The sequence below is a fragment of the Phaethon aethereus genome (assembly GCF_964289735.1).
Source record: "Phaethon aethereus genome assembly, chromosome: 2".
NCBI classification, from domain to species: Eukaryota; Metazoa; Chordata; class Aves; order Phaethontiformes; family Phaethontidae; genus Phaethon; species Phaethon aethereus.
The window spans coordinates 131,151,015-131,223,103 of NC_138582.1; positions in this window are offsets into that span (position 1 = coordinate 131,151,015).

Below are 72,089 nucleotides of genomic sequence, written 5' to 3' on the forward strand. Positions count from 1 at the left end.
CAGGAGAGGCTAGATTAAATGATCTGTAAAAGTCTCTTCCAACCTCAACTATTGTGTAATTCTGTGATCTTTTCAAAGGAATAGCTCTGTTCTTTTTAGTATGCTCTGTTTCAGGAAAAGGTTCAGCTCAGATTTAAATGGCCTAAACTCCACCTTTGCTCTTAAAAACACCCTTTTTTAATAGTGAGATGTCTTTGACAGCATGGAGTTAACTTGTGAACTTTTTATTTCTGTAGTACTTGCACTACTGCATTGGCCTGTAAAACCCCCCCAGAATAACTGGGGGGGGATTCTTGGACTTTAAATACATGCCCTGATTTATAAATGTTATAATGTTTATAAATGTTTATAATGTTGTTATAAATTGTATTTCTAGTGTTTTCTATTTCTACCTGTATTCTTACTTGTATACTGTTATTTTTTAGTCTGTGTGACTTCCACAGTAAACACCACCACTTCCATGCTGTATTTTCTTCTCCTTGGCCAAGATTATGTTCAATGAATTTGCAAGCAACTTCTCAAATTCTGGTAGAACAAATGGCAAAAAAGGTTCCCAGTCTTCCTTAATTACCCATCTAAATCTGTGCCTAGCGTATCACCAGGCTGCATCTTTTCCCCTGTTCTAACCTGTGAAAGCTTTTTCTAATATACAGCTTTTAGATCTGATGTATGACAGGAGTGACCATGTTGCTTCTCTAGCGGCAAGAGACTACTTAGTGATAATAGAGTACATTAAAAAAGTACACAGAGAAAGTAAAGGCTTGATCCCAGATTAAAAGGGTAACAAGACAGCTGAGTTTAAGAAGTTTTATTTCATAGGCAGAGTGCTGGACTTTATGCAGGATATAAACATGTGCCACAGCAACCAGGGACTACCCTACATAACCTCCGTACCCAGGTCTCTGAGTACAACTACCTTCTGTGGACTTTTTGTGAAAAGCAGCTCAGCAGGAAGACAATACAGTTCTTGCTGTTTCATGATTTCTCAACAGAATTGGAGCAACAATGCTTATTTCCTAGCATCCACTGAGCTCATCACCTGCTTGCCCCTCTCCGTGACCTCATTTGTAGCAAGTCTCAGCTAAATCAGACAGCATTCTTATGCAACCCAGGGAGCATCATGGAGCAGGATCTTATACCGGCAAGAGCCATTCTTGGCTATCTGCAAGCACATCTTCCTCTTTACAAAGGAGCTCGATGCTGCAGTGCTGGGTACCACTGACAGGCTTCAGCTTGAATCACACAGATTAAAGCAAGGGATATGCACAAAATTAGCTAAGTATTTTCAGTAATGACAGAAATGGACAAAATAGTGAATGAGAAGGAAATAGATATAGTCCTCTAGAATGTTTTATAACTTGACTAAAGGTATCATGGATAACAGGGACTTTGCAGGCTGTCAGCATTAACATTAGCAGTTTTTAACCATGACCTGAGCTCTGACAAGCTGTTTCCACGCTGTCAGTCTCTCTGCTTGAGCTGGCAAGTCATATATAGTAAAACTGTCCAGACTTTATCTGTGCAGTTACTTAAAAAGCCTATCTGGTGCATTTGCCTGTCCCACCAGTACGAAGAGAGCCTGGAAAAGTCTGAGTGACCTGTTAATCTGAGCAATCTTATTGGATAGTTAAAAACAAAACATCAACATGCATCGCCAGGTTGGCTTGAGAATCCTCACTGCCTTTCTATTTCAGCATAGTTTTTAGAAAATACCGCACTGCTGCTTAGTGCAGGCATTGATTAAAATGCTGTTTGTTAAAGAGTTAATTAAAAGGAATTTTCCCACTTAACCCCTAAAACATTAATTCAAAAAAATTTGAGTAGAAGGTACTAATGGTGTAGGGGTATGTATGCTCTTGATTTTCAATATCATCGGGCCTTTTTGCTGTACCTGTGAATCCAGTAGCATTTTTCAAATCCTAGCTGTGGGCACGCTTGCTGACCAGAGTAGGATGGCATCAGTCCAAAGAAATCTAAAATAAAAGCCAAATAAGTTTCTAGCGACATTTCAATTGCAGATACAAAAAGGCAGGTTCTCATCCTCCACTTGTAAAAACCTGGATGGTCCTTACTGAATTTAACTGAAGGAATGGATTCAATGCAATTTTTAAAATTAAAAAAAGCTTCTCTCATTCCTATTCCAATAATGTTACTGAGTTTTGAATCTGAAAGTGATTTCTTTTCTGTCATATCTATCTAGTGGATTCATGACATTGTCTGGTAAGTTGTTCATTTTGTTTTGTCCAAATGATCAATTAGCACCAGCCCAGGTCTTCTAATGGACCTTATATGCTAAGACACAAGTTGTCAACAGTACTCATGTCTGTATTTCCTGTGTAAAATAAGCAAATTCTGATTATTATATTTGGACAATATTGTCTGAAATGTAATGCTTTTGAATGTAAAAATGAAAACATAGAATTGGTAAATTACAAAGCAGTAATTATTATCTAATAGTGAAGTGGCACAACGATGTCACCGCATCTAAAAGCACTAGCCCAAATCATTGGATCTTCATTTACAGTTCCTAAATCTAAACAGAAATTAATAGTTAGGAACTATCTTTATCTATGTGTGGACTGGAAGGCTAAATCAAATCATCCATGAAACAAAACCTCCTGGAATGTAATTCCGTCTGCAGACTTCAGGGTTCCCTCTTAATTTGAAAATCTAATGTTGAACTCTGTGTGTACGTACAGTGGAATGCAACAAAAGAAATGACAAATGAACCGTTTAAAGCAACCACGCAGAAACTGGCTAGAGCAGATATTCAGACTTGTCTTGAAGTACATTCTTAGGTATGTGTGCTGTTACCTCTGAAAGGTAAGCTACTAATTATTGTAAAGGCCTTTGTGTCCTCACCCACCCAAACAGCAGAGCAAGCAATTGATAAATCAACTAAGCTCATGTCTCTTCACATGGAGAATTATTGTCAGGGGAACATAAGACATGCAAGGTTTATTTTAGATTTTTATTTATATGTTTTGTATAGTTTATGTGTAAATCTAGTCAGATTCAAGAAGCAGTTTTCTATTAGTTTTACTCTGCTTTGTTTTTAATTTTTTTTTTTGCTAAGATTATTCTTATATGTGCAATTTTTTACTGTGCACCCTCAAGGAAAAGAAAAGCCAGTGACCTTGAAAGGAAAGCATTGGAGGGGAAAGGTTTTAGTTTGGATCCTAGGGTTCCTTCTCAGTGTCATTCCAGAGTTAGTACAAAGGTCCCTTTTTGGAGCCGGTTGTTCAGCCATCAGACTGCTGTGAGACACTGAAACCAAAAGATCACAGACAAACCAGCAGCTGATACTGGAACTGGTCACAGCAAACTTCATGCAGGGGAGGTCATTGTTCTGAAGAGTGTCAACTGGCAAACATTTTGAAACCTGTATTTGCTGCTTTGCAAGAAATTTCTTCACAAAATGTCCTTTGACAGAGGTTAGGGAAAGGGGACAAACAAAATTCGTATTACAACTTCATCAACTTGTAAATAGAATAGCAGCAACAGTCCAGCAAACTTCTGTACCCTGAATACTTATTTCCAAGTGAAAGACAGTAATTAGCTGAAAAACGCAAGGTTGCTGAGCTGTTCTTTAACATTTCTGAATTTATTTATAGTCAAGAAGAGTGTGTTCTAAATCTCAGTATTGGCTTATATTAATGAGGGTTCCTCTAATCCTTTCCATGCTGGAAATAAGGTGTTAATAGTTCTAAAATGAAACACTACCTAAAACACAACTCAGTCATTTTCTTCATAGTTCAAAGTTATTTGCATAAGATATATCACCCTTTACAAATATTTACTTTGCTATAGCCAAAGATACTGCAAATTATATGTGATGGGTTTGAACTCCTGTCATTCACACTTGTCTTTGAGTCTGTGTCTTTCACTCTTTCTGGGTTTCAGAAAGAAGAGAGAAAAATATTTCTTTCTCAAATAAGATCCAACGAGGACTTCAAAGTGAAAGACCTGAATTCTACCTATGAAATTTGATTACAGCCTGATTAAAAAGATGGGGGGAAAAAAGGAGCCGTATTCATGGACTCATTACAGGCACAAAAAGGGGATGCTCATACAGACCATAGAGAATTTAAAAGATTTATTTATGATGTATTACTGTAATTTTTAATTTAGACATGCAAATTTTTTAATTTGCACTGACTGCTTTGCCTTAATGGTTTTGATTAATACTTGGAGGTAGTGTTTGTGAAAGAGATTTATACTGTGATTCATCTGCAAAATAATCAAATCATTACCAGCTAATGACAAAGCTGTGAAAAATGATATAGATATTGTGTAACTCCCAGCTATTGCAGTGCACGTGAAGGTACCCAGTACTTCCAGCAAATGTGGACTTGTGTTAATAACTGCTCAGAAGTTTGCTCTAGGTCCCTTCTAATTTGGTAACAAAAACCATTGATCTTAATAAAGCTGTCTGATAAAAGTAGCAATGATTAACATCCCTGAACCCTACATTCTAGTGAACATGCCAAGGTTGGAGACACCCCTTCTCTTGACCCAGAAAGGATACCCCATAAAAATTTCTACCTATCTCTGCATCTTACTTCAGTACTCACAAACCATAAGGTATTGTGATAGACAGGAGAGTCCTCAACAACAAGAGTAGATAATGTCTGTGGTTTTCATTATTAAAAAAAAAAAATTATTGCCTGTAGCTTTCTAAGCATTTTGCAATTATATTGTTCTCATTTCCTATCATGGAATTCTCCCTTCATTTTCTTTTCTGGGAAATATTTTACTGTAAGACTAATGAAAGAATCACTGGGCTGCTAATTTATGATATTTTTAAAAAACACAAGTGCACATACACAGATGTACATGCATAAACAGTCATGCACACAAGGTCCAGACTCTCAGAACTGCCTTTGGCTGGAGACCATTTCAAAATAACCCTATACAATTAGCTATCAAGATGTTCTTTTGCTTGACTTCAGGCTTCTTTTTACAGATTTATGGCAGATTTTCCATTTTTTTCCCAAAGATTTTCCTAGAGAGTCAGAAATTTCTGCTGAAAGACAGGAAGAAAACAGGAAGAGACACTAGTTGCTTACCAGCTTGTGAATTTACACCTCTAAACTGATCTAGATCAACAGATGTGAACTAGAGTAGATCTATTAAAAACAATAAAGCCATATGGCTTTAAACCAGCTGCCAGTCTGGTCCCATTGGTTTCATGTATCCAAGGACGTAGTTTCACCTCACCACTTAAATTCAATTTAACTGCGTGTTGCTGCCTCCCTCCTTCCCCTTGCCAAAGCATACCTTACTGATATTTCACTTGTATTTAGTGCTGATTCAGTTCAGTTCACTGATCTGACAGAGAACTAACATATAAAAAGAAACAATTACAGTTAGTTTCCTGGTGTGACTCACTCTTCAGCTGTGCGATTGCTATAGTTGAGGCAAGGGAAGTAAGGGGAGCATGTGGGTGGGGAGGGCAGCAGACTGCCCTTTGGACCACAACCTTGTTGTTAAATCAGGTCAAGCAATAAAGTCCCCTTTATTACTCCGTGGTGTATAGTGGGATCTCAAGCCAAATGCGAGTCCCGCAGAACACATCCACATTCTCCAATTTTCTAAGCGGAGCCACTGTCAGACCTCTTCATGATCATAAATCTATCCTCTGATTTTTCTTACTGCGTGATTCATGCTTTCTATCTGCCTTTCCACAACACCCTCTAAAACTTCAACAGCCGGCTTATGGATTAACAGTAACATCTTCTTTTCTGCCAAACCCTCCTATAAAAATGCTTGGTTGTCTGATACAGTGATTCAGCTATTAACACTTGAATATCAAAACCTAGCCACCTCCCTACCTTGGAGGAATGCCAGTCTGTGGTGTATACACTTAGATTTTGGATCCCATGAGTCTGTACAACCTTTTCTGAGCACAAGATTCAAGTGTCTAAGTTCACATATCAACTTAGAGAATGGATGGGTGAGTAAATTCAAGCCTGACCTACTGCCAGTCAAAAAAAATGCTTCTTTCACGGGCAGGGTTCAAACCAAAGCCAGTCCCACACCACAGCTGACCTTCCCCATCTGAGGAAGAAGTCTACAGGGTAAGCCAAATTCTAACTATGAGTAGCCAGGAAAGTAGAATTTAAATCACAGATTTGTGAGCTTATATCTAACTTAATCTGATAGAAATGTCTACTGAGTCCCTAAATCCCTCCTGTTGAACTAGAGCTACGTCACACTTAAGAGGACTTTTCTCCAAAGCATGCTCTCAGTTGTGAACAGCAAGTCTGACCACTTTACCATTGAGCTTAAGTCTCCACAGCTCTGCTTTCCTTAGTGCCCTTTGCAGTTCCCCAGCTGTTTATTCATTCTGCCTCAGCTTTTGCATTACTGTGGTTGCTCCTACTCCCTCACTGTTCTGGGTAAGAAGAATTCTACAGAAACAGATACTTGTGGGTAAAGTGGGGTAAATGAGAGCAGGAGGCAACCTGAGATTTAAAAAACATCTACACAAACATGTCAAGGAAAAATATGCTTGTTCTACAGCAACACGCAGTCACACTGTGAGTTTCCTTAGGAACTTGGTGTGTGGTGGCTAGCTGGCTGTGCGTTGCTGTATCTGCTCAACCCTTGCTCCTGAGAATGTCTTGGACTGGAAAGCTGTTAGTAAAATTGTGTCACCTCTCATTCTGCATTACTTATCTGTGCTATCAAACAATTAATTAGGTCTAATTTTAAGTATCCATCACATTGCTGATTAACGCTTTCATTGAGGTCAGTGTAATGTCCTCATGTAATGTGCAATTACTAAAAAAGCATTCATTTTCTCTCCTGAAAAAAAGGGCTAGCCTAAAATTACTGATCCGTGACTTCATGAAACCCACTGGTTGCAATACCTGTGGTCCAGAGGGCTATCTGCACTGATTTCTTAGCCCAGCCAACCCGCAATAAAAAGAAATATTGCCAGCCAAATTCACATAGAGCTGGGGTAGATCTGCAAACCGATTTGACAAATGCTAAATGTTGCAAATATTCCAATACCTAAACTTCTAGACACTGTTACAAAGTTATGCAGCCTGGCTTCTCTTGCCTGCATAGAGAGAATTTGGCACCTGTGAGTAAGATTCACAGAAGCCAACAAGCTAAGAACAGAGCTGCTGAAACAAATGCTGACAGAAAGAAAGATTTGGGCTGCACCACTCAAACCCCAGATAGGTTACCCAGATAGATTACCCAGATAGGTGATTCTATCTGGTCTGGTGTCCTGACCTTTCTGGAGATAAAGATCCAAGCAGGATGCATTTACACGCTTACACTTGGCATAAAATTTAGGTGCAATTATAAATTCAGTAGCTCAGAGTTAGATGTCCAGTAAATCCAGGCACTTTCAGCATTGGGAAGCACCTGAGCTTTAAGTTTTAAGGATCTCAGTCTATGTCCCTTTTGAAGTTATTCTCAATTACACCCATAAACAAGCTCCTGCAGTCTGCCCTAATTCAAAACCCAGAGAATAGAGTGGAGTCCTTTAAACCCAACCACTACTTTATTATTCAAGCAAAAACAGTACTTAAAAACATGTAACAAAATATATACATGTCAATAATTAATAAAGTGCATTAATAAAGTGAAAATACTTTTTACTTCTACTATGAAAAACAGCTGGAATTTTGCATTTTGGTTTCTTTAGCCAAACTTTTTACAACATTTGGGTATGTAACCATTTCTTGGGAGATTTTTCTACTGGTAAATATTTCATATATCAGGAAATCTTAAAATTAATTCAATTTTCATCTTTACCACAGTGGTCTCTACTATATGTCCACTATTAAAAATAAAGAGAAGGGAATTCATCCCAGTAATATATTGCTATGGTATAGCCTCAAGCTAAGACACTTGTAAACTTTTGAAGAGGCTGTAGGATTATTGATCTAAGGTGGTCAAATTCAGTGAATCTTAGAAGTTTTCTCTGGAAAAAAAATACTTTTTACCTCCAGACACAGCTGCTTTCATTAGCCTCTTCGTACATGACAATTTGACTTGTCATTACTGATTCCTTATTTACAAGATTTATGTTTTGTTTCCTTATCTCTAGTCATGCCCACAGGTGGACACATACACACATATATATGTAAAACACAGTGTTATTATCCTTTATATAGGTTAATTTGACATATTAAATGGGGTTTTGAGGGTTTTAAAAATATTTTATCTGCATCTAGTGTGCTTTATATATTAAAAACACCCCAACAATTAAGAAACACAACCTTCATCATTTAGAAGTAGTAGAATATGCAAATTGTGCAAGACTTGAAGACAGCTGTACTGGAACACTTAAGAGAGAACTACTGAAGCCAGTAAGAGTTTCAAGTATCCAATGGGCTTCATTAGGCAAGGCACTTACAAGACATGGATATAGCATTTAAGAGGCAGGGTGATAGTGGCAAGGGACCAGAAATGAATTGGGTCTTCTTTGACTTAATCAATAGGTATGAACAATTCATTCCACATTTTTGCAACTGGATGGAGCTTCAGCCCATCTAAAATCTTCATATTTGTTAACCTGTCATTTTATACTTTGGATAAAAGATTTCAAACCTTTCTGCTAAATATGACCAGACAGATCATAATGAGTTTATACCATTGATACGCTGGTATCAATGGTATAAAAAACCACTGGTTTCAGTCTACATAGGGATGAGTGAATCTGTGTGGCAGATTTGTTTCTCATAGTTCACTAATCTCCTTCTGAGTCTGTGAGAAGTCAAAATTCAGTTTGAAACTTAGACTTTTCTCAGATCCATTGTAAAACCACTAATTAACAAATTATTCACTCTGAGAATGGCCAGTTCTGAGTTGTGAATGTCTAACTGTCTTTAGGTAAAACTTATGTTGAAAATCAGAGACAGAAAAAAAAAATACCATGAAAAATTTACATATATGTTTAGTGGTTTTTCCAACATGTGTGAAACCCCAGTCAGTTTAGTTTTGGTTTTCACTACCAAAAGGAAAAAGAAAAAAAGAAAAGAAAAGAGAGAGAGATAAAGACATTATACAATTTCACTTTAAAACTGAAGGAAGTAGTTTATAGAAAATTAACAAACACTTTGTAAAGCCTCCTTTTTTTTTCTTTCCAGAAGTACATCCTATGTTATTTTAGCTGTTTTGAATCTGTCCAAAGAAGCAACTGCATATTGTTGATATAAAAGTTCTGAAGAAAACTTCAATGCAGCAAGTCATGACTGATACCAGCTCAACTGCAGCATCACAGCACTAAGACGTTTGCAGGCACACGAAACCTGAGGTATCATCAGTTTGTAGAAGTCCAGTACCGTCAGACACAACCACAGAGACAAGGCTTCATTTGGAAGATTTCATGTGTGCCACATATCATCAGGCTCTGTGAGCCACCAAAATCTTCCTTGCATCCTCTAGCAAACTCACAACCAAACACCAGTTTACAGGAGTGTGAAGTCCCTGAAGAAGATGGCAGGAGAAGATTTCTCCAATAGCAGATTGCTGACGTTTAGCAAATCACCTCAGTGATCCTAGCAAACAAATCATACCCAAAGTTCAGAGAAAGGCAAAAGAAAGGCTACATATTCCTGCCAATCTGACTGTGTTGTGGAGGAGGGAGAGGGGATAAGTTCTGCCTAGGAAGGGAAGACGTAAGAAACTTGCTTCCTGGTCCCTTTAAGAGACCAGTAGAAACTCTGAAATACAGCATGTCTGCAATAGGAAGAGGACGCACGCAAACTGCAGTTCAGTCTTATGTCAGTCACCCTCAGTTACAACACCACACTGGAGATCCAAAGACTTGTGTTGCAGTTTCCCTGTTGCAGAAATACACCTGTTTTAAGCACACAAACTCTTCCATAAGTTACCATATTCAAGCAACTCCAGTTCTCTACGTTGCTATTATATAGAAAAAAATAACTCCAAGACTAGTTAGCAACCTTCTGCTAATATTCACTCTATATTTATTAATGATAATTTTAGAACCATTGCTCTTGTGCCACTATTACATTTTAGTTAAACAGCTGTTCTTTGTCTTTAACACTTACTCCTGAATATATTTCTGAAGAAATATTTGATATCATCTCATCACTTGCATAAAAAAAAACATCTGGTTCTCCTTGCCTTATGATCCAGTCCTTTGTTAAGGTGATGCTTCTCCATTTTATGTTATCTGTACATCTCACAAACATACATTCTTACTCCTCAATCTCCTATATCACTAATCAATATATCAAATGGGATCATTCCCGAGACCAATCATGAAAAGATTTGTGACAGTTGCTCTCTTTGGCAGCTCTTTATTCTTCTGACAGTTCTCCTGTAAAAATAATTACTATCTTCAAGAATAAAGTTCAATCTATTGTCATTGTCTAAGAAAGCTGTTATCTAATTTAAAAAGATATTGGGTTTATCTAAGATGATCTACCTTTGCGAAACCAATGTTGTAATTAACCTGTATTCAATATCTCTTCATGATCTTTCCTTTAAAGTCTGATTTAAGACTGTATACTGCCGAAAACCTATTTACAATCTCTAGTGGCCTGGATAAACTTTTTGCTTAATTTTTGGATATAGATACTATATTGGCTGTTCTTAGTCTTCGCACAGGACTTGTAAATACGCGTATTAAAAAATTCTTGGTACTAGGCTTGTAGATGCTGTCAGTATAAAGACTGGATGTTGTCCAAATTCTCAGATTCGGAAGTATAAAAATCTAATTTTTCCTTTTGCTTGGATATTATTTCTGTTGCTCTATCCTCATTTTCTTTCGATATCTTTTGCTGTTGTAGATTGAAATTACTCAAAACAATCTTGCACCTCTGGAAACTCTTCAACTTCATAAGTCTTTTTGAATGTATCATTGAGTTTGTTATATTTAACAGAGTAATGAAAAAACTTCGTATCACTAAAGTTCATGCTGCTCTTGCAGAAAGAGATTGGGAAACTTAAAAACCTTAGAACCATCACTTAAGAAGGCAAGAAGAAAAAATAACATCCAGAACTGGGTCTATTGTAATACAGAGACTTACAAACATGAAAAAATTCAAATGACAGAAAACCTCCTCATCTGCATGGCCTTAGAGGAGCCATCACATTACAAGTATCTAAGCAGGGCAACAGCTTGAAGGTGTGGCTGAATTTGGAAGGAAAGAACAGTTGTGATGGATAGGCATGGAGAAGTGATCTATCATTATCCTCTTTAGTCATCACCTTTAGTAAAAAGTGATACAAAATATTTATTCAATATTTGATCCAGTCCTTGGTTAGCCTTACCTTCTTCCTCAACACCCCACCATCAGTGTATAAAGAACCAGTTCCTCTCAGTTTTTATTCATGTGGTTAACAAACTTCATCCATTTATTTTCTGTGCTAATTCAGAAAGACTTGAGAACAATTTATCTTTATTTCTATGGAGAATGGTATTTTAAAGATGAACAAACGTCTTAAACAGTAAAGAGTTTACAAATGGTAAACCCTGTTCATCCCAAGAATTCTATACTCTTCTCTCCAGTTTCTCCATTTGTCTTCAACATCATTGCCCCTTTGAATTAAAGTAATTCCATGTCTGACAATGATCCTCAGTATTCAAATTCTCAAACCCTGAATCCAACTCCTCAGTCTATTAACTAAGCTTCCTATGTATCCCGGACTTGCCTTTCTAAAATCTCAAGCTTTGATTACGGCCTTTATTATTGTAGTAGTTAAGCTTCTCACAACCACTGATAAATTTACCTTTCAAATTCCTCTGTAACAGAGGAAATTCTATCACTGTTTCACAGGAGGAAGATAAGGGTAAGGATCCATAGCTGAATTAAGAACCAAACCCCATTCCTAAAAGCATCATAAGTGTGGTAGTTCTCATTCAAATTTGATGTGAATGTGAATATAAATATGCACTGGGCACAACAGTTGTCACCTAAATAAAAAATATAAACCTTAACCTACTAAGTTTCTCTTAATTGTGCCCCACCCGTTATTTCAAGGTATTTTTTTTTTCTTGATTCTCTGCGCCTCTTTAACAAATATCATTTTTACCTGCTTACGCAACCTGCAGCAACTTGAGACTTCAGGGTGTATGCTAAGTGCTTCAAAAAGCACGTACACACAAATCAGAATGTGGTACAAATGAAAGCATGCTGATACAGTTGCTGATGTATTTTGTTTCTGTCTCTATTTCTTGCATAATATCAGTGCTTGGGCTCCCCTCAGTTCTTTGGAAGGTATAGTCCCTTGGGGCCATGGAGATAACAACAGCAAACCCAAACCACCTGGAGACAGTATTCAACTGATTTATTTAGGCATGATTAACCCAATGGTGAATCAGAATGTTTGAAAGAGAAACAAGAAAACAGCAGGAAATAACTTGCACTGTATGGCTGGGAAACTGGAGTGAAATCCTGGCCCCATCAAAGTTAGTGTTTAATGCAGAAATTAACTATTTATATTTATGATCTTTCCTAAAAAGCTCTAATGTCATTTGTTTCATTTATGACAAAGTTGGAGATGAGAAAATGATATGGGACAATGTATCGGTTAACATAATAGTCATGCACATACCTGTTTGCTTCTGAGTACTTGAGCATGTTGGAAATTTATAAAGATTCTTTTTTGTGATAATAGGAATAAGAAACCTGTAGAAACTTACATCTTCTCCCTTTAATGCTAACATGATTTTTTTTTCTTGGAATAGCTACAGAAACTGAACAACCAAGGTGGGAGAACAATAAAATTATTCATTGTGGCTTTATTTATTGCAAAAGCACCAAACAAGAAACCAGTGTCAATGAAGTCTTAATATCTGTTGCTAGGAGAATAAATTAGTAGATGCTTACAGCAATCAGACTCCGAGGATGTTCCCCTGGTGTGGACACAGAGAGCATGCTCAGTGGAATCCATCTGGCTTCATCGGAGCTGGCGATCTTCCATATCGCCAACAGGGAGTCATTCGGATCTGGGTTTCTGCTATTTGAGCTGAGGAGAGGGCGGAGATGGGGTGGAAGGTCAGAGTCTGCGTGGGCTCACAAATCACGGCTAAATATTCTCAATGGGTGCCAACTTTTAAGAGCCCTGAAAAGCCTCCATGGACAACACCCATGGAGCTGGAGTCTCCACTGAGCAGGGCCCCAGATAATTTTTGGTTTGTGTGTTTGCAATATTTTCTTATCTGTGTTTGATCTTATTTGAGCTAGCAAAGTTAGGTATTTAAAGGACACCTGAGTTTTGGGGGGGGAAGAGGGAGTGTGTCTTTGGATTTTTTTGGAAGAGACAAATACATAACACTGATAAGCAGAGGTCTATATGGGGGAGGAGAGCAAGGAACTTAACATAGGAACTTTTAGTATTCTCTAGAATGTCATCTTGATGATATGGGCTTTGTCAAGCCTGAAGTCAAGAACCTGTCAGGCTCTGAGCACAGTCTTAAACTGAAGCACGATTGTGCTTCACTGTAAAGTCACTGGGACCACTCGTGATGATCCACATAAATTAGGCATGTGTCTAAATGTGATGCAGGACTATGACAATTCCATTTAGAAAATACCAGGAGGTTTTGGAGGATGTTAATAAGTGAAATCTTTACGCTTTTTTTTTTTTTTTTTTTTTTTTGTTTAATGAAGTCACTTGTGCTACTTTTGTAACATTATAAAGCCTTCTGGATTGGAGGTCTCTGGCAAAACTCTAGGGTAAAGAAAAAAAATCCTTCAAGGCAGCAGCATACTAGGTAATATCAAATTCAAAATAAACAAACAAAAACCTCCTGAAAAAAAAACCACCATAGTAATCCAAACCACATTTCTCTCCATTTGAAGGGAGATTTTTTTTTTTCACTGAAACTATTAAATAAATATGCTTGTATTTTACAAATGTGCTTGCTGCAAAAAGTGCAATCTATTTGTACAGCAGAGAGAATGAAGGACTTACTGCTTAAAGGCACAAAAAGGGTGTGTAATAGGATTCTGGCATCTTCCCAGACAGCTTGCAGACAAATTCAGAGACGAACAGAGAAGTATCCTTTTTGAAGTATATTTGGCCAAGGTCTCATTCACAAACAGATAAAACCAACACATTTCTGCATGATAAGGGTCAACAGAATAGCGTATTAGTTTGAGACGAGAACCCATCTGCAATTTTCTTATATAAAAATATACGAGGACACAACAGGAAAGCTGTCAGCATGACAGTTGGAGGATTCTGCCAAGGAGCCAGATGCTAGTGTCAGAAGAACATGTTCCACAGCTTGGCATCTGGGTTCTCTCATTGCCCTCCAAGAAGGAAGAAAAGGAGGAGTGATAAGATATGCCTAAATGAATAAAACTACAAGCAATTCCACCATCACCCCCAACATGCTCAAATCACTGCTTCTTTTAGAAAATCCTCAGCTACATGTTCTCCTGCATCTTTTAAATTAAAATGGAAGGTGATAAATTTAAGCCACTTATGTTTAAGTATGTTTAAAAAGCATTCACAGTTCTGAATACAAAAGTCTGACATGATTTTAACTGCTCATGTGTGTAGCCGTCCAATTTATTTTATTATTTGTTGTTGGTTTTCCACAATTTTGCTACAGAATAGATTTCAAGCTCACATCATTCTTAGGGGTGATACAATATTGCATTCAAGGTTGAGAGCTAAGAATAATTACAACTTTATTCTTTCTCTAAACAGCTACTAATTGAGAAAATCTCAGAAATATGTAGGACAAAATGCTAAGGGTCAATTTAAGAACCAACAAGTTCATGAAGCACCATAGGGAATCACCTCATTATGGGATGTGTGTAGGGAAGAAAACACTGTTCTTAAGAAGCTTTGAGAAAGCCATAGTTGCCATGCAGGCCCCTTAATGATTCTGGTCATAGAGTAGCAAGGCTAGGGGTGTGTTCATAGTCCCAGGTCCTTCAGTCACAACCCCTTGCTGTGGGCAATTAAGTAAGCCTTAGCTTTGTATCCATGTTCCTTTCCTGAGTCTATCACCATGGTGCCCGAAAGTGCCAGCCTTGACTTGATTCTCAGGTGCTCCTGGATTTCTGCCTCTCTTCCACTGACCACCTCTGATTAGGGAGGATAGAGACGTGTTCTCCAGTAAGTTGGTCGGATCCCAGGTGTAAAGCTTTAAACATGAAGATCACACTCCTAATGTTTTTGAGATGCCTGTGAAAAGAGACCAGAAGGCAGGGATCATGTCCTTTCATCTTGCAAAATAAACTGGCTGCTCTCCTCTGAGCTGACAGAAGTTTTGAAGGTTTGACACTCTCCGCCATACCTTACTCTGGATAGCTGTATTGTAGCCACCACTTGCACAGATCTTCTAGAGGGCATGGAACTGGTTTCCATCTAGGACTATTCCTAATTCAGACAAAACAGCAGATGATTGATCTCTCTCTGCACTTATTTAAAAGCACTTTAAGTCACCTCCAGCACCAGTCCAACCCCAGAACGCTGAGGCAGAGGGCATGAGGCAGAAATACTGTAATTTACAAGAAGTCTAATTCCCCTCCCATGTAATACCGTCTGGCATAGTTGCTGGTATTTGTTTTCAAAAGCAATGACTGAGCCCTTTCGATATCATTCTTCCTACCTCTCTTTCAAAGAAGCATCTACAGAAATTATGAGTGTAAATGCTTTTTCAAGTAACAGAGGGGTTAGGTTGCCCATGGGAGGTGGTGGAGTCACCATCACTGGAAGTATTCAAAAAACGTGTGGACGTGGCACTTCGGGACATGGTTTAGTGGGCATGGTGGTGTTGGGTTGATGGTTGGACTTGATGATCTTAAAGGTCTTTTCCGACCTTAATGATTCTGTGAATTCAGAAAATAGTACTGCAAGCTCCATCCCAAGTTGTCTTGTTAACAGACTGCCAGAAGAGTCTGTTATAATTCACTATAGGGACAGAAGGAGAAGGAAAGCAAACTATGACTGCTACTGTATTACCTACTCTTTGGATGCATGATAAAATATGCACTTAGGAAAAAAACCTGTGGTGTTTGACCCCCAAATTAAGAAAGTGCTATCCATATAAACATAGTCAAAGAATTCTTTACAATTGAAGCCTATATCTGAAAATGCATCTCCGTATTTGTTCTGCCTAAGTGACTTCAGGAACATATTTGCTCAGCTCAGAAATCAAAAGGTGATCTTAGTCATTCTCTATACTTTAAAATCCATTTGGGATCTTAAAATCAAACTGTTCTTGCTACCTCTTCTGTCAGCACTGGCAATAAAGCATCTGCTGTTAGAACCGCTCTGACAATGGGATGTGGGACATGAGGTGAAAGACATCTCCGCTCATCTCTGCCATCTTCTACAGCTGCCACTGCCTCAACAGAGCTCGCAATACAGTAGGAAAACGATCTTTCAATCAAGTCAGTGGACACAGTGCAAAGGCACATATGGGAAACAGTCAAGGGAAAGGTCCACTTCTGCAATAACACTTTCCTATTTTAATTTCATTTTCTCTGTCAAATTGGGCTACATTACGATCTGATGCAAAAAAGAAGAAAATCTTGGTTATTCATTGCTTCCATTGTCATATTTGAGGGAATGAGATAGATACAAAAGATGTTATCACGTCCATTTTTTATTTTAATCTCCTTTTTCATTTTATGAAGTGAAAAAATATCTGACCTTGTCAAGCCAAGGTTGTTTAATTCTATTTTAGTTTACTGCCAGGACAGGCAAAATGTTGACCTTGACACCTCTTGGAAAGGCATCAATAAGAAGAAATCTAGATGCATCAACTTTTATTATCACATGACTGCTAGAACAACTTTTTTGCTCAGAATATGCAGCAGAAAGATCTGTGCAAATGACAGAACAGCAAGAGGCTTGAAATACATAAGAAGCGGTGCTCCTCTGATCAAGGCTTGGGGACATTTGTCATCAAAATACTGCGATCCTTATAGGATTGATCTGACATGGAGAGCTCTGCATGATCTGAAACATTAACAGAGCCTCAAACAAAAGCAGACCAAAGCAGGAATGGGATGGCCTAGAGGAAGTTAATAACCAGGTACAGTTTTGTTTTCAACAAAGTATTAGGCCTATGTTTCTTGATTCCCTGCTACAGCATTCCAAAAACTTCTTCCCAAATCCCCGCAAGTCTTACCTGCAGCCTGAGCAGAATTCTGAGGGACTATGCAAGCATCATGGTGGTGCTGGTGGGCATGAAATGCTGCTCTGAGGAACTAGGGCAGCTGGACTGTGGAGTCCGGGTGCACTCAAGGGCACAGGTAAGAGGTCTGATTCCAGAGGAGAGTGTTAGAGTCACAGACCAGAAATCTGCTCTCGCCAGAAATCCAGACCCAGTGAGCAAATAGGTGCCCATAAAGGGATACAGCATCCCTAAACTGGGATATTTTGCACTCTGAGGTTTGATCCAGGAATGAAAGCATTCTGAAAAAGCCTAAAATGGTGTTTTTCTTAAGACCTGTCATGCTGAAACGAAAGTCAGAAGTGCTGAAAATCTCGTGAGACTTTGAAACGAACCAGTAGTGCCAAAGAGTTCTGCTGACATACAATGTAGTTCGCAGCAGCAGACCACCCCAGCTTTTCCAGTGTTTCACTCAAATTTCATAATGTTCCCAAGGTCTGTCCATGGCATCCATTATTTATTTGTTTCTACCTGCAGCAGCGTTATATATTTTATGCGATAAGTTATGGGAAAATCCATTCCAAAAGGAAAGTTTTAAATTCCAGTGCAGAGTTTCTTTGTTAGTTTCAAACTGACAATAGATGAGCAAGGAGAAAGAGGGAGTAGGAATGCTGTGCCTGCTCCGTGCTTTTTATGCCACTTTGATTCACGACAGGCAAACTTCAGTGTATGTTTAAAGTCTTTAAAGATTTATATTATTAACGAAACAAGGATTTTTACAATCAGTGAACATTTGTTTAGCTTCCCCCTCGCCTCCTCCCTCCCTACCCGACCCCCCAACCAGCACACACAATTTTAGGAGAATATTTTGTTGGCTATAATTAAACTATGTGTGTTAATTAGGATTAGATTTTAAATGCACTGCTTGGGAAGTAGAAAAAATACAGGATCTGAATGAGCCCAAATTGAGATGACACTTGAATTTTCACAGATGTTTCCATAATCCTAATTTCAAATTGATTGTACTTCCTGAACAGTGAGAAGCCATTTTCAGTTATTTATTCAGATATGAACTACTTTTTCAGTGGGTAGAAAATATCCAGTCCCATAGTTAACTCCTTAAAATAAATGGATACCAAAGAAGATTTTGACTAGCAATAAGTAAGCAGTTCCACAAAACTGAAGAGCATCCATATCGGAAAGAAGACATCTTTAAGGATGTACAGAATCTCTGGTTCATAAAGACTATTGCTGTCGCCGTTGGAGGACACAGTAAGTTGATCCATTGCACCAGTATGTGCCACCATATATTTACACTCCTGTGCTCACAGTGGAGATCTGTAGAATCTATCATACAAAGCCAATACAACCTGGCTCTGCACCAAGAAAACCTGAATTATTCATCATGAAACCAAGTAGAGCCTGAGGGCTACTTTGATTTAATGGCAGCTGGCAATGGCCCCAAGGGACTAAAATAGCAGCCATTAACCCATGTGCTCAGTTGGTATTTTTTCCTTCTCTTTTATCACAATTCCTAAACCAGTATCAGGGAGGGTTGGCATCTCATTCTCTACAGACACGATCTCCTCTTGCCTGGCAGCTGCTAGAGTTTACTTGAGGAATGGCATGGCACAAGAATGGCATGCTACATTACCAAATCGAGTACAATAACTTCATTCACAACAGTACTATTGGCCTGGTAACGTTGGACCCAGATTTACAAACTGGCTGCAGAAAGGAGCTTATCACTATTATTAATGTATGTCCTTCTGGTCTGACCAAGCCTTAGCATTCTTGCTGAAGGAATTCATGTAATATAGAGCCCAATCCAACTTGATCTGGGAATAGTCCTAAATTATGTAACTCATAGTTTGTTCCTGGCGACATCTGTGGTACAGAATGTTCCAAAAACATCAGAAAGGATATGTCTGAGCAAGTTACTCTCTTTCTAAAAATTTCTAAAAGAATTAATAACTTTCAGGAGCAAGTTGGACTGGGCTTGTGCAGACAGTTTTCATACAAGCTTCTCCACACTGCTGGGTGTCGTGGTTTAACCCCAGCCGGCAACCAGGAACCACACAGCCACTTGCTCATTCCCCCCAGTGGGGCAGGGGAGAGAATCAGCAGAATAAAGATGAGAAGACTCATGGGTTGAGGTAAAGACAGTTTAATAAGTAAAGCAAAAGCAAACTACGGCATTCATTCACCACTCCCCATGGGCAGGCAGGTGTTCAGACACCTCCAGGGAAGCAGGGCTCCATCACGCATAATGGTTACTTGGGAAGACAAACACCATCACTCCGAATGTCCCCCCTTCCTTCTTCTTCCCCCAGCTTTATATGCTGAGCATGACATCATATGGTATGGAATATCCCTTGGGTCAGTCGAGGTCAGCTGTCCCAGCTGTGCCCTCCGAATTTCTTGTGCACCCCCAGCTTGCTCACTGGTGGGGTGGGGTGGGGTGAGAAGCAGAAGAGGCCTTCTTGACTCTGTGTAATCCCTGCTCAGCAATAACTAAAACTTCCCTGCATTATCAACACTGTTTCCAGCACAAATCTAAAACATAGCCTTATACTAGCTACTATGAAGAAAATTAACTCTATCCCAGCCAAACCAGCACACTGGGCCACTTATGTGTAACATAACACTAATTAACTGAATTAATCTCTTTTCACACAAAAAATTATATTCCCTTTTTTCTTTTTGAAATCTTTATTCCAATTTTCTTCTCCCACTTCATCACCCATTTTACAGCAAAGCTGGATCTAATGTGAATAACTGGGATTAATTCCACCAATTTGTGATTATGGAACATGATAATGGAATAGCATGACTTTGACTCTGGCACAACTATTTACTCTTACATGTGGTGTATATATGTTTTTATACTATACTATGAGCATTTTCTTGTAAATTTAAGTCATGCCATCCTGATTTTACACTCAGGGTACATAAACATAGACCAGGGAAGCTTTGAGTAATGACATGAGCCAAAGATGAGGCATTGGAAGCATATTCTACAAATAGCATACTGCACAAAAATAGCAACTATTTTCCAGAAGAAAGGACAGGATAAAAGTCTTGTGTGGGTCAGCTGGTCCTTAAGAAAACTATTTTACTACTGGAGCAAAATCAAGGGGACCTAATATGAGTCATAGATCCACATGGCCTTTGGGTTTGCATTTGCAGACAAAGCAGCTTGAGCCAGTTCCATCCCGTACTGGGTTTGCATGGCAAGGTTTGATAGCAGGGGGACTACAGGGGTGGCTTCTGTGAGAAGGTACTTAGAAGCTTCCCCTATGCCCGATAGAGCCAGTGCCAGCCGGCTCCAAGATGGAGCCACCGCTGGCCAAGGCCGAGCCCATCAGTGACAGTGGCAGCACCTCTGGGATAACGTATTTAAATAGGGGAAAAATATCCCAAAACTGGGGAACTGCAGCCGGAGAGAGGAGTGAGAACATGTGAGAGGAACAGCTCTGCAGACACTGAGGTCAGTGAAGAAGGAGGGAGGAGGTGCTCCAGGCACCGGAGCAGAGATTCCCCTGCAGCCCGTGGTGAAGACCATGGTGAGGCAGGCTGTCCCCCTGCAGCCCATGGAGCTCCACACTGGAGCAGATCTCCACCTGCAGCCTGGGGAGGAGCCCACGCTGGAGCAGGTGGATGCCCGAAGGAGGCTGTGGCCCTGTGGGAGGTCCATGCTGACACAGGCTCCTGGCAGGACCTGTGGACCCATGGAGAGAGAAGCCCACGCTGGAGCAGGTCTGTTGGCAGGACTTGACCCCATGGGGGACCCACGCTGGAGCAGCCTGTTCCTGAAGGACGGCACCCCAGGGAAGGGACCCAGGCTGGAGAAGCTTGTGAAGAACTGCAGCCTGTGGGAAGGACTCAGGTTGGATAAGCTTGTGGAGAACTGTCTCCCGTGGAAGGGACCCCACGCTGGGTAAGAGGAAGAGTGTGAGGTGTCCTCCCCCTGAGGAGAAAGGAGCAGCAGAGACAATGTGTGATGAACTGACCACAGCTCCCATTCCCCCTGTGCTGCTGGCGGGGAGGAGGTAGAGAAAATCAGGAGTGAAGTTGAGCCTGGGAAGAGGGGAGGGGAAGAAGATGTTTTAAGATTTGGGTTTATTTCTCATTATCCTACTCTGATTTGATTGGTAATAAATTTTTTTCCGATGTCTAGTCTGTTTTGCCCATGATGGTAACGTGATCTCTCCCTGTCGGTATCTCAACCCATGAGCCTTTCATTGTATTTTCTCTCGCCTGTCCAGCAGAGGAGGGGACCGACAGAGTGGCTGTGGTGGGCACTCGGCATCCAGCCATGGTCAAACCACCACATATCCATATTGCCTTCAAGGCAAACCAGCCTTGAATCTCTACCTGAATTGCCTGGGGAACTTTTGCCTCTCTCCTGACTCAAATCAGACTGAGAGGCAAAAGTAGACACTGGGAAAAGACAATGAATTCAGCATCAAGTGTGAGTCTGAACCCCAGGTTAATGTAAAGCCAAACTGCAGCACCTGTTGTAGGACTGCAAATCAGGACCCTGTAAAATAGGCATATATTTAGTAAGAGCAAGTAGGGGCAATAAAAAATAACATTTATTAAAAAATAAATTAAAATGTTATAAAAAATAACGTATTTTTTCAATCCCATAGTTTCTTCTTATCTTTAGAAACATGGGAAGCTTTTCACAGTTTGCCTAGGAGCAATCATTCAACCTCGAATAATGAAGACAAGGAACTCTTTAGCAAATGCCATCATCCTCTGTTCACCACCATCAGCAAAAATGACACCTTTGACTCCCATACAATTGATTAAAGTTTAAGTCCTTTAATAAAAGCTGCCCTCATGTCACATTTAGTGTTACTTATTTCGTTAAATGTCAAATTAACTGGTAATTAGTTCAATAGAATTACTTAATAATATTACTTCATATAAAATGCTCCATAACTTTTCTGCACATCAAAGCATGTGATTTACACCAAAATCATTACATGTCAATACTTTGGCGCATCAGTATAAAATCAAGATGCCATAAAGTGTATTCAGCTAAAATGAAACCCCTTTCGTTGATTCCTCCTCCTCTGTTTTTCTGTGTATGCACTTCAATATTTCCGAGAATTTTAGGCTAACTGTATCTGTGGTCTGCACACTGCCTAAAATAGACAACTTCAGATGCAGTTCTAGCAATGCAAGCAGTAACAACAACAAAATACCTTTCGATGCTCTTATAATTGTAAACAGAAAGGCTCTATGCTGCCTTACACAGCCAACCTATATTGACTGCAGTGGCAGTTACACGAAACCGAGGTCAGAATTTGGCCTACAGTTAAGGAAGTAGTGCCAGCAAACTGTTTCCATTGAAAAGTCAAAACAAGTTTATCAACTACACAAAGTGGATTTCCTGAAAATGACAACAGGTATAGGTGTAATTTCAAGAGCAACTTGAGGGTTTCACCAGGCCTCTCTTTTTTTTCTCCCTGTCTTTTGAGAAACAACTCGTTTTATCAGAAACTGCATGTGTGTGCTTGTATGTGTGAACACATAGTCACTACAAAAGTGAAGTGGTAACCAATCTGAGGTTTTTCTCTTTTGTTTCCTGGCTGTGTAAGCTTTTTTTTCTTTTATTACTGTAATTAGGAAATTATGGGAGGGAGCAGTATGTTGACCATCATACACAGGATTGTTACCGCAAAATTTAGTAGTTTTTCATATACCTAAGCATATGTAACTATAAATGCTCAGTACACATATGCACACACAGATTATAGAGCTGTGGTGTATCTGTACGCATGTGTATGCGCACACACACGGACACAGACACACTCACAGAGCAATATGCACACATAAATATATTGTGGTATAGCTGTGGTAGCTGCAAACAGCTTGACATAGTTGTACAGCTATTTGCGGTAGGCAATGATATTCCATAAACACATGGCAACAGCAAAAACCCCCAACTTTTTACACATGTGGGTGCGTTAGTGGCTTTATCAGAAAATACAGTCCAATGTTTGATAGGTAAAGGCTGTAAATACTCTAAAAACGCAAACTTTACAAAGCATTTTTAAGTCTTTTCGTGAAACGTGGTCCATACTGTGAAGCATTGGTATCGCTTCTAACCTCTTCATTTACTGAGCCACCTCTGAGGTTCAGAAATAATCAACCCATCCCTTAAATGACAAGTTCGTATCTGTTATTGCCTTAACAACATAGAAAAATGTATACCTACATTACAGATTAACCTAACAGATTGATACCTCAAAGGAAGGTTTTTGGTTGGTCTGTCATGTCTATGTCTGCCTGACAAACAGTTCCAGGAAAGTTATTTGTATTTAACAGACCTTACTGCAAAGCTGTTATTGGTGCCATAAATTCCTTCTTTCAGAAAAAAGTACATTTTTTTTTCTAAAATTAACAAATCAGGAAGTTGCTGACTTTCTGGAAACTTCAGTTGAAAAGAATAAATCAACAAAAAGAAAAACAGTAGTTTAGTTTGAAAAAAACGTCCAGTTTCAGAGAAAAGGGAGTTTTGGCAGATACTGCACTTCTGAAGTGAAGGTAAAGTCACAGCCTAACACCTGACCTAAATACCTTGCATACATATTAAACAAGTGTCTTGGAGGAACAAGTCTCATGAGAGCTTGCATAATTTCACAGAGAGCGACAGGATGGATGAATCCGAATTTGAATCCTTATCATTGGCTTCTTGGAGCACCAGCAAAACTACTCTTCAGCACCCAGCTCTGCTCCTCACCTTGTCCCCGGTCCAGTCTCTGCCCCCCAGACCTACCTTCGCCGTCCGCCTCTTCTGCCCAGGTGAGCGGCGTCTGCTTCCTACGGATGCTCAACGTGCAAAGACACCTGAGCGAGTTCTATCCCTAGGACTACATGGCAGAACCACGCTGTCGGATCCACCAGATAAAACTGCTGTTCGGCTTCATCAAGGAAAAGCAGGGAGTGCTGAAACTTTGCCTTTGTGTCTCCTCTTCTCTGAACCACGCTACGGACGAGCATTGCAGGGTGTGTTGGTGTCCGTCATGCGGCACCCTCTCTTGCTCAGAGCCCTCTTTATTCGTTGGTCACAGCCTTGTGGGGTGATAGTTAAGTTTACAGCGTGTGCTTTTAATTGCCTGGCTTCGGTCAGCTGAATTCAGATGCTTAAAGTTAATCATGGTTTCCTGGAAAAATGTAGCATTAATTTTAAATGCAAATTATTGAAATGTACAACTGGTAATTCATATTTTCTAATTAATAAATATTCTGTGCATGATGCATTAGTAACGCTATTAAATATTTATCTATAGATTGAGATACTGTGAATTATAATAAACTGTAAAAGGATTCTATAGCTTTTTTTAAAGATAAATAAAATTGAAATTGTGATCAATATAATGAATAGAAGATGTTAAAATTCCTCTCGCCTCACAAAACCATATCTGTTGATGTGTTTTACGAACAAATCTCATAAAAATGTTAGCAATATTTAAAAACAAAATATGTTAAATAAAAATAAAATCTACCACGGAAAGTAAATTTAAATATTTAATGATATAATTAAGTCTTATTAATGTAATGTTCTTTATTTTTTCAGATTAAAAATTCACAAGAATTGTCATCTTCTTTCATCTTAATCAGATGGTATGTTTGTCATAATTATTTGTTATGTATTTTCATTAACATTTGATGAATATTAACGTTGCGAAATAGAACAATCTTGTTCCTGAACAAATCAGCTGGAGCGATGTAAGGCCAAGTACCCTGTGCCTTTGCTGCAGCGGCGCTGAGGATGCGGCAGCGCGACAGCAGGACTCTCGGCAGCTTTGAGGACTTCTGCATCCGGTCCATTACGAGGTGCTGCTTCACGCATGAAGGTGAGTATGGTAAGTTTGGGTCCTCACATCCGATTTGCATTTCTAGTCATCTGGGCCAGACTCTCAGCTATGGCAAACCGACGTAGTTTCATAATTACCCCAGTTCAGAGAGGGTGAAACTCCACGCAGTCTCTCCTTGGTCATCCTCTCCCGTTGCTGCCTCTCCTGGCATGCCTCCGCGGAGTCCAGCTCACCATCCAGCCTGTAGTTACGGCTCCAACAAGCGCAGGACAGGTTCATCAGAAGCTACGTGGGACCTTCAAAAAGGCTTCAGGCCTAACTTTCCCCTGCTTTCCAAGTCCGCCAAGCATGACTCCCCTGGAAAATTACCACGTACAGCCAGCGTTCAGGCCCCGAGCTGCGTACGCTGCCCACGCAGCGGCGAGGATGACCACAGATGGTAAAGGCAATGAGATTCTCTCTCCTGAGGGCTCTATTTACCTTCTGGGTCTTTTATCTTGCACCGCCCACACCACTGGGACCACATGTCCAGTAGCAGACCCCTCACCACGGGGAGGATTTTGATGAAGAGGTGGCCTTTTGCGCTATTGCGATGTGTTATTTTTAACATAGTTCTGAAACATTTACAGATGTTCAAACAAGCTTAGCTTAGCAAAGCCACTGTTATATCACCCCGTGACTGTTAACAGGCATCTCTAAGACAGCATAAAATTATTTTGAGTTGAATAAAGAGAAAGCTAAAATATTATCAGAGACTGGGAGCATAGACAGCCAGTCCTACATTCCACCAATATTGTTTACACAAAACTGTGGCATCAGATCATTTTTAAACACTTGATTTTGCCTCCTTTTTAATTATGAAGGATAAAATAAAATTGAGTGACTGAAAGGAATAAATAGATAATGAAGTATCAGGAATTTTCTATATAGAAGCTCCTTATTAAAATGACTGTTTGCTTCAACTGCTTAATTTAATTTCTCTAAAGCAGGTTTTTACTTGTTCTGCTCGTACTAATGTACAGGTATCAGATGTGTTAACATGACACCTCACAGGTCACACCCTGAGCTTGAAGAACCACTTTAACCTCTTCATTGCCCTGTGGACATAGCCTGCGTCTCCTCCCATGGGGCTGCTCACCCTGACCTACGGAGGTGTGACTTGCTGTACAAGGATGCATCAGCAGTCAGGAGGCATCACAGGGTTCCTCTTTCCTCTTTTTCCTCTGCACCACTCCACAGGATGCTTCTTCACAGCTCTGACCGCTGCAGGGGAGGTGATCACGGTTACCTTTGCCAGGCCAAAACTAAAGCATGACTTCTTTTTCTGTTGCCATTGGTCTGTGTGGTGCCCGTTGAAGCTAATGGAGATTAGGCACTGCACAAGAACTTTTTAAAGATGGAGAAAATGCTCATTTCCCCTTCAACAGATCTCTCTCTGACAGACAAGTACGCTACGCAAATATTCACCATATTTTCAAGAACTCACCAAGTGCTGAAATGGTCTGTTTTCTAGTGAAACAGCCAATTATCTGAGGACTTGTTTTATAGTATGATTAGGGTTGGAAATGAGTTTCATCTGAAGACTTGAAGAAAACAGAGGCAGAGGCAACCGGGAGTCAAAGGCAGGGGTGTGACTGGGGTCGCGGAGGCAACAGCTATCAGAAAGCACAGGCAACGGGGCGAGCAGCAGAGAGGAAGCAGGTGGGGGAGCAGGACGGGGCACGTAACGTTGGAGAAGCAGCAGGGGATGAATGGATTGGGAGTGAAAGGATCAGAGGCAGGGGAGCTCAAGTGGGAGCAAGCACGCTCGTGTGAACTTTGCGTGTTATCCACACATGCCCACGATGCAGCTGATTCACAGGATGTAGGGAAGTGGTGATTTACAGGTAAACTTCAGGAGAAAACAGTAATACTCTTCTTATCTTAATAACCACTGTATGGTACAAATATCTTCACAGGCCACCTTCCAGTTATGAAGTTTGTGTACTATACAGGCATTCGTGAGCAGAGACAATAAAGTGCCCGACTTCCTGTCCCTTCACATTCATTTGGAGACATCTGTCCAATGTGTACTGTTTAGAGCAAGCAGGTAAGGGTGGAGAGACTAGAGTTCAACTCCAAGTTTGAGCCACTGGCTCACTCTGATGTGACCTGGAACAAGAAAACCGTGGAGGTGGCAAACTCCTCTCACTTCCCCAGCACCACCTTGCTGTGCTTCGGTGCCTCTTGTTGTTTAAGGGGAATAGGAAGCATTTGGTGGGATGCTCTCAGACCAAGGAGAGAAAGATGCTTAAACTGTGAAAGGTTAATCATCTTTCTGTTAATTATATGTAGGTGTAATGACTTCACAGGCAAGTTTGAGCATTTTTTGCAATTAGGTTCAGAAACAGTCTTTTGACTCAGCAGACCTCTGAAGATAGAAGCTGGTAATTTCATGTGGACAGAGCATGCACCTGCCAGGGGTGGGATCACAGATCTCTCTCTGTAGTTGTTGAATTTCAGCAGTAATTGCCTTTTCCATTTCAACTTGCCTTTGAAAACTTTCATGTTTTATTAACATAAAAAAGCCTTAGGAAATTTTGTGGGCTGTATTTTATGGAGAATTCTGACACAAGATAAGGATCTCTTCCAGCAGTTAACACCTTCTCAGAGTCTGTTGAGACACATGCACAAAAGAGGCAATCCTCACAATGGCTGAATCCCTTACAATCACTTTAATCCAAAACCAAAACAGTAAAACAGGTCTATAGGTAACCAAATGCTTCGGATCCTGTGGACTTTAGTTAAGGAATCCTTGCTTTTTAATCAAACCTTACTCTTAGGCAAACATGTCAAATCTCCAATGTATTCCTTTAAGCCTTCAGTAGAATTGAGTGGACTGCACTTTTTTATTTTCCAACTCCAATCACACCCTCAAGATGAGTTTCAAAACCAGAAAAAGCCACAAACACAGGGGAAGAATGAGCTGTGGAGCACACTCACACTGAGCATCTTTGCTCATTGGCTTTCCTGTTCAGAAGACATAAGGGAGGACAGAGGGAGAGAAGAAGACAGAATCCACTTTTTCACTGATGTAGGCTTGTTCTTATACCTGCGTTGTTGATTCATCCTTTCCACTCTGAACCAAACATAGCCCAGAAATCTAAACCAGCCCTTATTTAGGGCAAGCCTGGTGCTGCCCCTGAAGCTTTACCAGGATTTTTTGTTTATAAGGGAGGAGGATTAGGAAGAGACCTCTCCATTTCTTCTTCCTCCTAGTGCACAGATTATGTAAAGAGTAGTTACACCTTCCCTCAGGTTTTGTCCTTAAAAGAAAATTAAAAAATAAGGCAGAAAGTAGGCTGGCTATTTCTAGGGTCTGTTTAGCAAAGCTGTCCAGCTGCAGAAGAGAAACATACAGCACTGTCCATTCTCCCAGTGAAAGTGAGGACTCAGAGGAAATGTTTCCTGGAGGTTTTTATGGTATTGCAGCTCAAATGTACCTCCAACAAGGCAACAAGATATAATCTAATCTACACTGAACGATCAGCGAGATAATTAGAGAAAAAGACAGACTAAAAGAGAGGAACACAAGTATATTCCCAGGCTTTTGATGTCTTTGGTATGTATTATTCTTCCTTTGACACCTCTTAGATCACCCATTGACATTAAATGGAGCCATGCCTATCCACTAGTTACTACTAGAGTCCCTTATATCATTATATTTCAGAGATAAATGTTATTGATTACGGGTACAGAAGAAACAATAATTGCATTTTAGTTGAGTCATTTTGCTACCACTTCATCTGTAATTTTATTATCACTTCACCAAAAGGCAACAAAGATGCTTGAGTTAATGAAAAGCTTAAGGTGTGTCAAGCAAATTAATAAGAAAGAGAATTCCAAGGAGAACAATGCCTTTATTGAGGTGCAAAATGCCAGAGTCGGAAAATTACTTAATTGCTACAGCCAGCTCAGTCTCTAGTGCCAGTAGCAGTGAAGGAGTTAATACTTGGGTGCTAATCAGACAGAGAATTTCTTTGTGACATGAAGTGCTTGTAGATAAGCAGTAATATGCCTTGTTTTACAGGTTTTCTGTAGCTGGGGCAGGGTCCCTTGCTGCACAGCATCTATTGAGAAAGATAGATACACAGAACAGGGGTAATAGCTTTCCATGCCACAGCAATATAAAACAGATGGTTTTTATAAACTGGAAACATGTTTTTAATAGTAGTTCTATACAAGAAATATCTCTGTGAAAACAATAATAGAGATGGGAATTTTTTTTTCCTCTTCCTAACCAGAGGTAAAAAGGAAAGCCAAGCAACTCACATAAATCTATTGTCAAGCCTCACGGGAAACCCCATAGGTGAATTATGAGTCATAATAAGAATTATTTGTTGTACTACTGTATGCAATCAATCAGCAATTCAGACATAGAAGACTTTTACCCTCTGTCTCTATCAGATAAACCCCATAACCCTTTCAGAGGACTTTAAACCAGATGCAAATTGATGTGAAGCATGAGCAACTCCTAATACAGCCACATTTGCAGCAATGCTTCCCCTCCTTCAGGGGTTCTCAACCTTCTTCCACTCAGAATATCAAAGCGACCAAAATAGAAAATAAAAAATTAAAAGGTTTACCTTCCCATATTCCCAGTTGCACAGTCTGATAGTACCTGGACAGGTGGAAAATCCTGGCAGAGGCGTGTAGAAGAAGCTGGGGTTTTATGAGAGATGTGATGTCCTAGAAAATGGTGAATGGCAAGGATTTTCAGTGAAGTACCGTTGAGGAGACAAGATACTGGTAACGTATGTGTGTGTGTGTACTCATGTCTCCTGAAGCCACACAAGCTTTCAAATGAAATATGAAGTGGAAGAAATATTCTACAGAGCAAATAGTGGAGTAAGAGTGGAAACACAGAGAACATAAGGAAACATAATTCTTAATTTTCCCCCTATCCCCTGCTTGTGCCAGAGTCTCCCAGACATTGAACAGTCTGAGCATTCAGATATTACAGACATTTTTATACAACGCTCCAGAGTGCTGAAGTTGAAACTGTGTATGACCTCATCAAGGAAAGCATATTAGACAACAGCATCTCTGCTACTACATATCATTTTATATTTTTCCTCTAGAAAGCCCACCACAATTTTTGTCATGATCTTCTACAGCATGGAGGAAAACCTGGAAAACACTGAAAAAGCAAGTGATTCCATGAATGACAAAATCCATCGTTTGGTTCTTTACAGCTTTGAGTTTTGAGATTCTCTAAACAAAAAGTGTGCTCTGTCCTAAACAGAGGGACTAATAAGACTGCTATCCAGGTTCTGATTCATAGCCTTGAGATCTCTGCATTTTGGGTAAATGTGTGTGAAATTTGTCAAAGGACTCTCAACCACAGACACAACATCATCCACATATCCCCCCGGGAAGCCCAGCCAACCGCAGCAGCAATCTCACAAAGAACATTCCCCATTTCATCCCTATGGGCAATTTCATAGCCCACGAATTCCACAACCGTCTGATCACATTTGCATTTTTCCAGCTTGGCAAACAGGTTATTATGGTGGAGGCATTTGAGGACAAGTTGAACATGCCAACTGTGTTATTCCTGGGTTCCCAAAATAAATGTGGGTGTCATCCAGACATGCTGCTACATCCTAGTCTAACATCTTCCTCTGAATGTTGTAAATAAAATGCTGGAATGTTGCTAGAGCATTAGAAAGGCAAGGAATAGGACAGGATTTACCTGTACCAACTGCAGAAAGAGATCTGCTCTCAGCTCCCTGTCAGATGAGTTTATGCTCCCTGAAAAGACATGTTTGTTCAAGAGATTTAAATAGTTGATTAATGAGATACAGAGGCTACTAGCTCTCAACTGTGGTTAGAGCAGAGCTCAGTCACCTACACAAAGCTGCAAGAGGCCAGAACTTTATTTGACAAAGTCATGGCCATCCACTTAAGGCATCAAAAGGTGGGAAATCCTTGGAATCCTTTAACTGAGGTAGTCCCATGCATCCCCAGCTTCTGGGTCAGACAGCAAATATCTTCTAGAGCCAAAGGAATCACTGCTTCAGACCAGAGGTTAACAGGTGGAGTATGGTATCTGAACGCTCCTATCAAAGGTATCACAAATACTCTAACATTTCACAGGCAGCAACTCTGTTGTCAGCTTGTGGCTCCAGTGTGAGGCACCAGTGTTCACAGATAAGTTTGTTGTGGCCTGTTATGAGGGACTCCAAGTCTGTCAACTATGATGGTCAAACCAAATCCAACAGTAATATTCTAAACCGATTCAGATTATATGGAAAGACCAGTGGATGAATCCAGAATTGCTGGGTGTGATGGAGCAATACACAGAATGTATCAATTCAAACTGAAGTGATTTACTACGGCTTTGAATGGTGAATCATGAAATACAGGTCTCAGCATTAATAGGCATGAGCAGAATGGACAGCCATCAGTTGATTTTATTTGCCATACTTGAACTGAAGATAGGATAGCATAGTTTAGACAAGTGAAATCCAGAATTCAATCTGGATTCATAAAGTTCCTGGATATGTTGAGGTTTGCCATCAACCAAGTCTAGGTGCCTGGTCAGAGTAAGGCTTGCAAGATGAAGAATCATCAGCAAAGGGTACCTTGACTGAAAATCAACCTCTTCTCTCATAACAGAATTAATTGCCATCCATCAATCACAGATCTTGTGCAATGGGACCTACAAGGATTTACTGTTTACCCAGTGGGTGGCACTCCATTAATCTAAATCATGGCAGTTAGGTGAGTTAGGGAGTCAATGTACCAGTCAAAAATTACAGTAGTCCTCTTTCAGAAAACTGACTGAAACTGCCAGTGAAATTACACCAGCTTGCATCACATGTGCAGAATAAGACAAACTTTAACTGAAGAAAGATTTATTCAAACAAACAACAAAATCAAAACAACAAAAAAAGATTGAGTATGCTGAAGATAAGCAAATTCACAATCATTGACGTACCTTATATCCATCACCTGCCTTCTCATTCCTAAATGGCCTGATCTCAGACCATGGCCCTTTAATCTGAAAAAGCTGCAAAGAACTCCATTTCTTTCCAAACTCCCAGCATTTGAAGACTAGCAGAAGTGAAGATACAAAGTTGTAATGACAATCTGAGATAAACCAGTAGACAAGTCAATATGGAAAAGGAGCAGTGAGATGAGGTTACTGGTCCCACAGATGGACATTCTGTTGATTATAAACAACAGGATCTTCCCCGAAGTCTGCAAATAGTGAACCCCAGGCAAAATTTTCCCCTCATCTGTTTTTCTCACCACCTCCTCCTTAATTACCTCTGTAAATACAGGTTCACATGAAGGCCATTTGAGACGCTGGCAACTGCTTACAAAAGAGAGGCTACTACTAGCTTCCCATGACAGTGTGCAAGCCCTGCTGGAAAAGGCGGACAAAGTTGTGGTGTCCACTGGTTCCCTCAGTGCAGCATCCTTTTTTAACTCACTGCACTTTTGCCCCTTCTGCCTCTGAGCCATAGAAACAAGCCATGCCCCTTCTCTCCATGTCACCTCTCCACATCATCACTTGGGAAGGGCACACTTGCTGGGTAGTGCTGCAGGCTCCATTATCCATCAGAAGACCCTGCTCCACAGTGCCAATTTGGGCCATGGTCTACCCCTGTCCAGTTCCACTTCCTAAACAGCTTGGTGGCTCCACTTCCACTGGCATTTTGCTCCTTTCTCTCCTACACCCTTGGCAATATCTTATTTGGGGCCCAAAGTGAGAAACTGGTCTGAAGGAAAAGGCCCATTCTTGCACGCAGAGCTGCCTCTGGATGTGAATGCTCACACCAAACAGCAAGCACAGGGCTATTTAGCTTATTATGGAACATAGAGACCGGCATTCCTTACAACTAACCCACTGTTTCAGCAATACCTAAATTAGTACACCATGGAGGCAAATGTACCCTCAACCTTGACCCAAACAGTGGTTGCGACTCCCAGCTAACACAACCCCATGTTTCTAACAAAAGAGGAAAAAGCTGAAGCTCATTCTCTGTGAATTTTATCATGCACTAGCAACCAAAAAGCATATTAAGATGGCATTACTGTTACCAACCTTAGCTGAATTCAGGGAGGAAAATTAGAGTTGAAACGTTTCATTTTGCCACCAAAAGCCCAATCTATTCTGAAGCAATATATTTTTATTAATAATTTTAAATTCAGATCCCCCCATTTTGAGGGCATTCCTACTGGGCTGTCCTGTGGTGTTGAAATATTCTGTAAACATGTTTTTAAATATTCTGCTCCCTCTCCATTACCACCTCTTCCTTTACTCTTGGGACTAAAGAATCTTTTCTCTGACATTTTAAAGCATTAAAACAGCTCGAGGGCTAAAGAAAACATTTTTCATGTAATCTTTGAAAAGTTTAGTTGTCAAGGAGACCAATACCTTAGCGACCAGGTATGGAGGCCTATTCAGCACACTAACATGCTTGTGAAAGAAGGTGCAAGGATGCCAGTATACCTGGAGGCAAACATGCTTAGTGTTTCAAGAGCGTCTTGCTTCTTGACATACCTTTTATTACACAACTAAACAGTGACTCAGATTTCCTTCTCTGTGGATGGTATCATCTAGTGAGCAAAAACATAGTTAAAGGACCTTACTTGGATGATATATTGTCTCAATAAATCACTGGATTGAGGTATGCTCTGGAAATGTCATTCGCAGACTGACACTTTCCAAGGAAGAACAGGTCCAAGAGCACATTTGATATAATTGCAGAATAAACGACAGTCAGCAAGTAACAAACTGGAAAGGTGCTCTCCTAGCTCCAGGCAAAAGGACACTATGAAATGAGTCTCTCTGATAGTACTTCTGTTGCCAGGATAGGGAAATGTCACCTGATGCACAGGCCGAGACAGAGAGAGACCAATCCCTGGCATTTGCAATTTGTACAAAAGTCAAGTTCTGTTTGCAAAGTTTAAGTCTGTCCTTAGTCTGTTTGCTAGCACTGGGACCTAGAGAAGCGGATAGCCTTTCACAGGAGACAATGGTGCGCTTCCATGAGATTAACCACTAAGTCAAAATATTTGTAAATATTATAAAAATAAATGAAAGCAGAAGCATTTGAAGTCTGAAAAAGCCACAGAATTGTGCCTTAAATACACTTAACATATAAATATTATAAATAAGAAATATAAATAAGAACTGTTTTGTCATGAAACGTGTTGCTAAACACATGCAAGACGCATCAGTATAAATCAGGAACCCCTAGAGATCAGTGTCAGAACCAGTATTAGTCAACGCCTTTGCCAATGATCTGGAGAATGCAGTGTGCAGATAATACCAAGGCTTTTTTCAGATAGTAAAATGCCACAGTGACAGTAAGGAACTCCAAAAGCCAAGGGGATCACTGTGAAACAACGTATCAAGGGAAAAATAACCTAAACTTTTCTTACCTGATGCTGTACTCAGAATAGATAGTTTCCATTCATGGAAACACTGTTGGAGTCATCAAAAACAGCTCTTTGAAATTCTGAGTTAAGTTTGCAACATCAGTCACAAAATGTTGGGTGTCATTAGGAAAGATAGTCACAGCCAAACGAAGAATCATTTTGCCACTGGGGACATCTTGCTCCACCCATATTTTAAGTGTGTTTGCAGTTCTGGTCTGTGCATCTTAAGAAAGAATAGAGCAGTAGACAGACTAGAATTGAAAAAAAAAAGCAGACAGAAGAGCAACTAAAGTAGTTGAGGGCATGCACCGGTAACTTTACAAAGAAAGGAGAAAGGGTTGGGACACCAGTTTGAAAGAATATGGCTAAAAGGGATATTACTGAGATTCACAAAATCATGAAGGTGGTGGATCAGGGATAGCACAGAATTGCCCTTCACCAGGGCCTGCAGTATCGAACCAGAAAGCTCATAGTGAAATAGCAAGAAATGAGCTTAAAACAGGTGGAAAGTACTTTCTTATACAGGGGCAGGGGGATGACTTCTGGAACTTGTTGTTACAGGATGCATATTTTATCAGTGGTAAGCAAGTTCATGGATAACAGATCCATCAGCAGATACAAAAATGGATTGGCAGGGACGTATCCCCTAAAATCCCTAACCCAATGACCACAGTCACTCTGGAACACGGCAGACTGCAGAGAGAGGCCAGGCTCACGTGCTTCTCTGGACAATATCTCCTGCCACCGCTGGAGATGGAGTCTGGGGCTAGATGGACCACGCTCCTGTTCTCACAGGGCATTTCTGTCTTCTTTCAATTTTACACATTGCAGGTGGTAAGTAACCTTTTGTCTATCGTCCAGTTTATCACCTCCATAGAAGACCATAAAATGGTCTCTGCATTGTGCCAGATATGGGAGTACTTCTTGGACTTTCAGATGCCCCATTTGCAACTCAGCCACCCAAAGAAGGCACATGCTGCAGCGGGAGGACTGCCAGTGAATGTGCCCATTAAACCCTGTACTGCCCAAGGGTGGTCACAGAGCAGTCAAGGACCACAGAGCAGTCAAGGACCCTCATACAGGCTATGTTGGATGCACTAATTAAATGGGCTAGCTTCTACCCAAATAGCTGTGGCATGCTACGTCTCAGCACGAGTTGCAAAGCTGTCAAAAGAAGTTTAGTGTATACTTTGAGTATTGTAGTGGGAGCTGAGTATTTACCTGATACAATTTAGTGAACCATTAAAAAGAACCAATTCACTGAACTGCAAAAAAGAAAGCTCTAAAGCTTTTTCACTTTGGTGTTTTTTTAAGTTTTTAGCATTTTTCCTCCACATTGTTTATAGCATCCTCTTTAAGGCCTGAAAATAATTTTTTCTCTTGACATTGATATTTTCCCAGGTGTGTTAAAAGGAGATTAAATGACCACAGCTATATTTGCTTAGTAACCAGAAATTCAACATCTGAAGTGCATTATCATACTAAAGCATCTCTGTGTATCAGCATCGACTGATGGCATCACAACACAAAGTGAAAACTCGTCACTATTTCCTATGCACAGGACGGCAAGGGAACACAAACCAGCATTGCTTCAGGGAGGGTTCTACAGGAACATTGGCTGGTGTTACAAGGTATTTGTGTATTTTTTGAAGTCATGCACACATACAGAACAAAGAGAATAAGGAATCTATATAAGAAATACATGGTACAAAAATGACAAATTATTAAACACCATACTACCATGTGCTATTTAAAATATTGTTTGAGTTTGGGGTTTTTTTTTTTTCTCTGCTTGCTTAGCGCATTTCTTCTAAGGAAGTCCAAATGTGTTTTCCAACTTATTGGTCCATTTTTCAGGGATTTCATTTTAGGTGTACTTTAAAGATGAAAAAATTGCAGACTGCAGCAAGTTGCTACTCTGCATGAGTGCTAATAAAATGCCTACCTAGCAACAACTTCTTGTTTGAATAAAATCACTCTTCTATGTACACCATAGCCTTGCAACCAGCACGCTTGTCACATCATGCCCAGCAGCACTGGCCTGGAATAAATATGAGGAAAACTTTGATATAGCAAAGAACACAAACACCAATACTGGTGCATGTTTCATTAAAAGAGACATTTCCAGGAAGAGGGGAGGGGTGTGGTGAGTAAGTTTAATTCATGGCGAGATGAAGAGAGAATAGCAGATTCTAATACAAGGAAAGAGCATTTCTTAGCCGAAAAGCTTTTCGGGGTTGTCTGGATCCCCTGCAGTACGTTGAACTGTCTGAATTCTCAATCATCTGATCAGTAATGTTCCACTCTTCTAATGCTTCCTAGTTATTTAATATTTCTGCACTAATATCTACATCTCAGCTTCCCAAGACGCAGCTTTCATGCTACAGTTTTGAAGTAATGGTAGATAACAGAGTTGTCCATATTCCGCTTAAGAATCACATTTTCAAAAACATTGTGATAGCTTGCATTTGTTTTGATTTTCCTTTTAAGTGTTTTTAAGAACTGCCTTTTATTCAACGCTTTAGAGTATCAGCTAAAGCAGGTCTAGCTCTATCAATTGTTTTGGGGGACCATTAGTTGCCTGTATTATGCCCAAATAGCAATGACAACTTCTTTTTGCAAGGAAGAGGTGGCTGAAATTTGTTTTTTGTTGAAAAGAGTTTTGATTGTTTCTTACTCATTTGCTAATTGGTTTTCATATTGGCAGTGAGAAGGAAAGGGAAAAACAAGGTTCAGTGATGGTAGAGAACTATCCTTCATAATGATTGCATTACACCTTTGTTCAGTAACGCCGAAGTTGATCAAGCCAAGCTCAGTAGCACTGTGGTCAGTCAAAGGGTTTCCCAATGGAAAATTTATATTTTTTACCCTTATAAATTCATGCTTCTTGCATCTTCACCAGTGTATTCATCAAGTGCATTTTACTCAAAAAATGAACACACTCACAAATCTCAACAGTCATCTCCTCTAAAAATTAAATAACTCACACACAACCTATTTTTATGAGTAATAGACTCTTTCATGCAATGTCCCCTCTCCTTCACCTCCTGTCCAGTGAGCAGTCTAGCAGAGAACACTTTGACTAATACATTCATTTTGTGTTGAAATGCGCATGCTTTTTAAAAAAAAAAATACATTTACGGCTTTTATATTAGCTCATCATTATTTTATCACAGTAGTAAACTGAGAAAAGTGCTGCTTAAAATGTTAAAGTTCTGGGTTAAGGAGAAAACCTAGAACACACATACACACAGAGCCACTTCTTTCCTTACTGAGCTGACATGACCTTCCGTAGGAATAAGGACTGCGTACATAAGTAGAAGTGAGAAAGGACGGTGCAAGTATAGCTCTTTTAAAATAAAGAAGAGTTTCTAGTATAGTCGACATTCCCAATCTTCTTAAAAGGATAAAAAATCATATTTCAATCACAGCTCTGTTTAATTTTCCTCTCCATTTGGAGGACTAAAAGTGATATTGTTTTTTGATCCTTGTTAATTATTCTTTTTTTCCTAGCCCCAAATCAATTGAAGCATCATAGCAGTTTTCAAATTAATTATTAGGTTTTTTTCCCCTGACTCATTTCAGACACTTTTATTAGAAAAATGACTGATATATTAACACCATTAATTACTTATTTGACCCATTAATTTTGTGTATCTGCACAGACCTAATTGAAACAGCCTACACTGAATCTAGGATCTCATTTTACCAATGGAAAATTAATTTTTGGATACTCTTGACTGCTGAGTCTGTGTGATGGTGAAAAACACTGTTCCCACCTCATACATCTGTCTAATATTCCCACTCCTCTTTGTCAGTCCCAAAAAGACCTTCAGACTCCGCCCCGAAAGATTCCTATGAGCTTCGTTTCCTTCGCTCAATAAACAAGACTATCTCAATAGGCCTCCATAAACGACAGTTCCCGTTCATTTGACATAATTTGCCTTTCCACCATCAAGCTAAATTTCTTCAATAGACTCTTAATTATTCTAAACCCATTATCTAATGCTATTATAAATGTTTAAATAATATTTGATATAATCCTGGTCCCACTGAAGTTAATGGGAATATTGCTGTTGCCTTAATTAAGATCAAGATAAAATTTATATTGTTTAATTTGTCACATATTACTGTTGGGTAAAAACAACCTAGTTAGTATTCAGAGGTACTAAACAGACCCAGCTCCCAGACTAGAACTGGCAGGGCCTCAACACTTCTCAGGAGAAGTCCGGGAGGCTGTGCTGCACGGTGGGCGGGTGGAGAAGGGAGCAGTCGCAGGGTCGTGCACTCTGCTGCGTACCAGCAGCCCCAGAAGGCTTCCCGCACTCCGGGATGCTCACAGACTTTAAATGGAGCGCTCGAGTGAGGATTCGTCAAAAGGACAGGGAAAACGGAGAAGTGAGAAAAGAGCGAAAATTGTTCCCCAATGTGAGAACAAACCAGATAAGTTTTTCCAAATCATTTGATCAAAAAATCTGGACAATTCTAAGTGAAATGTTTTTTAAAACCTTTGGCAAAAAAATGTTGTGTGCGTTGATCAGATCTGGTTCAAAAAGAAATACATCTTTTAAAACACAAACTAAATATTATTAATATGAAGATTTTTGGCTGGTGACCATTTAGCACTGATTAAAATTTAGAAAATAAATTGAAAGCTTTTTTCAGACTACCAGCAAAAGCCATCGTTATTCTTATACTGTGAATAAAGCCAATCATTTAAAAAAAAGGGACGGCTAAACTGTAATTTAGATTTACTTACACTTTCTTAATGTTTCCTACAGGTCTAATATCATATTCTGCTCTCTCATACAACACTAACTTTAGAAGACAAAACTAGGCAGCAGATTAATTTGTGACATCTTTGTTATGTTCACGGCCAACATGTGATCACACCTACATTATAAAATCCCACAGTGGGTTACTTCCAGACTTTGTGAAGGTCCCTCATGGGAGGGTCTGGATTACCAGAGCAACATGTTCCACAGAGACATCCGAAATCCTTGCCGAGACCTTGGTTCTGTTTCCCCTCACTGAGGAAAGTCCCCCGGCCACTTCCCCGTTTGTTCACAGCCGTACTCACCCCGGCAGGTTGCTGCCTTTTAGCACTAGAGTCAATAAAGGCTGCCCAGGGGCCTGTTTCACCTCCTGTTTTGGGGAGAGAAAGAGAAAAGCAAGACATAACACGCCACCACTGCTTCAGAAGGCAGAGGGGCAGAACGGGCTATTGAAAGAAGCCACAACTCCAACAGCTCCAAGCACCAGCCATTTATTCCCAACTCCTCCCAGTTTCACCCTGCCCTGTTCTCCCTGTTTGTAACCTATCTCTAACCCTGTCATCTCCTACAAACCTGAAAGAAAGCTGAGCCCCAGCTTCTTCCCAGAAGCCAAGGGGAGAAGGTATTGAGACACTGAACACAAAGTCCCTTATCACTGCAGCATGTCTGGGTATGATGAGTACAGCAGCAAAGTCTGAAATGCAGGAAGAAAGGTCATAGGTGATTTCATTTTAAAATACACGTGCAAACAGAAAGGACTGAATTCTCCAGTGGGCTCATTTGCTGGGATTTCAACATGTATCTAGAGCTACCACGTTGGAGCCCTGATAATGAGTTTCTGGCTATCAGAGCTGGGAATCCTAAAGATACAGTGCCTCAAATCCTTAAGCACTCTGGATTTTTTTTAATTAAGGCTCTGATCCATCCAGCCCTTCAGCTCCTCATGAGTCTGCACACGTTGCCATGCTCTCTCTTTCTTGATTGCTGGAAGTATCTCGCCAGTGAGCAGTATCTCTTCAGTGAATTCAGAAGTAAAGTTGCTTTGTCACAGAGCTGAGACTTAGGATGTCCTACAGGTAGAGGCACTAAGAGGCTCTTTTCTGTCTCCTTTTCATTGATTCACAACATCCTACGATGCAAAGAAAGCATCTGGAAGCTTATCCTACATCACTGAGGAAGATGCTTGGAAGCTCTCCAAGAGCTCCCAAACTATATTGCTGGCTTTTACTGCCCCTTGTTCAAGCAAAAGGTGAAATGTCTTCAAGCTGGTCCCTAGAAATAGACTTCAAGACTAACGTCCAATTTCTGAATTATTGGTAGGATCTTCTAGTCTTAACTTCCTTCATGACCACAGAGGTAGAAGCCTATTCTGTGGTTCAGGTCCCCACTTTACATTTGAGCTCCTATTTGTTTTTTTAACTGGGAGGGTTCTGCAATACTGTGCTGTCCCATGGTATTCTATTCCACTGTAATGTATACTCAGTAATTAACTTTTGCTGCCCAAATCAACCTATCTATTACAGTTGCTTACATTAGTCCTAAGCATAAGTGTAGCAAATCAATGAGGTGTTCGCGTCCCTTTGCTAGACAACTCGTGTCTTTGACAGTAACTAATGACAATGCTACATTTCATCATCTTCCTAATCTTGTGGTTATATAACTCTCTTCTAGCCTGGTATTTATTTATGTTGGAAGAGAATAGCAAATACATACTACAAAGTGCCTACTACAAAGCAATACTTGTATATAAAAGCACTTTCAGGCATTTCTAATATTTACTGTAGGTCATCAAATATATCCCCTGCTGTGAAAGAGCGTCTTTGTTGTTCTTAGGCTCTTCTTCTACTTGTTTCATCTTTCACAAAGAGAAATACCCTTATCTGTGCTTACCCACTCTAACACAAACTGTAATCTTCAGCTTTTATCTGTATTGTTCTTGGGGAAAAATACATCATTCCATATGAGCAGAGATAAATCCGGGAAAAATATGTTACAAATGCATTAATCTACAGCAGTACAGCTCTTAAACATGTTTTGGGCAGGTTTCAAATCTCTGCATTGTTTGTCAGAGCCATAAACAGTGTATGGTGTTATAAAAAGTTGGATATGGAATGGGGTTTTAATTTACTTCTTTAAAAAGAAGCACATAAATAGGTATGTTCTTAATGTTGTCAATTTTCTGCCATCACACTTTAAAGAAAACTCTGAGTAAAGCAAAACCTGACTGAAAGATAGCACTGCTTGGGCTCTCCAACTGCAAATGAGCATCCATAAAGCTCACATGCCTTGAAGCTACAGAAGATTATCCTTTATCCTTCATCTCTCTCTGCCCTTTGGAAATGCTAACCTACTCTATATAAAAACTGTACATATCCCGCCTGGTGGAAAGCATCACCAAACACCTCCAAATGGTTTTCCTCTGTGTTAATTTGCTTCTTGGCGGTTGCTATTTTTAAATGCTATTGCATTACACTTCCACAGTTGAGCTCATATGTAGGATCAGATTTTGATTCAAAAATTCAGCTCAAGAAAAAAAAGAGATTAAAAACTGTGCCTGTTCCATGCATATCGATCACAACTGCCACTTCCTGACTCTTAAACTGAGAGCTAAACCAATCTCTCAATGACATTAACTCGGGTTGCTTTAAGTTCAGCTGCTTGTCATCAGCCTGCATGGACAGATGGGTGTTTTGGGACAGAGGGATGTGATGACCACGAGCAGAGCTGCAGCGGTTCTCAGCACCAAGCAAGACCAGAACTGGTGGGATCCTTCAGTTTTGGTTTTGCTGGCTTACCACCACCAGACCAAAGCCCTGGACTGCATGACAAATAATGAAATAATATTTTATTTAATATTTTATTATTTAAAGGAAACAAGGATGAGAAGCCAAAAACAAGAGTATAGGAAGTTCTGCATCCTAAAGCTTCAATTATGTTTATAGGGAAAATGCACTTTTTAAAATCCTCAGGTTTTTGTAGGGTGTTTAAAGAATCGTTGAGCTCTTTTCAAAATTACTCAGATTGTGGGTTGTGAATATTTGGCAAGTTTGGAAGTAAGGTCTTTGTTTTAGGTGTCTATAACCTAGCAACACAGCTTGAAGTACCCACTTTTAAAAGTCTAGGTGTTTGACAAGGGGGGGTTGGAGTGAAGAATGGAGATTTCTTGATAGCTCTGTAGAAATTAACTTTTCTGGGCATCTACTTTTTTGTCTTATTCCGAACTCTCAAAAACTTTTCAAAACTGTTTTTATCTTTTTTATTTGACCTTTAAAATGAATCATACCAGATTATAAACAAACCAATAAGTTTGTACAGTGTTTGCATTATTAATAAAAGAAGCATCACCTCAGTGGCTGTTTGTCTAATCAAAACACATGTACTATAAATAATGGAAAGAAAGACATCTCTTGACCTCAAACAAATAAAGCTTACTTTCTAACTTATGGAGAATACTGAAAGACAGGAAGCTACATGCAGAGTTTACCCTCAGGAGTTTAGTGTGGGTGATTAATCAATACCAGGGAAAGGGACTTACCTGTGAGGGGCTTCTTGTGCCACAAAAATCCATCACATCTTCCTTTCCTGAAAGGCCCAAAGGTGAAAGAGGAGAGAAAGGAGCCAGATCTGCCATTGAAAAGAGAGTCCAAAGTAGACAGGAGCATTCAGTCTCAGATTAGTTATCTTAATACCATAGTGATGGTAACCCATTCAAGTCATGTCCTTATTTTCATGGCTACAGAAGCACATCCATTTTGTTAGAAAAGCAAAATACTAAATTCTCCCAGTACTTTCTTTTTCTTTTTAAGCATACAATAGACTAAATTCTGACCTTGGTTACACCCATACAACTTCAGAATTGAATGAATGAAACTAACAGCAAAATAGGATTTACTTTGTAAGCCTGTTTCTGCATATGTTTAATTGAGCTAACCAAGCAGGACAAGGTTTTGTGTACAAAGGAATTTTGTATTTGTTTTTATTGTAAAAACACTTTTTTCCCATCTCCGCCTCACTCCTTTAAAAAAAGTAAAGACGAAGCAAGCAGGAACAATGCTAATTACATTTTGTAAGCAGTTTAAGAACGGGCAGGAGAATGGGGAGGCATGGAAAACAGGCCCCTGCAGAAAATGTGTGGAGGGTGAAAACAAAGTTCTCCTGAGATGGATAGAAGTTTCTGTTTCACAGGCTTCCAAATGAATGGTTCAGATGTTGTGAACACAATGGATAGTAATGATGATTACTTTTGCCAATGCCTATGGTGATGTTATAAGCTAATTATATTAGTCATTTACGCAAAGGCAAGATGGCTTTGATAGCTACTATTTGGAGCAACAATTCAGCATGTTGAGTCACTGTTAAGTCACTCTTAGAGCCAGACTTCGATTCCATTTACACCCGAACGAGTCTTCAGCAGCTTCGTTGAACACAGCAGCTTTACTCTGCATTTAAACCTCTGTCCAAAAATCCAGTTCTGGCTATTTTTTCTATATACATTCCCTCTTATTTTTCACAGATCAGTTTGAGTTAAATCACCTAATCCACACTTCATGGGATTACATTAGTGCACATTCTATATCTGAAGATACCTGATGTCCATAAAAGTGATTAGTCTCCATTTAGCTTTATCTATTTTGACATTTACTACTCTAATACTTTGAAGCCATTACTTTCTTAATAAATTATAGGAAATCCAGATGTATTAGTCAGTGGGAAACATAGGCACCAAAATATCGTTTGTATCACCAAAATATCATTTGTATCACCAAAATTCTCCTTTAAATCCCTCTTGAGAAATACAACTAAGCACCAGGTTTTCATGAAAACCTAAAAGTGCCCGTCTTACCAACAAACCAGGGTCATGACCACAAATCTCATCAAATTCCCACAGGGTACGAACAACTTTTCAGAGAGAGGAAAAGGAAAATTAAATTTGATTCCTGATGATTTTAAAGGACTTTTCTCCAGGGGTTTCTAGATGTTCCTGTCCAGAACATCTTCTGTATCATTAGAGGAAGACAGATCTGGCAACCAGCAACCTATTTTAATATTCCGAGTTACATTCTCTTCTGTAGCTCAAGATCTGCTTGTTAAGAGTGAGACTGTGAGGACACTTGAGCCTCCAGTCTTTGGGCACATCAACCCCAAAATGGTCAAGACTGAGAGCAGCCAAACAGCTGCTTTCATTGACTCCTGGCACAGATGCGTACCAAGGCCTCTGCCAGCAAAGCTCCGCTCTGCCATAGCACCCCAAAAAGCTATGTCCCACCATCCTAACAGAGCTTTATTATCCCCAGTGCAATCTTTCTGTTGGGAAATGGAGGGCAGCCAATTCAGGAGACATCCACCAGCTTTGCGCTAGCAAGTAAATGTCCAGTACAGAAGTCAGTTCTCTTATGATGGTAGGGCATAAAAGGGCCCTTACTCAAGACAGGACCCTATCTTCTAGGTCCATAAGTCCACAGGTCTACAGGCCCACAAGTGTCACAACCGTTTTCTAAATCTAACATAAATCATGGCTGCAACGGTAGTAAAGTGAGATTCCTGAGCTCTCCTAAGTTACTGTAGGTTAAAAGTCAGTGAGATAAATTGCAGTCCTTGTGCCCATTTCAAGAGCTGCACATACCACACATTGCTCTGGTTTTGACTGATTGGTCTTCCTAAGGCTAAATGCTCCAGAGTCTGCCCAGCCAGGAGCTCAGAATTATCCATCCTCAACTTCTTAGCAAGTAAAGCCTGATTTCTGCCCTTCAGGTCACCTGGGATTCTTTACATGTTCATGAATCTGACTTCTCAATAACTGTACTATGGTTTTTAGTTGCAGAGAAAATAAAATTGCATCCATGATGAATTTTCTTTGTTATCAGTTTCTCTCTCCACCTTTGACATCTTAACCCATATTAACCCAAAGCTTTCAAACTTTGCATACATGACAACTATTGTGACGAGAATCACGTCAAGTTTTTATTAATAGCCACTAAATACTTAAATGTGATATTGTGGGGAAGATCAGAGCTGTCATCATTGTTAATAGAAAGTAGAAAGCCTGTGGGACTTTCAAAGAATTGTGTCAGCACTTCCCCAGACTCAGGTCACTTGAGGCTTGTATTGCTGTGCATCTTGAAGGTCTCCAGTAAGAAGAAATAGCAATTCACATGACAAGGATATAAGAAATAAAATTCAGAAATCATTCTTGGTCTCAGTATACTTCTATGAGTCAGTAATTTTTACAGTTACCTGTATTGTATATTTCCACTTCATAAATCACTGAAATTGTTTTCAAGCACAAAATTGGAGGAGGCACTGTTATGGAAACATTTTCTACTAATTCTTATATTAGTTAATTCCAAGCACCCTGCAAGTCTCATCAGCAAGAAAATGTTTGTATTTATATATACAATAGGCACGATAAGTATATTAATTTTTATTATACAATTTATTTCACACTTACTACTTGTCAGGATCACTGACCACACAATACTCTCTGTTTCATGGGACCCTTTACTGTCCATTTTCCAGCATTCAGACTAGCCCTTGTGCTGCTGTTACTTTTTTTTTCCTCAAGGGGTCAGTTCATTGTTTGATTCCTTTGAACTTTGGCTGATGCCAGGTGTTTAGAGGTGGATGAATAGTGACAATAGCATAACACACATTTTGTGAAGAAATGGCTTTTTGAAGGTCAGTTCCAGGAGCTTGAGTTTGAAATGCTGAGTGAATACGGATTATAGGAGCGGACTTGATTCTTGACCTATGGGCTTTTTGTGCTTGCTAATTTTGAAAGACACTTTAAAGCCTCTCCTGGAGGATCTTTCTTATTTGTAGTATCTTTTATCTAAAAAAGCATTTGATGTCACTTTTGCTTCAGAGAAATCATTTTTTCAGTTTGAAAGTGGGAAGCAGATTCTTCTGTTGGATTGCTTTGTTGCTTTGTGACTTCCTTAACTTTCAAACACTGTGTTCATATTTATAAATCTTGTCTGCTAGGCAAGAGTGTTTTTAAGTAGCCATTAGTAGCTGTGAAATCCTATCTGACACTTGCCCAGATAACACTGGTGCCCAGCTGTGTAGTTGCAGTTTGAGATCCATCAACACCCAAAATTCAGTCTTTTCAATGTTTGTCAAAACTTTGATTAGTTACAAACTGTTTCATTCACAAATACTACAGAGCCAGTGTAAAACTTACTTCTTGCAACATGTTGGTATTTCTGTTGTTTGTGTTTTGTCAAATCAGTAATGTAGAAATGGAAGAGAAAAAGGAAAACACAGAACAAAATATAAAACCATATAAAATACTCCATTGTCATCCTCTCAGTTTGGCAGCAAAGGTAACATGCTAATTGGCACAAAGATAGCATAATGAGAAATCACAAAAGATTATCCATGTGATCCACTTCCTAATACAAACAGTTTATCATCTTATTACAGCTTACTATTTTTGAGATAATTCATTCTGAAAGTAAAGTGTACAAAAACTCGTGAGGGACACGTTGTTATGGAATCTGAATGGGGAGATGCAAGTTAAGTTCATCCCTGTTCAAGTGGGGTTCAGGGCGTGTCTTTTGTTGTTGTTGTTGTCTGTGAAAGGGAGTCTACACAACTGCATTACCTCTCCTTCCCTTCTCCCAAATAACTTCTGAACTCATTGTCCTATTTCAATCTAACCTGAAATGCCAAAGATAACTGTGTTTCTATACAGCTCATGGAATCAAAAGTGGAAGGAGAGCAGGAAGAAGGTTATCGACTCTACTAAGGGAAAGCGCAGTTCGGCTCCCTCACCCGCCGTTTGGCCAGCCCGGCAGCATGCACCTCGCCCTGCGGCTTCCCTGCACCTAGGGGATGATGTCACATGGGAAGGAAGGGAGATTAATTCAGTTCAGGGATTAGGAAACAAAAGCATTAGCTCTCATTAGCTCTGCCACTCTTGGAACAACAACCCCTCCTCCCCCTGCCACCACTATGCCAGTCGGCTTTTCTTTCAAATATATAATAATATTAATCCTTTATAGTTCTCAGTGCTATCTGGCAAGTCCTAAGTTCTCTGATACTGAGGACTGGTTTGTGATTTTTTTTTCACTCTTGCTCTGATAAAGAATTGCTCACTTAAGTAGTCTCATTAACCCCACTATTCATGTAAGCCACCTGCTGTTTGCTTGAGCAAAGAACGTATAAAAGTGAGCAAGGGCTTTGGGAAAAGTAAAATTTCTACTTATACAGTTCACACGCCCAGTGCTGCATATATTGTTAACAATGGCACCACAAACACTTCCCATAAAAGAACATTTGGGACCAGATCCGTGGCTTTTTAACTCAATAAGAGTCTGATTTCAACAGAATTTTGGATCAGGGCCATAAAAAGCAAACTACTTCTAGAATCTAGCCTTTTATAAAATGAACGATTGCTAGTAGGTGTATCGCCAGCCTTCAGTATTTTAACACCACACCCTGACATATGCGATTATTCATTATTCTGTGGGAAAAAGACCTTTATATGTAAATCCTGGGAATACAGCAGATTAAAATCAGGTAGTGTACTTAAACACATTTGTAATAATTAATAAAAAATTACAAACAGGTGAGAGAGGATAACTGCCTCTGAAACATTTATTCTACTAGTAATTTTATTACCATTGAATTCTTGCCAGCCAGGAAACACCTAGAGGCTCATGTTTCACACCCAGTATTGCAGAGGTGAAAAGGTAGAACATTCTGCCTTAACAAGTATGCAAAGAGCAACTTCAAGCGGAAACAAGTTTAGCACCCAGCTCTTACTGGCTCAGCCACAGAGAAACTCTCCATAATAACTCGCTTGGTTGCACAGCTTCTGCGAGATTGTGAGCTTCTGCTTTGGATCGTGGCTGCGGGGAGGCGTGCGGCGTGCACGCACGCTGCCCAAATCCATTTGCCCTGTGAAGGTTTCCACTAACTGGCTACTTTTTCTCACTGACTCCCTGGTATTAAAAAAAAAAAAGCCTATCACAAGTTTATATTTGAAGAGAGCTTAGTTGAAGAGCTACATTATAATCATGCAGGGTACAAACTATGTCTTTTCTAAACCAGCAACAAAATGCTGTAGTGGAATAATTATTCATCTCTTAAAGAATAAATCCTTCTGTTGTAATATACTATACAACCCAGAGGCATAGTGATCCCTCCAGATGACAGTAATTCTCACTATCCTTATCAAAAATGACAGTTGTTCCTTTGAAGCAGATTGCCATGGTAAGTCACTAGCTAAAAAGCCAGTTTTGTTCTGTCACGATAGGAACCTATCCCAACTCCGAATACACTAACATCTTCCTTCTGTGAAAGAAAATAGAATAAATCTTTTCTATTTCTCCCTGAGAACTGTAGTTTTGTTCATTGTGTGTGAAGTTGACTGGAAATCTGGGTACACAGAGTAGAACAGACAAGGTTGATTTAAACAAAGGGAGCACCGAAATATTCACTCGGCTTCAGCCAGATCCCTCCTTCACCTGCAACTGCCTTTATTTACTATCCAGAACTACCCCTATTTAGGACTTCCAAATAAGCACACATTAGGTATTTCTTCACTAATGTTGATACATGTATTTCTTTAGTACATGTCCTGTAATGGTGATAGAAAAAAAAAAATGTACGAATAAACTCCTTAAATGGTACTCAAAATATTTCTGTACTGTGCCTGATATCACCTCTGCCATGAGGAAGAACTGGGTTTTGGTTTTTGCTTTTTAAATACAAGGCCAAACCATTGGCATTAATGCAGATAAAAATATTGGCACCAGTATTGACATTATTGCAGCTAGTACCACATAATCCTCCTGCCCAACGTACTGGCACAGATGCAAGTAGATACACCTTGAAAGGAATGGGTTACAGACTGAAGTCTGTCCGATTTGGCCCAGGAAGAACAAGGTTTAAAATACGCACTAGCAAAATGGCATTTTGAATGCCAATCTGCATCATCTCGCTCTGCAGACTGCTCTTGTATTCTTTCCCTGGGCAAAATGAAAAAGTGGAAAATGAACACGCTCTTGGGTATGATATTCTCATAATGATCATAGTCAAAGCATAGAAACTCAACACAGTTAACAGGGAAAAGGAAATCCTTCTATTAAACCTATGGTAGCATGGAAAAAAACAGATGTTTTGGTCACAAAAACCACTCGAGATAGAAATAGAAGCTTTATATTTACATTATGTTTGCAATTGTTCAGGCAGAGGTTAGGAGCAATACCATGCTGCTGAGGTGACCAGTAACACCACAGTAAGCACAAAGTAATGCAAAGGCACACGGTCGTTCTTCAGAAAGGTTTAATGAATCACACAAAATTATGAATTAACAAAAATAAATAAACAAATAAATCGATTCACAAATAATTCATAGAGCAGGGAAAGACAAACTAATAAGATGACTCTGTAAGCTATATACATGGGTGGGAGAAAGCGAATTCATCTAGCTGCATGTGTATATTCATGACATCACTCAGCTTTAATTTGTACCAGGAAGAAAGGAGGAGTCTTATCCCCTATCACCTTGCACATGATGAGATCATTTTCATCTGCGCAAAGCGAACATGGGGTCTTAGTCCATCAGAATTCTGCATTCCCATTTAAGCATTTTACATCTACCACACACTGGTCTAACTGACCAGACGTATTATCACCTCAGGCATATTGTCAGCCTGCGTATGGAGCTAGCCATGATTAGCTAAAAGATATAGCTGAAATTATTTTTACAAATAGGAAATGCGTAGCAGGGGTGTGGGGAGAGAATGGTGGCTTATGATAATAAAGGCAGTTTAGTATTATATATACATAGGGAGAATTCATACTTTGTTATAATTTGTTAGCACTCTGGACACATCATTTTTCATCATGTACTTTGAATGAGAGAAAGATACACTTTATAAGAATCCTCCATGCTTATATTATAGCATCATTCTCTCTTAATAGCCTTCTGGCTATCCACATGCTTCATAGTAGAAATTATCTGCCAAAATCACTTAATGTTGAAGATATCATGGGACTGCAGGAAAAAGTCCACATTATAGTTTGTCTTCATTTCTTCTTCAATTTCTTTATTTTTCCATCAATCACAATAGTTGACTCCTTAATAGTGCCCTTGAGAAACCCTACCAAGAAAGCAGAAAGTCCACAGTCAGATGTTTCAAGTGTACTCTGAGGATCTTGTAAATCTTCTCTAATACGGAATGGATCATTCAGGTCTCAAAATGTTTAATATAATCTCTCCCCCAGTCAGCCTAAGGGACCACAATCCTCAGGGCTGCAGCCCTTCCCCTAATTTTCTGAGGTTTTGAAAATGTCAAGGCTAATCTTAGATTCATATAGGTTTTTTTTAAGTAAGTTGCTCGACCTTTGTGCTTCACAGATATTCTGACTGATGTAAACCAATTACAAGGAAAGTTTGTCACTATTTATTTTCCTTGGGATATTCATGGTCTTTCCTGCTGCTGTCATCCAGAAGCAGCTTTCAAGACTGTGAAAATCTATAGCTATTGCTGATCTGATCTCAAACCATTCCACAGCTACAGATTATCTGTAGCTACCTGCTCACTGTAGGAGGATTGGACTAGATGAACTTAAAAGGTCCCTTCCAACCCAAAGATTTTATGATTCTACAGTTCTACAATTCTACCATTCTATGACACAGCAGCTACAAGTTCCCTCCTGGGTGCATGCTGGCAGAGGAAATTTCTTCTCTCATAACCTACAAGAATTGCCACAATAATAGATTAGTAGTAAGAATAATACCCAACTCATGTGAAATGTTTTTTATTAACTGCTTTCATAGAGTTTTACAAAGGTGAGGAAATATTGCTGCCATTTTCAATGGGAAAACTCAAGTACTGGGCAACGTTATAACTTCAAGGTCATCCAGTAGGTGAAGGGCAGAGTTGGAAATACAGACTTGGTTTTCTAAGGCCACACATAGGATACTATCCTTATTAACACAAGTCAATGTTGTTAGGTACATTAACCAATCAATTAAATACTTTTTCCATTTCCCATTTTAATGCTGGGTCTGACACCTAGTCGCTCTAATAGCCTTGGTTAAGCTACTGAGAAGAATCACTCTGAATAGGCTAATGTCAAGGTTTTTTTATCCACACACGCAATTTAGGCTTTCATAATTTTCTTCCTGATTCATATACTTACCCAAGGATACATGCATTTAAAAACTGATTTTTTAAATTGTGTACTTAGACTGACAAGTCCTGATTGATGTAATCTGTAGATTTGCACTTATAACAGCATTTAAGGTTCAAAAGCAATTCTTCCACCTTTCCAGATCTAAATATGCATACACAGAAGAACTACCCTTCATAAATATGACCTAAAATGATGCCAGATGATACATGATAGTTTCCCATACGTCTCTAAAACTCCATCTTATTTTAAATTGCCATTTAAGTATCCTAAAATAGGAGCAAACCTTCACAGACCACATTATGAATAATATAATTCAGCTAAATTTGCCAGGAGGATATCTCATTGACCCAAGATCCAAAACTGGTCCTCTATTTGCTTATTGTGGTTGAACATCAGTCAGTTACGTCTACAAAGAATACAAACAATTTTTTCAAGCATTTCACAATATTAAGGGCTGAGCAGGGTCTTTCAACATTATTCAGTGTCACTTCAATATTATTCTGTCACACCATTGTGTTCTGGCAGGGGATACTTTTGCACATGGAGCATATGCGAGTCAGCAAAGCATTTCCCTAGATTTCAGTACAATCAGCCTCCCTCTAGCAACATACAGAGGGAGAAGCAGTGAGAGAGGCATTCGTTGTAGCTGCTTAAAAGGCAGCTCCCCAGATCTAGGAAAGTTAGAAGTTACCAAAATTATCTCATACTGAAAAATGCTTGTTCACTAATGGCACTAACAACTGTGTCACGTGTTCACTACAGAGATGCCCAAGGATACTCACCTGTAGTGTATTAGAAAGGAAGAGACCAGAAATGTATTAGTGCTGGATAGATAAAATATTTAAATGGTTATAGCTAGATGGACTATAGAGATAGTAATCCGATATGTATGCATGCACCGTACATTTTTATACTAGAGTTGCAGCATAAATGACCCCATTAAATCCTGTTATTTTTCTAATCCAATAAGTGCTTAATCTCATTGCCAGTGTTGGAAATAATTATTCATTTATACACTTGTTTTTGCCACACATTTGATGTCAACAAGGAGTGTGCCTTTGACTAATCAGTTAAAACAGCTGGTGGATAAAGTAGTGAATGAGAATCAAGAATGTGCTATTCCTAGGAAGGAGACTGTTGGTGGCTTTTCTTTGGTGTGAGACATTATTGATTCTACAAAGGAATGTTGCATTATGCACAAAGAAAAACTTTTGTAGGACAGGCTCTACTCTGCGTTAACAATGACCAGGACAAGGGTGAAGAGTAAAAAGTTTTGTGGTTTTCAAGCTGCCTCAGCTGCTGCCTTACTTGCCCCTAACTCACTGCATTTTGCAGCTGTGAATAGGTGAAAGGACTCCACTCTTTTTCAACACTCTTCACTTCTCCTACCTCTCAAATGTCTGCCATACCAAGTCAGGTGGAGAAGTCTATATAAAAGTCAGAGGTATGAGTTTTGCTGGTTGAGAATTCCCTCCCAGAAGAGGAAACTCCCCTCCAGCCAGGGGCCTTACTGCTACAGACAAACACAGTGCGTGCCGCTTGTGGGAGAGGGTCGTGGCAGTCACACCTTAGGTGAGGATGGGGAGGCAGGCACAAAATTAAAAGATGTTTCATTGTGGATTTTTTCATCAACTTGCCACACTTCTCTGTGTGTGTTTATTACAAGTGTAGATGCAATTATTTGTTACTGAAAAATGCTATCCTTTGTCAGAAGAACAGGAAAAACAGATGATGCTTTTGCTGCCACAGCTATGGTCTGGAACATAACAGAAGTATTAAAGCATCAGGTAAGAAAGGAAACATTTTAAAGGTCAAGGAATACTTCAGAGTGGATAAGCTTGAAGTTATTTTTAACACAGGTGTTTCTGTAATGGTGCTATACTGTATGAGGAAACTTCACAGTTCTCCATGACACTCACACTAGGTGTTACACCTTTGCAGAATGATGGCTTAGTAACTTTGGCTATAATGTAATAGGATTAGAAACACCTGCAAAATCTACTGCTAAAGATATTTCCCCTTTCACAATCTGTGCTTTTCACATAGATGTTTATTTCTGTATTTGTATTTACAACCTTGCTTATAAAAGGGATAAACTATATGTGAAATTTTGGGAGGCTAGCTGCCACTTCTCAAGTACCTCCACTGAAAATGTTGAATGGGAAATCAAGGGTATATACCCGTTGAAAATAATGTGTCCCAAAGTATATTCATTAAGACAAAATATCTGCAAGGCTTCCTACAGTCGGTCCATCAGTTCCATCATATCCAACCAAGATATGTAAGGAAAGATCCAAAGCTTATCTAGTGCCTTGAAATACTACAGTAATGGCCAGGTTAGAAATGCTGTTGATAGAGGGACACTCACTTAGCTTTCAAGCTCAATAATGACAGTAGAATGACAGTAGAATAGGGACAATAATGAGAAAAGTTGATGAGAATTTTCAGAAATATTCGCGGTGTTCTTATACCTTTGAGTAGAAAAGTTGTTCTCATTGAGGGAGTCTTTAGATGATCCCATGGCAGTTAGATAATGTTTCTGGAGTGAATGACAGGTTGTCTTCCAATAGCCCTTATCTTTCTTCCTATTGTAAAAAAAGAGACATCTGAAAAGGGAAAAATCACGCCTGTGACCCTTCCTGGAATTTATAACATGTTGCAGACATGCTTCCTAAGGATCAGTGGTGTGACAGTATCGCAGCTGCTGGATGCATAATCAAGGGTGTATCTCCATCACAGCCAGCTCCAGCAACCTCCCCAGTGGACCCACTGCAGGACACAGCCAAGCTCATCAGGGGAGTCTGTGGTGCCTCTGCAAAAACATACTTAGGAAAGGGCAGAGAACACTGGACAGGCAGAGGAGGAGGGGAAAAACAGTGAGAAACAACAGAGGACATGCCAAGGTAGAGGAGGAGAAGGAGGAAGAGGTTCTTCAGGCATCAGGACAGATATTCCCCAACAGCCTGAGGAGAGGACCATGCCAGAGCAGATGGATAATCTTGAAGGAGCTGCAGCCCATGGAGACCCCACACTGGAACAGGTTTTCTCCTGAAGGATCGCAGCCCATGGAGAGGACCCACACCGGAGCAGGGGAAAGGTGTGAGGAGGAAGGAGCAGCAGAGAGAAACTGTTATGTATTGACTGTAACCCGCATTCTCCATCCTCCCTGCAACACTCAGCAGGGCAGTGACAGGAGTCGGGAATGAAGGAGTGAAGTTGAGCCTGGGAAAGGGGAAAGGAAAGGTGTTGTTTTAATGTTTGTATTCTTGTTTCTCACTACCTAAATCTATTTAAACTGGCAATAAATTAAATTAATTTTCCCAAGTCGAGACTGTTTTGCCTGTGAAGGTAATTGGTAAGTGACACCCCTGTCCTTACCTGGACCCACAAGCTTTCTTATTCTTGATTTTTTTCTTATTTTCTCCCCATGTCCTGCTGAGGAAGGAGAGTGCAGCTGGGCATTTGGCATAACCCATCACACCATTTGCAAATTCTAGATTGATTTTTTCAGATGCTATGATCTACAGATGGCTTCGTGGTGTAGCATGCGTCTCTGTTTTCCAGGCTAATTCGAAAAAGAATAAACGTGAGTATCTGTTCCTCACTGGTAAGATCAGTATGGACATCTGAATGGTGGAACAATAAGCTTTTTTTTTCAGTCTAGGTTGCAGAGTCATGAACTTCCCAAAGCCACCTTAATCTGGAGTTGATCAGGAGAGTCAAAAGCTAGATGGTGCTGGAATTTAAAAAGATGTACCTGGCTGCTTAAATTCCTGCAAAACAAGCGCTAGTATTGGCTGTAGGATCCTACTTATAAGTGACAGAAAACCAGCCTTTTTTCCAGGAATAGAATTAAATTAAAGAGTCAGTAACTAATGTGTCATTGTTGATGCTTCCATTCACAGGACATTCAGACAAAATGAAAAATGTTGAGAAAATTTCAGTTTTTTTAACAACTTTTTTAACTGCATGAAATATTTAACTCAACCTGAAATAGCAATTTCATTGTGATTTTGAGAGTTTCTTTACTTTTAAAAGATATATTTCAAGGAAAATTGAACATGTGTAGTATTTTCAAACCAGAAAATGATACTATTTATTGCAATAAAAAATAAATTTATTTTCAGGAGTTTAAGGAAAGTTACTTGCTGTTTGGTTGGTTTCAACAAGTAACTTTATAAAATGAAATCAAATTCTCAGAGTTGTTTGGTACTGCTGAACCTGCCTTTTTCATGTATATGAAAAATACATACACTGTATCAGATGAAAAATATTGACAGACTCTACCTGGAGCCAGACACACTCCACCTGGAGTGTTAAAGCTCTGGAGCCGCCACAAGGGACAAGTCTGGGGAAGGTTGAAGGATGGATCAGTGCTTCTTATTGATCTCAGTAAAGTTGCTTACATCTTTGAATATCAAAGCTATAAAGCATATAACAAAACTAAATAAACAAAAGAACAAATATGCCCTTTGATGTCCTTTTATTTAGGTAAAGCTTCCAACAAAGTAAAAAAGACTGAATCTTATCTCCTTCAAAAGTGAATGTATAATTTAATTAGTATTTCTCATTTTTTTTAAGCTTTGTGAACAAAACAAAAAGCCTGGCCAAGAGAGGACGACAACATAGCATGACAAACTGAACACTCCAAATCTGGTTTCAATAGGTATAGTCAATATTAAAGAGTAACAATATTTTCACCAAAACCGTTTTCCCCTCTTATTGCTACAGATGACACACCTCTCACATTTGAACTTGTCACACAGCCTGAGGCTGCGTGAAGGCAACATGTAAAGACTGGGCCCTGCTCAGAAGCATATACTTAGCTTTAAGAAAAGGGATGATCTTATAAAGTCCAGGAAAATACTCTCATCCTGAGAGCTGAGCATGTGCCTAACCTCACTGTGGGTTCCTAGCTAAATTCCTGTCTCTCGCATGCTTAATAAGTGTCATGTGCACATGGTTAGACCAGACTGACCCAAGAGGTGGTCTACAAGAGGTACCGAACTCTCATTTGTCAGCCTGACTTTTCCACAGAGAGAATAGGAGCAGTTTCAGGTGTAGAAAGGCATGGCTGACTCGCATCCCTAGATGACTGCATTATTGCAAGGAAATGGGGGTGAAGGAAGAAGAAAGGAGGATGCCCAACCCTTGCCTACACACAACCCCTAAAACCTGCTGTCATATTTGAGGGAGGGAGGAAGATAGGCAGCAACACCTCTAACAGCTCACCATCAAAATGGGTGGAGGAGGAAGGAGGTGGCAGAGGTGGAGCTGCTTCCATATTTTAGCAAAGAAGAAAGGGAGAGTAACCCGGCCACAGCCTGCTGCACGTGGGACAGGGCAGGAAGGAAGCTGGGAAAGCAAGACACAGACCATCTGCTCACCCAGGACCCAGAAATCCAGCAGAAATCTCGACCTTCGAGGAGGCCCTGAAATGGGATCCTGTCACTGAAGCTGCCAAGGCTGGACTATGCTGAACTAGGACATGAGTTCCTTCGTGCTAGGTCTATGTGCCTACTTCTCATCTTCATCATCCCTGTGGCGTGGGATTTGCATGCACTGACTGTAGTTGTTGCTGAAACCCTACACCTCATGTGTGCTTGCAGTAACTGCGACTAGATCAAGCCCAGCTGCTCCTGGAAGTTTTCTGTCTTCCTCACCCAAATACAAGCAGCTTCATTTTGTGAAAGCCCATTATCTTTTTCCTTTACGATTTTGCTGGTAAAACATGGTGTTACTCACAAAACCTCATGTAGCCAAAGTCAATTGAGATATTTCCCTCACTTTCATGCACTTCTGTATAAAGCAATATGAGGTATGCTGGCTATCTGTACATACTGTAAAGCTATATAAAGCCCACAATCCTTTTTTTTTTTTCCTTAGAAAAGGAATGCAGTTACGGCAACTGGTCTCCTGCCGATGGAAGGCAAATTGCTACCAAGGCAGGGCTCTTGGGACCAAGTGAAGCCACCAAGGTGTCAAGGTCACCTCCCATGTCCATGATGTGAAACATGTTCCCCACCCCCAGACTTTCCCACTGACAAACCCCCAACTCAGATTTGTGGACGAAGCCAGTCCTAGCTGTTTCGTGAGTTCTGCTGAAACCAAACAGCTTCCATTTCTGCTGGGTTTTCTTTTTTAGTGTAAGAATGGTGTCTTGGACTTGTACTTGCTCAGGCACTCATGCATGTCTGCTCACCCTGTTCACCCCCCAAAATCTTACCACATCCACCTGGTCACTGACTGAATGAACTGACTGAATTTCCCCCATCTCAGGATGAAATTAGAAGGAGAACAGTTTATCTGATACTCTGTTCCATATCATCATACTAGATAGTACCCAGGTCCCACCCTCATAATTTGTTTTTGAGGACAAAATCACTGTTATCTAAAAGGAAGCAATGTGTTCTCAGTAGTGTGCAAACATTGGTTCACATACTTCAGGCCTGTGACTTAATACAAATGCATTCTTTAGATTATATTGTCAAATCTTTTCCCTTTTCCTTTTTAAAATCAAAATTAAATATAAAATGTTACGATGGTGTGAATTGTTTTAACAAAGAAATTAGTCTCATGGACAGAAGTTGGGAAATCTGTAGCTGGTTTCTGCAGCTAAACTACAGCAAGATATGTCATAAAAAACCCTACATATCCAATGTTCAGTACATAATGTTGTATGCTATTTCAGTACACACATTCAAATAACAATGAAGTAAAATAACAAGGTTTTTTTCTGAACTTTTAACTCTTAACCAAGATATTATATGAACTTAATGTTTTTCCCATTACAAGTTTGCCCGTTTATACATGCATTTGCTGTGTAAAACTAGGTGACACAACTTTTATGAAAACTTGTGGTAAATTCACTATGTGCTGTTCTGTTTATATACACACACCACACAAACACACACGTGCACATACACTCACTCCTATCTACATCAGTGACCAAAGCTGAAAATAAAATTGTTTTTCATGTTGTCTGTGCCTATATCACATTGATTTTGCAAATACCTTCCCAGCTTGCAGCTGTCTTATATATGAGGATTCCTGAGCTCAGCATGGAATTTCTTCTTCTCAACTTTTTGTTCCAACAAATATATGAAAAAAAACAAACTATGCATAACTCAAAATAATTTGATCTAACTTTTACTTCTATATCTTTACTCTTTTCCTATCTGAAGATGTCGTATTTTCCTAGTTCTTTTCCCACTATCCTCTTTACCAAGCTCCTCACATCTGTCCTCTCCCAAATGTTTGCTATGTTTTTCATCAGATCATCCATGCAGAGACATAGATGTGATCACATACCACATTCCTCATCAGACTGATGAGAAGAGGAAATATTCTGAAGACATCAGCATCACCCACACAACAGTGTCTGCCTTTCCCAGGACATTTCCTCTCAGATCACTACACATGGGCCCAGTCTCAGCTTCCTTTGAACACCTCTCCTTGTACTCTACTGTTCCTTGTTTTCAAAGATGCTCTCTTCCCTCTGTGAATAGGGGATCCATTTTGATTTACAGTAATCCATGTATATTTGGTTGCCAAAATTCACAAATATTATTCAAGTATCCAGGCTTGAGGCAGCTAATCTCAAGAAAGCTGATTTAGATCAGAGCAGCCTCTCTACTGAAAAGACGTCATACCATCACTTCATTTCCTCCACTGGCTTCCTGTTGAAGACAAGGTCATATTCAAGATTTTAGCCTGTATTTTCAAATTCACATATATGACTAGTCTGAATTATGCGTGGGATTGCTTTGTCCTCTGTGATCATGGCACTTTGCATCAGTTACTCTCCAGATGCAAACAAAATGTCTCTCTCAGTGCAGAAACTTGTTAGTGCAAGAGAGAGAACTTGGCCGGCAGCTGGTGTGCATAACTAGAAAGGAATTCACGTCCGGTATGCACAGGAGGACCACAGACTCATCACCTCAAACACAACATACACCCCACTGTATATCCCACAACATACACCCTGCTGTGTATACCTAAAGCAATACTTCACAACAAAACAGTCTGAAACCAAAGACAGACATAAAATGGACAGACAGGTAGATGCCCAAATATCTTTGCAAGTATAAAGGGCAGACTAAAACCATGAGTTGCTTTATTCACAAAGGATAAAGCTATAACAAATATACCCCAAAATCATTGGATTGTTTAATCCGCTGGCCCAAAATGTTTGTCATGCAAACTGTTTGTCATGCAGATAGTGTCCATGCTGCCCACACATGAGCAAATACCTACAGGCCAACCACAGGTCAAACATGTCAGTGTCACACTGAACAAATCCCCATCCCACTGTGCTCATTTAAAGTGCTTATTTATCCATTGATTATTTTGTGACTAAAAGCGGGTGGGATCTGGACATAGATTTGCACAGTTTGCACATTTGCTTAAAATCTCTTACACAAGTTTTAACTTGTGCCTTAATTCCTGGTTTCATATTCATTTTTCACTAGCTTGAACACAAGAGCAAAAAAATTATGAGTCAGTCAGCAAGAGTGTGTTCCTTTGTAACTAGGAGCTCAGATTTCAGACACAGGATCTGCTTTGGCTTTTGTATAGCTCGAACAAATTTACATTAAGAGACAAGTGATGTCATGCAGCTGAAGGACATACATGTCAATATGTGATACATGGTTTGATATAGTTACAGACACAAAAAAGAACTGTAATAGGGAAACTGGAGTGATAATTTTTTCAATACCCTGGAGAATCTTCATCCCCCATTTACCTCAACAGGAGCTGCATGTGCTCTGCACTTCTGATTATCAGGACCCTATTATAACCCTGTTGCTGTAAGGACAGAAACACAACCCAGGTGTTCTCCTCCTTCAGATATGGGAGGATTTATGAAAAATATTTGCGAACAAACTCTCTTGCATATTTTATGCCTTCAAGAAATGTACAAAACAATCTGTAAGGATGCATAAATGAGTTGCTTCTCATCAGCTGTGGGATTCTGTAGCATCCTTCGTGCATATGGAGGTTGGAAGCTGTTTGTGTTACCAATGTTATGACCAAATCGGCTTGGGGTCAGAGTTGGAGGTTCAGAAACCATCAGCAAAACGGAGGTTTCCTGTTCATGCGGGTCTATGTTACCTGTTACCTTTATGGTATCATTTCCACTACTGTGTATGCGGTGAGGTCTCCCTCAGCTCTTTCTAGTCTTTTCCACTCCAGCCCCCAACTCCAGCCTCTGAGAAAGTGGTTTGTGTGGCCCACAAGAGACAAAACCTGTGTGATGATCATGAGTCCCTCCACCTCCACAGGAAGGGATGAATCTAAATGGAAAGTCTGTCCTTGATGTCAATATGTGTACAGTTTGTCCTTGAGATAAGACTTTAAATTATGACTGAGGGCTCCCACTCACGCAAGTGCCTCCAGCTTCAGCCTTCCACACACATCTGCCAAGGAGGCTCTTGCCCTTTGAGACCATCTCAGACAAAGCGCATCAAGATAAAGCTGGTTCTGCCCTGAACCACATCACGACGATTTCTCCAAACAATGATTTTGCCAAACTCCATCTAAAAAAATGACCTTTTATATTAAAGTGCATCCAGTACCTTCCTTGATGTTGCATCCAAAGCAAGGATGTGTTACAGAGTGAATTTTGAAGACCACTTTCTGACTTCTAAGTTAAATTAGCACTTTTAATGCAACCAAAGTAGCAACGTGGCAATAGAAACCCTGTACTTGTGCAGGGAAAGTAAGACTGTTAAGAGAAAGTAAAAAAAAAATCCCCTAAATAACACCAGTATGCAAAATGCTATGAAACTGTAATAAAAATACAGCTGTTTAAGGGAATAGGACATTAGTATGACTGGATGCAGAAAGAAAAATTATACACAAGCATATCAATATGATGTTTAACCTCTTGGAAATCAGTTAAATCAACAGAATGGCTGAAACTATTAGCCTAAAACAAAGTGTTACCACTTCAAATGCACAAATAGGCAGATTTTGATAATGGAGCTGCTTCTCTGGTCCAGTTTCTTGCCATACTCTATACTTCAGGGTTGCTTGAGCAAAGTGAACGGATACAGTGGGAATAGGAATGCTTGATCTCAAAGGCAGCTGTATTTTTAAATATATTTTTTAGCACTTCGTGATGTATTTGCCTGTGTCAGGAGACTTAAATATTTAAACAGGGTGACAAAGTTCATTTCAACCTCAATGACAGTCAAACCCCCTGACATGCCCCTTTTGTAATGTGAGCAGAATTTTCTTCATAGAAATAGCCTACCTCAAAGGAGCAAGGAGGAAAAAAAAACTTCTGTTCCAACTTTTAGCCCTGAAAGTCTTTGCAACGTCTCTCTCACCTTTACCTGCTTAGTCACCCCACCCATTTCCTCCCGATAGCCATTTATTTTTCAAACCGAGCTGCAAGCACATTCGCCGTGGAAAGCCACCTGCGCCCTTCAGCGCTTGGCACAGAGGCGAGGGCAGGCTGGCCCCAGGCCCCCGTCTGTCACCTCCCGGCAGACCCGGCGCTTTTCAGTCTGATCTCAGGCCTAAATCCTCCCAGCCCCGCTTGGGCTGCCTTTTTCCTTCCCGAGCACGGCTTTCAAGGTCTGCCGGAGGGGTGTGTCTGTGCTCCGGCAGACCCGGGGATGAGCAAGCGCCTTTAAAATGTGACAGAACAAGAAACACGGATTTGTTTCCTCACCCGGCGCGGCCTGCGGGGTTGCAGCGGGCGCCGGGTCACCCCGCACGGAGCCATCTCGTGGTGCGCCAGGGGAAGGGCAAGCGGCGGGGCCCGGCCGGCGCCGCAGGCCTCTGCGCGGCCCCCGCGGCCCCCCGCCGTCGCCCCGCTCCTCTCCTTCCCGAGGAGACGTGCTGATCCATCCCCGTTTCGGCTCTCCAGCGCCCACACGTATCCGTGTACCCGCTCGGTGCTCGCCGGTCCCCACGGCGTACCCCGCTCTCGGATGTGCACCGGGAGTTTGGCAAGAGCCGGAGGCAGCAGGAGCGTTGGTGCGAGTTAGAGTTAGCTTTTCTAGCTGCAACACTGAGGGGAAGGCAGGGCGGTGTGGCGGGAAGAAGCTCTTGGATGGGAAAAGATAACGGTTGTCCTCGAGTCAAGCGCTCGGCTCGCGTGACGGCACTGTCACTACCAGCCTGAGAGGAGAGGCAGGACAGAGCTCCCGCAGGCCCCGTCCTTGCACCATCCCTTGTTCTGAATTGCCTGTACCAGTCCCCACAGGGTTGAGGACCTACAGCCGCCCCGGGGACACTTCAAGGGGCACGGCACGGCTGCAGGCTGCACGAGATGGGGGAAGCTCCCCTTTGCCGTTCTCCTGCTGCTGGGGGGAAGGGAAGGATTAGCCTTGGCTTAGAAAAGACCATTCAGAGGAAGGGAAAAGGTATTTGTTAAGTGAAAAGTGTTCTATGCTGAATAATATAAGGGTATGAAAAAGGTAGTATGTTTTGCATGGAGAGTTAGCAGCAGCAACCACGCTGACAAATAGTAACTGTAAGGGGAAATAACGCCTCAAGAATGGCTCAGTCAAAAAGTTTAATCTGCTGAAAGGACTTGACTCTGGGGTTTTTTGTTCCTCTTTTTACCAGTAACAAGCGGTGGGTGCGTGGAGGGGCTGAGAGGAACGGGGCAGGAAGAGAATTTCCTGGAGCTCACCTCTTGTTTCTCTCTCCTCACAGCAGGGGCCAGCGAGCAAACCCCTGAGCAGCATGCAGAAAGGAAACAGAAACCAACGCACTCCTGAGCGCACCTGAGTGCTTGCAGCCTGGTTCTTGACACAGCGAATCGAAAAGCATAAGGAAATGGGAAAATCATGCCCCGTGCTCTTTCAGAGCGTCGTGGTCCAGTACCATGCCAGACCTGCTTTTCCAGCACTGGGGTGTAAAAGATGGCTCCCTCCACAGTGCACAGCTAACACAGGAGTCCCCCAGACTCCACATCTTCAAACAGGAGAATGGTTGAAGCAGCTGATTACCCACTATTTTGACATTTATGTCCACCTTGGCCTCCTTCCTCCTTAGCTCCTTCCTTCCATAATCGGCCAAAATGGACATGGTCTTCCACACAGTGGACAAGGTTTTAATTATGTCTAGTGGGAAATAAAACAGTCACTGCCTCCCCACCGTACAGCCATACCACAGACCATGGGAGTGAGGGGGGAGCAGAAGCTGCCTACCAGGAGCTTCAGCTTCCCATGCAGGCAGGGAGAAGGTGAAGAAATCAAGTTTCTCCTTCCCCCTCCACTTCCAACTTGCCCTATGCAACAGCCAGTGTGGCTAAACAAGAACAAGAGGATCTTGTTATTCCAATGTATTGCTCTAGAAACAAAGCAAGTCTGACATGTTCCTACCTCTCCCATACTGCTGATGGTTTAAAGACCATATCTGTGTCTGCCCCTCCATTGTGCTTGTGCAAGTGTTTGTGGCGTTGCTTAGTGAAGAAGCAACTGAAACAGCCCACCCTGAAAAACTGCTTTGAAAACAAAAAAAAGTGATTGTCCACAAAACGTTTTTATCCATTGCATTGCTTCATAGAGCTGTTGGAATAAGCAGCAAGAAGGTAAGAGAGCAAAGACACAGCAGCTTTCAGCCAGCTTTCCCAAGACAAAATGTCTCCTTGTCTCCACCGTTGTCGAACCATCAGAGCTGCAGTAAATAGGAAAAATGTTCCTTTCATTCCTGTGTGTAATACAGAGTCATGGGCTTCAAGTCCCTGCTTGGTGACCCTCAGAGAGTCCTGCAAGCCTCACGGAGCCTCAGCTCACCACCTGCAAAAAACAGCTTCCCTGCCTGAGAGAGCAAGTAACCAAAAGACTGAGGCACACTCTAACACAGTTAAAATGGAGCCCGTAAACAGCACTGGAGCTAGAAATTCCTCTGCCACCCCCAGGCAAGGGGTTCTGGGGAGGATTTCTGGCTCTGAGAGATGGCGACCACCCAGGCCGGCACAGCAAGCTGGCACAGCGCAGCTACGTCAGCATGGCACTGTGCCCAGCTCGTCAGCTCTTCCGAGAGAGTTTCCTCACTGCCCTGGGTCACATCTTTCTCACGAGGATTTTACAGGGATGTCATAACTATACATCCTCCCATATGCACAGTTAAGAATTAGAGCTTTTCTAACCCTGCATAATTATTAACATGAGAGCAATTAGGTAGAAAGATCAAATAGCTTGTTATTAAAAGACCAATGAAGAAGATAAAAGTCTACCAATTGGCATAAGAAATTTTGATTCCAGAATACTAAAACCCATAACCTATGGAGTGTTCAGTTTATGTCATAACTGATTTATGCTATGGGATGTATTTTTCAAATTCCATCTGTCCTGTGCTATCTGTGAGAAGTATAATTCATCATGTAGGTCTCCAGGTAAAAGGGAAATGGCACCTAGTGTGTCTGGCTTTTGCCTAATCCCACACTTTTATGATTAGACCTTAGAATATTATTTTAAGTTCAGCTAAAACATTAATTGGAGATTCTGATTTATAGCTGATTTTTTTTTTCACCGTTGAACTGATAAAGTAAGCTATAATGAGAACTTCCTGGATGATAGATGTCATTCTCCTGAGCAGTGCTATTAGCACGTGTCCAGTTTCAGGAATATATATTAAAGAAAAAAAAGACACACATATGGCTTGGTGTAATTATGTAGCCCTTGAGAGTAAAAGAACTATTTAAGAGAACACAGCTTCCAAAAGCTCTGTTTATCTCCTTTTAATTTCTATTACTTTTTCCAAGTCTGTCAGCTTTACATATAATTTTACATTTTGTCAAATGAAGTTGATAACCCTAATTTCACAGAAATAAAGGCCAACATTCATAAGCTACAATAACAAGCCAACACATGCCTGCGTCTGTGAATGGGAAGGGGGATAAGAAAAAGGACTTGTTTTGGTAGGCAAACAAATTTCAGTTCGCATTTCACAAGGGATTATCATTAGTCTTGAGCAAACTCAATGTCCGTGAATGTCTTACGTTATTGTTATGGCCCATAGGTTTTGCAGAGCTAGCTTGACTTTGCAGTCTTCTCTCTGATGTAATTTAAGCCTTTTTTTTTTTTTTTTTTTTTGAGTAAGAACTAGGACTATTCCGTAACTTAGCAAGTAGGACACAGCTACCTCATATGCCAGATATTTCTTTGGACGGTGGGTAGAAGGTGGTACTAGTATTTCTTTTAGATACTCTGTCCATATCTAATCCATTCTTCACATTATGTTCATATTTGTTTTCCCATGCTGCTTTCTTCACTTATTTTATCATTAGATATTTTTATATGTGATCATCTTCTGAAAAGAACAAGAAGCTAATAATATTTCATTATTAGAAATAGTCTTTGAATGGGCTTGTAATGAGGTAAAATGAGTTCACCCATCTCCAGTTGTTTTGTATACAATATTCTCCTAATAGTGAGAAATACCTTGACAGAATCCCCTTCATTAAAGCGTTCAACAAACTAAGAGCCTGTGGTAGCTGGCTTTATGGATTTACATGGTATTGTACCTTAAACAGTGGTTGGGTCGAATTCTAGGGTAAGTTGCTGTGAGTTTTGCTTTCTTTAGCCCAAAAGTATTTTACAGTGTCTTGACTCTCTTTTAGTGTACTTAAACACCTTCAGACTTACTTAATTACCCAGAATAATTTAAATTCAGAATCATTGACTAATGTGTGAGTTACATTCTTGTCCCTTTATATTAATCCTCTGCCCTTAGTCTATTTTACTATAAAAATCTTTGACAACGTTATGGTGTGATTCACAGGATGTGCTGTTGTTACACTAATGAAGTCCTAGTGAGTAGTGCAAATATTAAAGAATTGCTACTCTGTTGTAGGAATCAATTACCATTTCCTTTCTTTGCAAGCAACAGTGAGTTTTGCAGCTCTTTCCATAATGCATTTCTTTTAAAGTGAAGACATACAAAAAACTACTGGCAGAAAGTTACTTTCCCGTTGAAAATTACTACAGCTTTTCTGTGGGAAGAGAGATTTTAATTTAATAAAAAAAGTCCAAAAGAAAAAGAGATATTGTAAATAAACAAAACAAAAACACTGTTTCATTGTAATATCCATGGCCCTTAACCACAGATGATCTAAAATTTGGGGGAAACTTTCCTTAGCTGGCATGAACAATGTAAATCAAGCCAGAAGCACGAGCCTGCCAAAACATATACCAGCCACTGTTTGTAAAAGTGAAAAGAAAATGAGCCCATTGAGAAAGGAAAAACACATCTTTGGTCTGAACCTTTCTGCAGGCTTCTCTGTAGCTGAAACAGTTGCTCTCCCCATTTTCCAGAGCGGTGTGATGGACAACAAGGACCAGGAGAGTGCCTGGAGTAAGTGGTGCATCTGTATGAAGCTGCAGGCAGCAGCTGGGCTGGGTTCAAATGAGTTCGTTGATGATAATTCTTGAAATGACTTATTCTTGGTGGTGTACTTTGATTAACTCTTTGAAAAAAGTTACATTTAGATTTGATGAGGCAGGAACTGACAGTCATTTTGCAATAGCGTGGAAGTTTATAGTTTACTCAGCAAAAGCTTGCATGCTGGTGTATTTTAGAAATGTTGGTCACCTCAGTACTTGAGAATCCATTCTTGCTGGATTCTCTTAGTTCTCCGGAATGGAAATTAATTACATAGTTTCAGAGTTTGAATTTCACTTACTATTCGTCTGTATTTGTAGAACCATGGTCTGAGCAAGGTCTCCACTGTGCAGTTAAAAACAGTTATGAATTCACAACAGGCTGTCTAGTTTACTCGAAAACTCGTCCAGTTTACTGAGCGCTAACAATATAAACCGCACACTGATAAATTCCAAGGATATGGTCTTTGTGTTGAGGAACTGACACAGCTGATCCAAAGCCCTCTGATGCCAAGGGAAGAGCCTTACTGACCTCAGGAGGCTGTGGATCAAGCTGTAGTTTCAAACATGCCAGAATAAACGAGGGCAATGAAAAACAGGAATGGTCATTAGTACCATAACCTTTATATAGAATATTAAACTTTTTTAGACTCATGGTGCAAAATCATTAAAAACACTTTTCTACACATACGTGTTCAGGATCAAATTTCAGTCATGGTCGCTGAAGAACTATGACCGCTAGAAAAGACACACGGCATCATCAGTCTGCAAGGAAAAACAAAAGCTGCTTGCAGCAGCATGTGTCAGAGAAGACCTTGTTAGTTTTATGAGGAAGAGAAGTGATGCACTCTTGGTAACGGCTCAGTCACAGTCAGGTTTTTCCTGGACGAGACTGCATCTATGTTCTCATCTCTACTTGTCTCCTCTATTACTTGGGCTGTACACATTTTTCTTGGTGTTAAACTCATGTTCCCAAAGGCCTGCTGTGTGCATTGGGGAGCTAAGGTTCCTTATATGTCTTTTCCACTGTCTTTTGGGAATGTAGGAAGTGAATAATGATTCTCTTTCCATGATATACCACACGCCCACATCCCTGTGTTGTCAGTACTAAATGCAGATCATTTAGCGCAGTGTACTTCACCTGCCACAGGAGAACGTGAATCCGGTTGAGCCACTTACATCATGCTATGCTGGAAATGTCAGACAGTGTATCTATATATATATGTTTATACTATAGCAATAGGAACCAGAACAGATCTAGCTGGTTTTGTTGCTATTGTGATAATAGCTAATGTGATAATGTTGCTAGCTTGTGAAAGTTACTATGGGAAAACTCTCTTTGAATAATTTTCATGGTGAATCACAACCACTAGTTTTGGAAAATGATTAGGTGATGTAGACCAGCATTTCTCAGCATTGCAGTGGCCAGTAATACCATTGCAACATTTAATTACGAACATTTATTTCCACTTACATAAGGAAGGAATCAAATAAATGGGGGTAATACAAATAGTAAAGAAATATTCACAGTTGAGTCTAATTGTTATTTGGTTTTAAATGAAAAGTGTGGTATTGGTACAACACAAAGGAAGCCCTTGGTTTTTTAAAAAAAATCTTTGTTAGGCTCCCCATTGATTTAAAGAAGCTGAAAAACTGTAGGCTCGGAAATACTTGCAGAAAGTTAAGCAAATGCCTGAATGTTTGCATATTTGTGAGGAATGACTTACTTGTCAAAATTAACTGGTAGTTTGCATTTTAAAAGTAATGAACTATGTGCATATTTACACGTTCTTTTCATGGAAAAACACAGACAACATCATCTTCCTGTGAATCCGTATTTGCTGCAAGAAGTTTCAAGTGTCATCAGCAATTAATAAAATTAAAGTTTCTCCAATGTTTTGCAGCTTCATTTAAAGCCATCCTGCAGGATCTTTAAATGCCAACGACTTTGCTATTTCTTCTACAGAGAATAAATTTTGTACTGTTCCTTTCTGAACAGTTCTTTCTCTCCTTTGCTTCCCACAAGCAGTGGTAGTAAAAGTACCCAAAGGCATGTATGCAATTTGAAAAAAACAACCTACCAGGAAAAAAAAGGCAGTGTAACAGCCACCTTTTTGTGCCCACTATGTGCAAAAACCAGAATTCATAAGCAGATATTTTCTGCTGTTTCACAGGTGGCTTGTTCTGTGATGCTCATCACTGTTGCCATACATGTTGTTGGTTAAGCCATTCTTACTAGTTTTACTGTAAAATTTCTCCTCCAAATGTCTGTGAAGGGCAAATAGTCATTAAATCAGTACCTTTGAGAGGTGGAAACCCTGAGGCCACATCAGAATTAGTCTTGGTGACCAATACCTGACGACTCAGATTAAACTGTGCTTTTCTGAGAACCACATTGCAGAGCAGCACAAAAGCACAGGCTTCTCTTTCCTCCTTGTTCTTATGGCCTAAAAGTTACAGAGAAAAAATGAGTTACAGTGTGATGAGCTGGCTTCCTTGTGATTCGTTCCCAGCAACCAGAGAAAAACTTTACCTGACCTTGTGGATGTGTGGGGAGAGCTGTGAAAAAGCACGTATCACTTATGGTAGAGACTGCATCCTGAAAGTAGAGCCCAGGCTCTAACCTGCCCTCCAGCTGGTCATTTTATGAAAAAGGACCCTTGTTTTGGAGTAGAAGGGTTTTGGTGCAAAAATATTGGGGAGCAATGCAAGTTGTCCTTAAATGGTACAGTGGAGTTGGCAGTGAAGAAACTTTCTATTTCCTCCTTCCCACTCCCCACTTCACAGTTTGCCTCCCCCTGGTTGTGCCGACACAACTAGATGTTGGGCTGTGAGATAAACCAGATCCCTGAAATGATCCAAGTAAAAATAACCCTTCTGACTGTCTTACGGCTGAAGTATTACTCTTGCAAAGCTCTTGGAGACCAATTTTAATGCTTATTTTATTTAAAATAAATAAGACAAAAATGATTGTCTTATCAGAAGAATACTACTGTTAAGCATTATAAGGTGGTGCATCATGCCTTTTTCAATTCATAGACTTTTTTACAGCCAGAAAGGACTAAACGTTATGAAGATGATTTCAAGTTCATGGAGAATAAATTAATCGAATTTTGAGTGAGAAGTAAAAATTGACACCCTAAACTTACAACTATATTGGCAGGACACCGAAAAATGCAAGACTGCTTGTTTTAAAAAGAGAAAGAAAGTGAGAGCTAACCTTAATAACGAGAAAACATTCAAGACCAAGTGTAAGTTTTTGAAAGATAAATTTATCCCACATATATTACTGCTGCTTGCTAAAGCTGTCTCTACCTAGTTTAAATAGATTGTTGAAAAAACCTGCTAAATAATAGAAATGAGAAAGCATGCATTTCATACAAGTGAAGCAGGGAACAAGAGAATAAGCAGATTACCTAATAATCAATGTCTGTCTAAATGCTTTGCAGGGATAACTTCAAAAGCCAGTGCTCAATGTCATGTAAAAGAGAAGATGGAAGGTCATGGGACAGCTCCTTCAGTAAAATGGCAATGTCATTTTGGTTGCTAAATTATTTGGATAATATGCACTGTATTGTAATTCTGCTACTTTAATAAATTGCATATTATGCTATTTATGCTAAAATACTTTCTTAAAGGGTTATCTGTGAAAGACAAGGCGATCAGATGTTAGCAGAAAAAAAATCATTAAGAGCTTGCCCTTATCAGTGCCCTGATAGAAAGTGTAGTCTCAGATGGGGGTTTTGGCTCTTAACCTGAATGTTGCAACTTTCTGCTTTCAATCTAGCATAGTTTCCTGGATTAGAGAGCACAGTTACAAAACAATTATTCAAGGAAATTTCGTTTTGATTCCTGCAGCTGAGGAAGCTTCAGCATACTTTTCTCATCTGCTTCTCCATTTCACTTACTTACTTGAACAACTTTCTCTCTTCTGCTCAAGTTGAAGGAACCTTTCACCAGCACAGTTCCAACCATCTCTTTCTTTCGGCTTCATCGCTATCAGATGGCGTGGTGTAGTACTAACCTGTTTACATTTTAGAGCCTCTCCTCCTACACGGTAGGTAGCTGGGACTTCTTTGGCTGCAGAAAATTAGTGGTGGGAGAAGCTGCACCATTTTCCAGAGAGGTTTTAGAAGAAGCGTGAAAGATGCCCTGTATCTTTCAACATAGAAAATAACCCCAGATTTTCTGAAGCCTTCTAGATTGCAGGAAATTTTATAAGCCTACCAGAGCTTAGAGTAAAAGAGGGGCTGAGAAGAGCTTATCTATGATGCAATATAGTAGTTAAGATGCTTTACTGTTTAAGATTATGACTGTTCATCCTTTTCTGGAGCAGAAATATAACTTTTGAAAATGTTAGTGCCGTTTGAAAATCATTTATTGCTGAGCTCTGATAATAACTTTATCTTTAGAGTGTCATTTTACTCTTCGCATATTCATTAGTGTCTTGTTCTCAGCCATAACTTCTAAGACCTAATCTTACACATACAAAATAATATTTACAACCAAAAAAATTTTGAACCGAGATTAGAGCACTTGTATCTTCTGCAAACTCTTTGCCTCAGTGCCAGGTAGTATATTTTTCCTTCTGACGCTAATACACACATGGTTTTACTAAGCTCTATGTAGCATATACTTTGGCAGCATTTTTTTCCCACATCCATACTTATCAAAAGTCTTTAAAAAAATGTAATATAATCTGAAATTTTAGGAAGGAAACATCAAATAAAGGGAAAATTTACATAAGCTTAATTTTCATTTCAGCTGACTGTTGGACTTTATTTTTTTTAAATGTTTAATTTTAACACCTGTTATTTTAATCTGGATTCTAGGCCTTTTGTGGCCATTATTACAGTTCGGAGAAAGGCAAGAGGACAGTGAAAGACTGGATGAAAAAGATTTACAACACCTTTTCCCTTGTTAGTTACATCCATGTAATTACAGCAAACCGCTGAGTGGGTACCACTTTGCCATGCACCTGAAGGATTTTTTGCTTGACAGTGCACTGATAGCTTAGTAATACAGCCCCTTACTGTGACTGACAGTTGGTTTTAGACTAAATCACATAAAATTGTATAGGAGATGATGGCTATTGGCTAGTTCAGCTGAAGTCTATTTGGCAGAGTATCTTAACCTTCATGGAGCTCTGCATTATTGCACAGCTCCATGCAATGCTGCTATCTGCAGCACAGGTTTACCCTTAGCTTGGCTACTAAGAGTAGCCACAGGCACTGCTATAGAAAAGCAGAGAATCACTGAAAAAGTTTTCTTTAGCTGCAATGAAGATTACATGTGTGCCAAGCACATGAATATGGCAGATGACCTGGTAGAACTGGTAGTTAAAACAATACAGTCTTCTTAGGAAAGTTGTTCCTCGCGTAAAAGCTCAAACCTCATCTTACTCAAAAGAAAATTACTCTGGAGCATTGTTTCAATCTTTAACACCTTGGGAAGGCAAATTGCACAA